The 61,089-nt window shown below is 49.6% G+C and overlaps 2 protein-coding genes across 4 annotated transcripts; one reads left to right on the top strand and one right to left on the bottom strand.

Annotated features, from left to right (window-relative positions):
* Positions 1-14,561: 14,561 nt before the first annotated feature.
* On the top strand, positions 14,562-35,638 carry STRIP1 (striatin interacting protein 1). Of its 3 annotated transcripts, none has more exons than XM_074381285.1 (21): positions 14,583-15,688; positions 18,954-19,026; positions 19,725-19,799; positions 20,216-20,350; positions 20,451-20,571; positions 21,614-21,682; positions 22,496-22,602; positions 22,695-22,822; positions 24,043-24,225; positions 24,592-24,809; positions 25,811-25,876; positions 25,986-26,049; positions 27,950-28,021; positions 28,501-28,575; positions 28,731-28,828; positions 30,065-30,191; positions 30,404-30,504; positions 31,319-31,385; positions 31,929-32,033; positions 32,657-32,861; positions 34,661-35,638. In XM_074381285.1, exons 1-21 carry the CDS (start codon positions 15,509-15,511, stop codon positions 34,906-34,908), a joined length of 2,517 nt encoding a protein of 838 aa, XP_074237386.1. In that variant the 5' UTR covers positions 14,583-15,508; the 3' UTR covers positions 34,909-35,638. The 3 variants fall into 3 exon arrangements, with proteins under 3 accessions (XP_074237387.1, XP_074237386.1, XP_039316813.1); XM_039460879.2 differs by having other exon boundaries at positions 14,586-15,688; positions 18,957-19,026; XM_074381286.1 differs by lacking the exon at positions 21,614-21,682 and having other exon boundaries at positions 14,562-15,688.
* A 5,137-nt stretch (positions 35,639-40,775) lies between these two features.
* On the bottom strand, positions 40,776-51,871 carry ALX3 (ALX homeobox 3). Its single transcript, XM_003933427.4, has 4 exons — positions 51,475-51,871; positions 45,811-46,127; positions 42,713-42,841; positions 40,776-42,323 (listed from the first exon to the last, which is right to left on the bottom strand). Exons 1-4 carry the CDS (start codon positions 51,749-51,751, stop codon positions 42,015-42,017), a joined length of 1,032 nt encoding a protein of 343 aa, XP_003933476.1. The 5' UTR covers positions 51,752-51,871; the 3' UTR covers positions 40,776-42,014.
* Positions 51,872-61,089: the final 9,218 nt, after the last annotated feature.

The following is a 61,089-nucleotide window of genomic DNA, read 5'->3' as shown; positions in this document are numbered from 1 at the left end:
TTGCTGCTTAAGCCTCAGGGCTCCTCATTTGCTTAGTTCCTTCTAAGACCTAATTTCTAAAGAATGCCCCCAAAATTATGTAAGCTTCAGCCTCCCTGCCACACCTGTATCCATTTCTAAAGTGATCTCAGTGTCGTCTTTTTTTTTTTTTTTTTTTTTTTTTTTTTGAGACAGGGTCTCACTCTGTCACCCAGGTCGGAGTGTAGTGGCTTGATCTCAGCTCACTGCAACTTCCGCCTCCCAGGCTCAAGCAATCCTCCCACCTCAACCTCCTAAGTAGCTGAGACCACAGTCTCAGCTAATTTTTTTTGTATTTTTGGTAGAGATAGGGTTTCACCATGTAGTCCAGGCAGATCTCAAAACTCCTGGGCTCAAGTGATCCTCCTGCCTCTGCCTCCCAAAATGCTAGGATTACAGGCATGAGCTACAGTGCCTGGCCAGTGTCTTCTGATGTAACCAAGTATCCGTCTTAGTCAGTTTCTGTTGCTCCAACAAAATCCTGAGACTGAGTAATTTATGAAGAACAGAAATGGATATTCTCAAAGTGCTGGAGGCCAGGAAGTCCAAGGTCAAGTTGTTGGCAGATTTGGTGTATGAAGAGGGTTGCTCCCCACGTCCAAGATGGTGCCTCTTATGCATCCTCATACAGCAAAAGGTAGAAGAGCAAAACGGGCCTATTTCCCTCTAGTCCTTGTTTAAGGACATTCAACCCATTCATGAAGACAGAGCTCCTAGAAAGGCCCTACCTCTCGATACTATCACATTGGCAATTAAGCTTCAACAGATCAATTTTGAGAGATGCTCAAATCACAGCATTCCATCCTTGGACCCCCAAATTTATGTCCTCCCTATATGCAAAATACATTAAAAAAAAAAAAAAAAACCCTAAAAGTCTTAACTCATTCCAGCACCAACTCAGAAGTCTAGAGTCTCATCTAAATCAAATACAGATGAGACTCAAGATACAGTTCATTCAAGGCCGGGCACAGTGGCTCATACCTATAATCCCAGCACTTTGGGAGGCTGAGGCAGGAGGATCACCTGAGGTCAGGAGTTCAAGACCAGCCTGGCCAACATGGCCAAACCCTGTCTCTACTAAAAATACAGAAATTAGCTGGACCTGGTGGCGAACGCCTGTAATCCCAGCTACTGCGGGGTGTGGGATGGGGGGAAGGGGGCGCTGAGGCAGGATAATTGCTTGAAACAGAGGCAGAGTTTGCATTGAGTGAGCCAAGATGGCACCATTGCACTCCAGCCTGGGCAACAGAGCAAGACTTCATCTCACAAAAAAAAAAAAAAAAAAAAGATACACTTCATCCTGAGACAAATTGCTCTCCAGCTGTGAACCTGTGATATAAAATGAGTTACGTACTTACAAAATACAATGGTGGGATAGGCATAGGGAACGTTGTTACTCTGAAAGGGAGAAATAGGAAAGAAAAAAGGAGTAACAGATCCCAATCAAATCTAAAACCCAACAGGACACACGTTAAATCTCGCACTTCAGAATAATCCGACTCCCATGCCTTACCTTCTGGATGCACTGGGGTGGGGTTTGGGCCCCAAAAGCTTTGCTGGGTGCAACCCGTGTGGCAGCTCTCAGGTTGGAGTCTCCTGTCTGCAGCTTTCCCAGGCTGGAGTTTGTTTTAGGTTCTTGAAGCCACTTTGTTCCCATAGCTCCACTAGGCATTGCCCTAGTGGGGACCCTGCAGTAGCCCTGCTACTGTGGCAGTTCTCTGCCTGGAACTCAAAGCTCTCCAAGGCATCCTTTGAAATCTACGTAGAGGTAGCTGTGCCTCCGTAGCTTGTGCTCTCTGTGCACCTGCAGGGTTAGTGCCATGTGGACACTGCCAAGGTTTATTGCTTGTGACCTCTGGAACAGCCGCTCACATTGCATGAGGTCCACTTTTGAACCAACAACTGGGGCAGTTATTAAGGGATGCCTCACCAGAATTTGAGGAACAGAAACTTGAGGCAGCCCTGGACAGCAAGCCCCAAGAGGCCTCACCCCAGCCCTGCTGCTTCAGGGCTCTGGTACTTTGAGCCTCTAATAGGAGTGGCAGCCTTGAATATCTGAAATACCTTCAGGGTCTTTCTTCATTGTCTTACTGACTTATTTCTTTTCTTTTTTTAAATTAAGACAGGGTTTCACAGTGTTGGTCAGGCTGGTCTTGAACTCCCAACCTCAGGTGATCCACCCTCCTTGGCCTCCAAAGTGCTTGGATTGCAGGCATGAGCCACCACACTCGGCCGACTTCTTGATAGTCATACTTCAAACATTCATTTTGACCGGAGCAGGAGCATTGCCATCTTGAACAAACACCACCATTTTAAATTCCCCTTGATTAAAAAACCACCTAAATTCAGTCCAAAAAATCAGCCTAATGGCTAATGTCAGCATAACCAGAAACATTCCAACCATAAGATAAACTAAACCCCACTCCAACCAGAAACATGCCAACCCCGAGATAGCCTCCTCTCCAACCACAGACATTCTAACCCTGCAATAAACTTTCATTCACATAGAAACATTCTGAGCCTACAATAAGCTCCCTGCTCACTAAACTCTTAAATATTCTTGGTCTATAAGAGAGAATACTCCTGACAAATCGGCCAGAAGCGCCCCTCAGGTTTATTCTCCAAAGTAAATCTGTGTTTGTTGAGTCACTTTTGGTGTTTCTTTCCACTTTAACTCTTATAACTTGGCCACACCCTTGCTAGTCTCTCCCAAACGTGCCTTTTATTCTTTGCAACCTGGCCAGGCTGAGAATTTTTCACATCTGAAAGTTCTGCTCTACTTTTTATTATAAATTTTGCTGTTATAATAAAATTCGTTTATTTCTTCTCACATTTTATTATAAGCAGTCAAGAGAAGTTACACTGCATCCTCTACACTGCTTATAGAGTTCTTCCGCCAAATATTCTAGTTCATTGTTTGCAAATTTTGCCTTCCACAAAGCAGCAGGACACAGATACAATTTAGCCAAGTTCCTTGCCACCTTATAACCAGGATGAACTTCCCTCCAGTTTCTGATATCTTGTTCCTTCTGTCTGAGACCTTATCAGAATTGCCTTTACTGTCCATGTATCTACAAGCATTCTGATGATAACTGCTTAAGTAACCGCTTAAGGACTTAATTAAGATAAGTCTTTCTACAGCTCTCTTCTTCTGAGCCCTTAACAGAGTAGCCCTTTACCATCCATCCTCTACCCATTATCCAGTTCCAAAGCCACGTCCACATTTTAAAGTATTTGTTAATAACAATGCCCCCACTCCCAGTACCAATTTCTGTCCTGGTTCCTGCTGCTATAACAAAACACCTTAGACTGGGTAATTAGTAAACAACATAAATTTATTGCCCACTGCTGTCCAGGCTGGGCGTCCAAGATCAAGGTGCCAGCAGGTTCAGTGTCTGGTGAGGGCCCAGTCTTTGCTTCCAAGATGGTGCCTTGTTGCTGCACCCTCTGCGGGGTGTCGAGGGGATGAGCACTCTGTTCTCAACATGGTGGAAGAGAGAGAGGGCAAAAAGCCCTAGCTAGGGCCAGGCACAGTGGCTCACACCTGTAATTCCAGCACTTTGGGAGGTGACTTATGGCTGTAATTCCAAACCCTTTGTAATTCCATGATTACAGGCACACGGTGGTGCGTGCCTGTAATCCCAGCTACTTGGGAGACTGAGGCAGGAGAATTGCTTGAACCCGGCAGGTGGACATTGCAGTGAGCTGAGTCGGTGCCACTGCACTTGAGCCTGGGCAACAGAGTGAGACTAATTTTCAAAAAAACAAAAAACAAAAACAAAAACCTTAGCTAGTTCCCTCCTGCCCTTTTATAAGACACTACTTGCACGGATGAGGAAGAGCCCTCACTGCCTAATTACCTCCTAAAGACCCCACCTCTTGATACTGTTTCATTGGAGGTTAAATTTCTACATAAATTTTGGAGGGGACACAGACATTCAAACCATAGCAGTATCAAACATATTGTTAAAAAGTAATATCTTATGGCCGGGCGTGGTGGCTCACGCCTGTAATCCATGTACTTTGGAGGCCAAGGCAGGTGGATCACCTGAAGTTGGGAGTTCAAGACCAGCCTGACCAACATGGTGAAACCCCGTCTTTTTTTTAAAAAAAAAAAAAAAAGGTAATATCTTTAAAAAATAATAATAATTACATGGTGGCTCATGCCTGTAATTTTAGCACTTTGGGAGGCTGAGGTGGACGGATGACCTAAGGTAAGGAGTTTGAGACTACCCTAGACAATATGGTGATACCTCATCTCTGCTAATAATACAAAAATTAGCTGAGTATGGTGGCACGCAGCTGTAATCCCAGCTACTTGGGAGGCTGAGGTAGGAGAATCACTTGAACCTGAGAGGTGGAGGTTGCAGTGAGCCGAGATCACACTATTCATTGCACTCCAGCCTGGGGCGACAAGAGCAAAACTCCATCTCAAAAAAAAAAAAAAAAAATTAATACCTTTTCTATTTTCTTGTATCAGATTGGTTCCAAACAATGTTAATTAGTTTTATGTAGTCTTGTAAAGTCAGTGTTTTTAATTCTGAAAGGCTTTATGAATTCACATAAATCCAAATTTAAAATAAACTCCATATTGCCTAGTTGTTATCTTTACTGTCTTGCTAATCTATTTGATAACTTTCTAGTTTGAAAAAAGTTGTCTGTAATGGTGGGAGAATATCTTGAAGTTAAATATTTAAATAGGATGAATTTTAATGGGTCAGGCATGGTGGCTTGTGCCTGTAATTCCAGCACTGTGGGAGGCTGGAAAAGGAGGATCACTTGAGGCCAGGAGTTCTAGACTAGCCTGGGCAACAAAGTGAGAGCCCATCTATATAAAAACGTTTAAAAAAAAAAAACAGTTAGGCATGGTGGTGCGTACCTGCAGTCCTAGCTCCTCAGTAAGCTGAGACAGGAGGATCACTTGAGCCCAGGAGCTCCAGGTTGTAGTGAGCCATGATCACACGAACTGCACTCCGGTCTGGGCAACAGAGCAGGACCCTGTCTCTAAATAAAAGAATGTAAATGAATATTGACCTTACAATTTCATAAAAATTGATTCTACAATTTTTTTTTTTTTTTTTTAGTGAGCACCTAGTATGTGCCAAAGTCTGTTTTGGATACTTGGGATAGATGAGTTTATATCAGAAGATCTCTTCCTTTGTGATGTTTATGTAAAATCCCAACAAGATTCAGACTTCTCCTTCCCCTTTTTCCTTTAGCCACAATTCGGCCATTAGGTAAGGCAGAGCAAGCTAGGGATCCACGTGGATTTGCAGCCTGTAAGTGTGGGTGGTATCCCTGTGGGAACTGGGGGGGTAGCTTGGTACAAGGAGTCAGATCCTGAGTGAGATGGGAAATGCATCCATGCAGGGGATGAATAGCAATGGCAGATTGGTTAGGGATAAGGGATTTGATCACTGTAAGTGATAAAAACCAAGGGTGATGGAAACCAGCTTTCTCATTTTGGAGGAAGGTGTTACACATTGGAAAGGGAGAACACTAGAATGAACTCTGCTGTTGGGTTTCAATAGGAGATGTTGGTGTGAACTCATAAATTTCAACCTAGATAAAGAAATACAGTTGTCAATGTACGTGTGTGAGTACAAACACTCCCTTGCTCTGTCTACTAAGCAAGCCTTGGAGCAGCAGTTCCCATCTTCCCCCGGTGCACCCACCTAACCTCCAGAGGGAACAGGTCTAGGCACTACATTCTCCACTGAAAGGAGCCAGGACTCGTTGGAGAAATAACTGATTCCATGGTGGAGCAAAAAAAATGTACAAGATAAGCCAGAAAGCAAGGAATGACTTAGGATAAATAAGCCAGCTTTAAGGAGATTTACATGGGGGTAAATCTGAGTCACTCACTGAGCAAAATAGAAAACTATGACTCTTTGCTAATAGAAATGAATAAGTAAATAGAAGTTTAATGAAGAATGGTATATGTATATTCTTTCTGTTTTTCTTTTTTCTTTTTCTTTTTTGAAATGGAGTCTGGCTCTGTTGCCCAGGCTGGAATGCAATAGCATGATCTTGCCTCACTGCAACCTCTGTCTCCTGGGTCCGAGTGATTCTTGTGCCTCAGTCTCCCGGGTATCTGGGATTACATGCTCCTGCCACCACACCCGGCTAATTTTTGTATTTTTAGTAGAGACAGGTTTTCACCATGTTGGCCGGGCTGGTCTTAAATTCCTGACCTCAGGTGATCTACCTGCCTCAGCCTCCCAAAATGCTGGGATTACAGGCATGAGCCACCATGCCCAGCCTGTATATACTTTCAAAGTAGCCTTCCATAAAGTATTTCTTAAATACAATAATGTGGAAAAGAGTAGCTTCACAGTGAAGGAGTCTGGCAGACCACCTTAATCAATAGAAAGAAATGAGCATCAATAGTGGGACAAATCCAGATCTTCACAACTTGATAGGTTGCATTGAGAAGAACACAGCATCCCTTCTAAGACAAATCCATATTGAAGGGCATTTTACAAAAGAACTAATCTTCTAAAATATCAAAGTCAAAGAATGACTAAATAACTGCAGGAGACTAATATACCTAGGCCAGGTGCGGTGGTTCACACCTGTAATCCCAGCACTTTGGGAGGCTGAGACTGGTGGACCATGAGGGAGGTCAGGAGTTTGAGACCAGCCTGGCCAACATGGTGAAACCCCGTATCTACTAAAAATACAAAAATTAGCTGGATGCAGTGGCGGACGTCTGTAATCCCAGCTACTGAAGAGGCTGAGGCAGGAGAATCACTTGAACCTGGGAGGCAGAGGCTGCAGTGAGCCAAGATCACGCCACTGCACTCCTGCACGGGCGACGACAAAGGGAGACTCCATCTCAAAAAAAAAAAAAAAAAAAACTAAATGCTATCCTGAACTTGTTCATTTTGTTATTTAAAGATACAAAGGATCTTATTGGGGCAACCGATAAAACTTGAAAGGGCTCAGAGGATGAGAGAGAGTAATATTTGTCAGTTTCCAAATGTGAATGGCTGAACTGTGGTTATATAGAAAGCTTGTTTGTAGGAAATAAACACTAAAGTATTAGGAGTGATGAGTCATCAACAACTCACTTTCAGATGGGTCAGGAAAAAACTATTTGTAATATACTTGCTACTTTTTTGTTAGTTTGATTATTTCAAAGTTAAAATTTTGTTCAATGAGAATTTGAAGACAAAAAAGTCAGGCTGGCCTGATCAATTAAGAAAATTTTAAAAATCAACTGTGCTCTATTTAGGGACATCTTAAACCAAATAATAAACGTAAAGGCTTTTGGATTAGTAAAGGGAAATAAAATCAACAGAAAAATGATATTTTATATGTCTATACAAAAAAGTATTTCACTGACAATACATTGCAACTAAAGTAATATATAGACCAGAAAGTTCAACAAGAAAGTGGAGGCCAGTACAGTGGTTCTCCTGTAATCCCAGTACTTTGTGAGGCCAAGGTGGGAGGACTGTTTGAGCTCAGGGCTTTGAGACCAGCTCGGGCAGCATACTGAGACTCATTTAAAAAATTAGTCGGGTATGGTGCTGCACACCTGTAGCCCCAACTACTTTGAGGGCTGAGGTGGGAAGATTGCTTGAGCCCGGGAAGTCAAGGCTGCATGTAACCCTGATCGTGCCACTGCATTCCAGCCTAGGTGGAAGGTTGAGACCCTGTCTCAAAAAAAAAAAAAAGAAAAAAGAAAAAAAGAAAAAGAAAAGTGATGAGTGGGGTTACAAGGAACTACCCCAAAGTGTTCTTTGGTTATAGATACTGAACAAAGGCTTCCCTACCAAATCACTTCTGAATTCAGGACATTTCTAGAGAAATTGGTAAGTTTTGAAAGAATGTAGGCCAGGCACGGTGGCTCACACCTGTAATCCCAGAACTTTGGGAGGTTGGGGCAGGTAGATCACGAGGTCAGGAGTTCAAGACCAGCCTGGCCAAGTTGGTGAAATTCTGTCTCTACTAAAACAAAAATTAGCCAGGCACAGTGGCAGGCACCTGTAATCCCAGCTACTCAGGAGGTTGAGGCAGGAGAATCGCTTGAACCCGGGTGGCGAAGGTTGCAGTGAGCCAAGATTGTGCCACTGCATTCCAGCCTGGGCAACAGAGTGAGATTACACCTCAAAAAAAAAAAAAAAAGTGAAAGAAGAATTAACATCAGTACTTCTCTGCTAACTGGTGATGAAACTCTCAGTTAGAGCAATGGTTGGCAAAACTATAGCTCTCCCATGAGCCGAACTGGTCTACTGCTTGTGTGTGTAGTCCCCAAGCTAAGAATGGTTTTTACATTTGTAAACAGTTGGAAAAAAAATCACTAATATTCTGTGACACGTGAAAATTATCTAAGATACGAATTTTAGTGTCCATAAACGGAGTAACACTAAAGTATTAGGAGTGATGGGTCATCAAGTCAACAATTCACTTTCAGATGGGTCAGGAAAAAATTATTTGTAATATACTTGCTACTCTTTGTTAGACTGATTATTTCATAGTTAAAATTTTGATTATATCCACAGTCATTCATTCATGAAACGTCTATGGTTATTTTCATGTCACAGTAGTAGGGTTGAATAGATGCAAACAAATGGCCTACAGAACTCAAAATGCTTACTATCTGGCCCTTTACAGAAAGTTTGCCGATCCCAGATATAAAAGCTGTGTTAGGTAGAAAGGGAAAGATGTATCAGAAAGCATTTAATTTGCATTCTGTTAGGTAAGAAGAGGGATCTCTGTGTGAGAGCAGTAACAGAGAATGAAAGTATTAGAAAAGAAAGGATATCGAACAAAACATTTTCCAGTCTGGTTGCAGATGCTAAATTCACCCGCATCCTGGCCAGGATTCACTTTGGGATTAGGAAACACCAGCAGACTGATAAAGCAACTCAGAGAGTGCTTGGGAAGGTAATTGTTATTACAATCTAGAATATATACTTGAGTTGGGCACGGTGGCTCATGCCTATAATCCCAGCACTTTGGGAGGCTGAGGCCAGGTGGATCACCTGAGGTCAGGAGTTCAAGACCAGCCTGGCCAACGTGGCAAAAACCATCTCTACTAAAAATTCAAAAATTAGCCGAGCATGATGGCTCATGCCTGTAATCCCAGCTACTTAGGAGGCTGAGGCAGGAAAATTACTTGAACCCAGAAGGCAGAGGCTGCAGTTAGCCAAGATTGTGCCACTGCCCTCCAGCTTGGGCAACAGAGAAAGACTTGGTCCCAAAGAAAAATAAGTGAATAAATAAATAAGAATATGTACTTGTATAATCAATTTAAACTTATAATTTTAAGTTGCAACCAATTTTACATATAGTATTGGAAATTTATATTATGTATTGGAAACATATAAGTACACAGTATTGGAACTTTTTTTTTTTTGAGCCAGAGTCTCACTTTGTCACCCAGGCTGGAGTGGGATGGTGTGGTCTAGGCTCACTGCAACCTCTGCCTCTCGGGTTCAAGTGATTCTCCCGCCTCAGCTTCCTGAGTAGCTGGGACTACAGGCACGTGCCAGCACACCTGGCTAATTTTTGTATTTTTAGTAGATATGGGGTTTCACTGTGTTGGCCAGGCTGGTCTTGAACTCCTGACCTCAAGTTATCCACCCACCTTGGCTTCCTAAAGTCCTGAGACTACAGGTGTGAGCTACAGTGCTTAGCCTATAAGCTGAACTTTAAAAAGCTTAAGCAATGGTCTACTTTAATACATTGAATATTAATTTATTAAGCTAAAGTAACATCTTTTCTGTCTACACAAGCAGCACTTGAAGACATTTTAAAATGTCCTCTAGAAGGAATTATTCTGGATTGTGGCCTTTCTCCCTCATCTGGCTGTCTTGTGGCGTGGTTCTTCATTACAACCACCAGATGGCGCATTTTCTCATGTGCTCTGGTTGTCTCGGGCCAACAATGGATGTGTAAAATACAGGTCTGCAATTCTTTCTCTGAAACCCTTGTGTTTTGAAATTGAGAATTTCCCAGGTGTTCATAAAATAGATGAAGACACAGTATATTACATAATACTTTGCCTTGATCTTTTTTAAAATTTTGTTTTTAGAGACAGGGTCTTTCACTTTGGCCCAGGCTGGAGTGCAACGGCAGGATCTAGCTCACTGCAGCCTAGAACTCCAGGGCTCAAGCGATGCTCTCACCTCAGCCTCCTGGGTAGCTGGGATGACGGACGTGCCACAATGCCCAGCTAATCTTATAATTCTTTTGTAGAGATCGGGTCTCACTGTGTTGCCCAGGCTGGTCTTAAACTCCCGGTCTCAAGTGATCCCTCCACTTTGGTCCATCAAAGTGTTATGACTACAGGCATGAGCCACCATGACCAGCCTTGACTTAGTCTTTTGACTAATTCATACTGTATGTAAGGAAACTGAGATGTTATAAATTAATCTGACCAGAGACAGAGTTAAGCAGGCTGGTCCCTTTGGAAGACAGAATTAGCTATTAGTTATTTGCCCCATTAGTTAACTAACTAAAACATTATTAATATTGTCCTCTTCTCATAGCCATTAATGAAGAGGACACGATAACTAGATGGTAAGACCAGACCCATAGATGCTTTATATGCTGTGTAGATTAATATTGAGCATTTCAGCGACTAGCAATGTATTGATCAGGGCTAGGATGGAAATTGCAGAAATAGGCTCACTCTGCCTCCCAGCATATACTTAGGTATCGATAAATGTGAAACATCTTACCCAGTACCTGACACCCTGTAGGCACAGAATACATGCTAATTGCCTTCTACAGAGCCCAACTGGAGCAGCCACTATGTTCTTGCAGCTCCTGCAATACTAGAATGGCTCAAATATGAAATTTCACTTCTTCCAGTCTCTTGAATAATAACTGCTTATGGTGAAGGAAGGGCTTCTCAACTTGGGTATCACCTCTTGGTAATAATTCTCCATTTTTTTTGTAAACAAACCATGCTTTGTAGTTTTCTTTCTTTTTAATTTTTTTTTTTTTGAGACAGAGTTTCGCTGTTGTTACCCAGGCTGGAGTACAATGGCACAATCTCGGCTCACCTCAACCTCCGCCTCCTGGGTTCAAGCAATTCTCCTGCCTCAGCCTCCCGAGTAGCTGGGACTACAGGCGTGCACCACCATGCCTGGCTAATTTTTGTATTTTTAATAGAGACGGGGTTTCACCTTGCTGACCAAGATGGTCTCAATCTCGTGATCCACCCGCCTCGGCCTCCCAAAGTGCTGGGATTATAGGCGTGAGCCACCGCGCCCGGCTCTTTTTAATTTTTGAGAAAGAGTCTCCCTCTGTCACCCAGGCTAGAGTGCAGTGGTACAATCTCAGCTCACTGCAGCCTCTGCCTCCCAGGTTCAAGAGATTTTCCTGCCTCAGTCTCCTGAGTAGTTGGGATTACAGGCATGTGCCACCATGCCCAGCTAATTTTTGTATTTTTAGTAGAGACAGGGTTTCATCATATTGAGCAGGCTGGTCTTGAACTTGTGATCTCAAGTGATTCACCCACCTCAGCCTCCCAAAGTGCTGGGATTACAGGTGTGAGCCATCACACCCAGCTAGCTTTATAGTTTTCAATGAGTTCACATAAATCAGCTCATTTGATCCACAGCCTCAAAATGTTACAGGAAAGGGGTCTCAATCCAGATGCCAAGAGAGGGCTCTTTGATCTCTCACAAGAAATAATTCAGGGTGAGTCCATAGGGTAAAGTGAAAGCAAGCTTATTATGAAAGTGAAGGAATACAAGAATGGCTGCACCATAGGCTGCTGGTTGCCCATTTGTGTGTTTATTTCTTGACTATATGCTAAACAAGGGGTGGATTATGTATGTCTCCCTTTTTTAGACCATCTGGGGTAACTTCCTGGTGCTGCCACGTAGACACTCACGGCACTGGTAGGAGTGTAAAAGTGAGGAGGACCAGAGGTCACTCTTATCGCCATATTGGTTTTGGTGGGTTTGGGCCGGCTTCTTCACTGCAGACTGTTTTATCGGCAGGTTCTTTGTGATCTGTATCTTGTGCTGACCTTGTATCTCATCCTGTGACTAAGAATGCCTTAATCTCCTGGGAATGCAGCTCAGTAGGTCTCAGCCTCATTTTATTCGGCCTGTATTCAAGATGGAGTCGCTCTGGTTCACACACCTCTGACAGAAAGACAGGTGGGATTATTCTCATTTTACAGATGGGGAAGGAAGAAAAAAGAGAAGTACATGAAGACACTTCTACAACTTCTACTCTCTACTGGGTTGTGCTTTTCTGAAAGATTCCTGGTGAGTTGTAGTAGTCAGCTCTCCAGCTGTGCTTCTGCTCCTTCACATTTGGGATTCTTTTTCCTTCTAGATCCGTATACTCTGTCTTATGCATGCCCCATTCTGTTAGTTAGCCATTTTCTTTTTCAAAAAATTTTAAATTTAACTTTCTTTTTTTTTTTTTTCGTGGAGATAGGGTCTTGCCCTGTTGCCCAGGCTGGTCTCAAATTCTTGGGCTCAAGCGATCCTCCCACCTCAACTTCCCAAATTGCTGAGATTACAGGCATGAGTCATGGTGTCTGGCCCCTCAAAGTTAGCCATTTTCTTATTGGCTATTTTTCAAATTAGGTTGATCCCAACTTTACACTATTTTCGATAGTGTAAAGATAGGTAATATTATCATATTATTATGATAATATAATAGTATAATATAATATGGTAATATAATATGGTAATAGTGTAAAGATAGGTAATACCTATAAAGATAGGTAATATTATCATATACCTAGCTTTATCTAAATCTGATTATTTCCTCAGAATCTATTACTAGAAGTGGAATTATTGCACCAAAACCTTCCCTGTTTTGAATTTAGCTGAAAAATGTTTTTCACCAGTGATACAGCTTGTGATAGGCACAGGAAGACAGGCAGGAGGAAATAGCAGTGTGGTGGTTTTGGATTAATTTACTAACTTACAATAAAGACTTTTTAAGCACCTACGAGGTTGGGCCTCAGGGGAACTCACTGGAGAGTTGTAGCACAGAGACTTTCTGGACTTGAGCCTGGGGTATAAAGCAGGCAAGACGTAAAGCTGGAGAGACAAAGATGGATCAAATGCTGTTAAGGATTTCATAGTATAGCAATGGATAACAGTAACAGCTGTTATTATACAACACCTCTAAGATGTCTGATGAATATCTCGAACTTGATGTGTCCAAAACAGAAGTCTTGATCTTTCCTCTAAACCTGTTTTTCTTACTCTCAGGCTTACTTATTTATTAAAGTGATGCAGCCATCCACTCAGCTGCTCAAACCTAAATCTAGGAGGTCACTGTTTATTCCCCCTGTCCAGCTGGTAAGATTCCAGTAGGCCGGGTGTTGTGGCTCACGCCTGTAATCCCAGCACCTTGGGAGGCTGAGGTGGGTGGATCACAAGGTCAGGAGATCAAGACCATCCTAGCTAACATAGTGAAACCCGGTCTATACTAAAAATACCTTAGCCGGAGCTTGGTGGCACGCGTCTGTAGTCTCAGCTACTAGAGAGGCTGAGGCAGGAGAAACAGCTTGAACCCGGGAGGCAGAGGATGCAGTGAGCCGAGATCATGCCACTGCATTCCAGCCTGGGTGACAGAGCAAGACTCCATCTCAAAACAAAACAAACAAAAACAGATTTCAGCAAATCCTGTCCCCACTACCTACTCAGCATGTAAGTATCAACCCCAAGCCAATCCACTCTGGTACACGCACCGTTATCTCCAGCTACGTGGTCCCTGAACTTGTCTTGCCCCATCCACTCTTGCAAGTCTCCAGTCCCTTCTCCAAAAGCAGCCAGGTTGATCTTTCACACGTCACACTGTAACATCTTGCTGGTTAACACCCTTGAATGGTTTTCCATTTCACTGAGAATAAACTTCAAACTCCTTCCCACTACCTTCAAGGCCCTTACTTCTTCTGGCCCCTGCATTATCATTACATAGCTCTCATCGACTGCTATCCCTCCCTTGGTTCACTCAGTTTCAGACACACTAACCTCAGGGCCTTCGCATTTAGCCATTTTCTCTGACTGTGTGCCCTTCCTGGACCTTTGCCAGGCTTTCCCTTACTTCTTTCAGAACCCATCCAAAATCACACCTTCAGACTTGCCTTCACTGGGCAGCATGCCTATATTACTGCCACACTCTCCACCTCCACCAACCTCCGCCCCCTTGCCACTTTCTAATCTCTTATATTTATTTTTGTTTCTTCTGACAAAGATTCTCTTCTTTGGCCAAGGCTCTAGTCAGGCTCCTGTGAGTCTTCTGCCTGACTAGGCCTAACCCCTTGGGCTTCCCTTTCTGTCCGTGTCGAATCCAGTTTGTGCAAAGAATGCTCCACTCTTGGTGTCTTAGTCCATTTTTTTGTTGCTATAACAGAATACCAAAGACTGGGTAATTTCTAAAGGAAGGAAAGTTATTTTTTTGCAGTTCTGGAGTCTGGAGAGCCCAAAGTCAAGGGGTTGCATCTGGTGAGGGCTTTCTTAAACTGCATGGTGAGAGAGCAAGAGCATGTGAGCCAGCTCAGATCACTCTTCCTCTTCTTATAAAGCCATCAGTCCCATCACAGGGACCCTACCCTGATGATTTTATCTAATGCTGATTACCCCCGCAAGGCTCCCCCTCCAAATACCATCAACATATGAATTTGAGGATTGAGTTTCCAACGTATGGAATTTGGGGGACACATTCAAACCCTAGCTTGGTATCTGACCACCCTCAATATCTTAGCACCCTATCCTGCTTTCAGCAATCATCCTGTTAGGTCAGTTTAGCAAGAAACTTCTTATCCTTGATGTTTCTCTTAGTAATTTTCCATCCACTAACTCTCATCCTGCTCTTTGGTCATAAATCCCTACTATTTCTTGTTGGAGTCAGAGTTAAGTCCAATTCCCCCTCTTCACTGCAAGGTCTGGTCGTAGTGGTCTCTCTAACTATCACCATGGGCTCTCTTACATAAAGTCTGCCTTACCATCTTTAACTAGTTTCACGAGCCAATTTTCCTTTGACGCTTTTCAGCATTTATTTGTCTATTGTTTGTTGGACCCACCAAGCACTGTTATGTACCATGACTGCAGACGCTTGTCCCTCATTTTACCTTAACCACTTGCCACACAGGAGACATTTATTAAATGTTTGTTGAATGAGTGATTAGCACTCGTCACAACTGTAACTCTTTGAAGACTAGGATCCTATCCATTTTGTTCTTGACAAAATACCGCCTAAGCCATGAACAAGTCTTTGATAAGTGCAAAGCGATTTAGAGGAAGGAGGGGTGACTAAACTGACTGAAGAAGCTAAGGGAAGCCTCATAGATACAATTACATTGAAACTGAAACTGAAACTGAAAGGGAGGAAAACTACAAAGATCAAGAAGGGAAGAACTGGTCAGCCAAGATGGCTTCTATCACTGGCCGCCACACTTAATATGGCGACCAGGTAAAGTTCCTGGAGAAAATCACGCGAGAGTTGCATCACGGCGGCTGTCCGCGAATTAAGCCGGGGGTGTGGAGCAGCCAAGATGGAGCCGGTAGCCGGCAGTCCGGGCCCACTGATCGTGAACAACAAGCAGCCCCAGCCTCCGCCACCTCCGCCGCCGGCAAGCGCACAGCCTCCACCTGGGGGACCGCGGGTCGGCGCGGGCCTCCTGCCCGGGGGCAAAGCCCGCGAGTTTAACCGCAACCAGCGCAAAGACTCGGAGGTCAGGAGCTTCGGGGGGCGAGGCTCGCACCGGCTGGGGGGCGCCGGGGGTCACGGGCACCGGGCCGCTCTAGGGGCCAGGCTGGGCTTTCCGAAGGGCTCGGTAGAGCCCGGCCGGGAACTGTCACTATACAGCGAAAGGAGCAGGAAGCGAGGTTGGCGGCTCCTGGGGTCGGAGGCATGAAGCCCGGGTCCCCGCTCGAGCTCCGCCGCTCGGGAGAGCGTCCCTGAGCCGGCGACCGCGGGTTTGCTCCCCTGGGCCCCGGCTGTGGGCGTGGCCTCGAGGCCCCTGCCACTGGGGAAGCCGCCTTCGCCCCAACTCGCGGGTGGGAATCTGGGGGTCTGCATGCACTCCAGGGCGCTGGGCGGCCCCAACCTCTAATCATCTCGGGCCTTTGCCCCTGGCACGGGGGCGCCGGCTCCTGGGTAGTGCCGCGCGCAGAGGACAGCGCGTGTGCGCAGGGAAGGCACCAGCAAGGATCTAGGAGGCACTTAGGGCCAGACCGAGCTAATTATCACGGAGAGTATTTCGCGGCCGGAGGTCCTGAGAGTAGGAGGGGGAAACATGCCTTGTTTTTCTGACCTGAGCCGGATCAGGCCATGGGTTGACAGTGCCTCTGGTGGGTATTTTGCCCAGTGCGCCTGATACCGAACTGTTGAGAGAAATAGACATTTTAAAGCATGCATTAGGACCCAGCATTCCTTCCTCTCTCGCTAGTGAGCCGTTCCTGCCGTTCTGGAGATGACATAGTCTGGAGCCGACTAGTAACCTCACCCCAAGTTAAAGAATTCCTCCCACTGCCTTCCTCTGCAGAATTCATGAATGAAGAATACACATGTCGGGGCATTTTAGGGCTTCTTAATCAGCACGTTCCCAGAGCACTTACTATGCCATCTCCTATGTTAATCAGCCCCCAAGCGAATCAGCCAAGTTAAGAGAGGGAATTCCTCATTGTCCAAGCATAATGTACTCATTCATACCAAAGAGCCACGATACTATCTTTAGACTTGTGAAATCAGTTCCTCACAAGCTTTTGCTTTTGTTAGCAAGCCTAAACCTCTGATAAAACATGTCAACAATTGGCAACCCCGAAGTAGAAGTAATTTGAGCTTAGAGTGAATAATTTGAAAAAACAAAGAAACTGACCTTTAAGGAGCCCTTGCATGCTAGGATGATGGACATCAGTGGTAACTACTCAGTTTTTCAAGTATGGAGGATTACTAAAGTGGAGGGGAGTGAACTACCTTCATCATGAGAGGAGTTATCATTTTGAAAAACGGTTTAAATTTTCCTAAGTAGCTGTGAATGGTCAAATAAATACCCTTTGATGAATTTTAATTTCTCTTATTAACCCTTTAATTTCCACATAGAGGCCGGGTGTGGTAGCTCACGCCTGTAATCCCAGCACTTTGGGACTCCCGGGTGGGTGGGTGGGGACGGGACGGATCACGAGGTCAGGAGATCTAGACCATCCTGGCTAACACGGTGAAACCCATCTCTACTAAAAATACAAAAAATTAGCGGGACGTGGTGGCACGGGCCTGTAGTCTCAACTACTTGGGAGGCTGAGTCAGGCCAATCACTTGAACCTGGAAGACGGAGGTTGCAATGAGCCAAGAGAGATCATGCCAGTGCACTCCAGCCTGGGCAACAGAGCGAGACTCCACCTCCAAATACATACATACATACATTTCCAAATAGACTCATTACATGAAAGACCAGTCAAATGGACACATTTAAGCAGAGACCTGTCTAAATCCATTTCTTTTTTTTTCTTTTTTCTTTTTTTTTTTTTAAAAGATGGGGTTTCACCATGATGGCCAGGCTGGTCTTGAACTGCTGACCTCAGGTCATCCACCCACCTCGGCCTCCCAAAGTGCTAGGATTACAGGCGTGAGCCACTGCACCCGGCTACATCCATTTCTTTGAAGAGACTGATGCTGTGATCTTCCGTTAGTCATAGCTGAAATCTGTAGTTGGGAGCTTGATCAGTGAATGCCTGGAGGACAGGGGGGCTGACATTTGATGAGAGCCCACTGTGTACTACATAATTTTGATGAGTCCTTAAAAATCTTCAAGGTAGGTTTTCATAATTGCCATTCAGTGAATGAAGAAACTGAAGTTCAGTAACTTGCGTGAGTGTACACTGTGTTGTCTCTGAACACAGTGTGGAGTTCTCGTTTGTGGCAATGGTTTTTTGTTTTTGTTTTTGAGACAGAGTCTCCCTCTGTTGCCCAGGCTGGAGTGCTATGGCTCGATCTCTGCTCACTACAACCTCCACCTCCTAGGCTCAAGATATTCTCCTGCCTTAGTCTCCCCAGTAGCTGGGATTACAGGTGTGCACCACCATGCCTAGCTGATTTTTGTATTTATATTAGAGACTGAGTTTTACCATGTTGTCCAAGCTGGTTTTGAACTCCTGACCTCAAATGATTCCCCCACCTTGGCCTCCCAAAGTGCTGGGATTACAGGCGTGAGCCACTGCGCCTGGCTGTTTCTGGGTATGTTATGTCATTTTGTGACTGGTCTTTGTTTTCCCATATAGATTGTAATTAAACCTAAGGACTTTACCTATTTTTTTTTCTTACTTCTGTCTTCCCAGTACAAGTCTTCCAAGATGGTATGTTCTCAGTAATCACCTATTTCCAGCAGGAAAAAGATTGTCTTTGTCACATATTCTCTTATGTTGGGAGGGGCTGCTGCCTTCTTTGTCAGTTCTCACTGAAATTTGAGACAAGGGCGGGAGAGCTGAGAGTTTCAATACTTACTTTGTCCTGTGCTATTGACAGCCCACTAGCCAGAAAGAAGTAAGACTTCTGGAATCTTAGCATCACATGGAAGGCCCATTCACTGCACAAAACACGTAGAAACCTTGTATTTATTTATTTAACAAATATTTCGGTATAGACCATTCATTCATTCACTTATTCAGGCCAGGTACTATGCTGGACCTTGTGAAATCATTGGTAAGTTAAATGAATGATGTTCTTGTTCTCAAGGAACCTGCAGTCTTGTGGAAAGGCAGACACCAAACACATCCACATTATCACTATAACATTCTCAAACACATTATCATTATAATGATAAGTTATGATAAGCGCTCTGGAGGAAAAGTATAGGATACTCTTAGAGGTTTTAGGAAACAAAATGTGAAGAAAACATCACAAAAGTGGAGGCCGTGGTATCCTGTAACACAACAGTGTCTCGAAGCATGTGTTTCTTTCTTTGAAAGAATGATCTTATTCCTAAAGCTCTCTCTTCTCAGCAGGGCTATTCGGAGTCGCCAGACCTGGAGTTTGAGTATGCTGACACAGACAAGTGGGCTGCAGAGCTTTCAGGTAAGGCAGGGACCTTTGTGTTATTTGGGGGTGGGTTTTTCCTCATTGGTCTTTAAGAAAATTAAGAATGAGTATCACTTAGGACTTCATTTCTTTCCGTAGTTAGTTCTGTTAACGATATATATATAAAACACGTTAGTTATTTGATTCAAGCCTTGTGTATCTTATAACTTTTTGTTGTCCTTTACTTTTATGAAGCTGGCTAGAGCCCAGTCCCATTGTGAGACAGTGATATTCCTTGGCTGTCCAATGTGACCCTGACAGTGGTCTTTCCTCCAGCAATGGGTCATGAGGGATGCCTGCATCTGTGCCCATCTGCTGCTGCCACTGCCACTCTCATGTAACACGAGGTCGGTGTGAGCTGCTTCTCTGAGCCTCTAATAATACAGGTCCTGCTCAAGAGGTAGCAGCCACTTGAGAGATGCATCCCAGGTGGCCGCCAGCCCTGGCATGGCATGGTGGGATGGGTGCACATCAGACTGGAAGTGTGCGGATGGCATTCTGGCACTCTGGTTCTCTCTGTTGTGCACATTAGAGCACTAAGATCCCTTTCATAATTAGAGAGCTTAGTCCAGGAGTCACTGTGACTCGGGGACAGAGTTGAGAGTGGAAGCAAACGCCTTGCCTTCTCTGCACATGTGAGACCTGGGATGCAATGCAGACACGGAACCAGTGGTGACGAGACTTTGTTCCAACAGAGCTTTACAGCTACACGGAAGGGCCAGAATTCCTGATGAATCGAAAATGCTTTGAGGAGGACTTCCGGATCCATGGTGAGATGATTTCCCCCACTTCTTGCTTCCTTTGCCCTGCATGACAAGAGCTGCAGGGTTTCTTTTAGGTATCTGAATGACCTGTGTCATCCTGGAACAGCCTGAGAAACCTGCTTGAACCCTGATGGTTCAAAGCAAGATACATGTAGAGTGGGCTTCTGCACTTCGGTGGAGGCTTTTCAGAATGTGCATATGGGGAGAAAAAAATAATTCATGTGATTAAAATTGGACCAAAAATACCAGCGTTTCAATTTGGAAATCAAATTCATAGAGCAGTAGTATGATCTTACCACTTACATAGGGGGGAACTTGTCTTTCTGGTCCTATGGCAGTTCTAAATTTGGTGAGTTAACATGGGTCCATGCCATTGTGAGGATTGTTCTAGGCTCAGGTGTAACTGGTTTCTTGCCCTGCAGTGACAGACAAGAAGTGGACTGAGCTGGACACCAACCAGCACCGGACCCATGCCATGAGGCTTCTGGATGGCTTGGAAGTCACTGCCAGGGAGAAGAGACTCAAGGTGGCTCGAGCAATTCTCTACGTTGCTCAAGGTATTGAGTGGACTTCCACAGGCTCCCCTGGCACCTCTACCAGTGAGATTGCCCACTCAGATACAGGGAGGGGCTCAGTGAGCTGAACCCTGTGTTGCAGGCACGTTTGGGGAGTGCAGCTCGGAGGCAGAGGTGCAGTCCTGGATGCGCTACAACATCTTTCTCCTCCTGGAGGTGGGCACGTTCAATGCTTTGGTGGAGCTTCTGAACATGGAAATAGAGTGAGCAATTTTTAGGGACTGAGTAGGGAAGGGGAGGCTAGGGTGGGAAGGGGGACAGAGCTTGCAGAGTTGACTGGCTTTTAGAAGGTTAAATGGGCCACATGGGGCAGAAGGTCTGGTCCTAGGCTCTGTTCTGGCCACCCAGGTTGAATAACAGAGTTGCTTACTTACACCTTGAAGACTGATGGGGACTAATGACAGGTTGCTATAGCTCCCCGATGCCAGAGTTTTTACACCAGACAGTGCAGGTCCTGGCCAGGCCTGGGGTGCTCCTCAGGAGACTCCTCACTTTGAGCTCCTTTTGAAGACCCTGCAGACTCTGCTGTGTGTGTCCTGCAGTTTCCCCCTTGGCAGGAGGCCAGGCATAAGACTGACACATGGGCTTAACCAGTGCCTGGCCTTGCCTGTGTCACCTTTGTCCTTTGTCCAGTGGACAGGTCAGCTGCTGCTCATCTAACAATAACACTGTCAATGATAATAGCTAAGACCACTCATTGAGTGCCTGTGTGTCCCGGGCATTGTTCTCAGGACATTACATGTATTAATTCATGCTATGGATATAGATACTATTATCATCCCCCCCCCCCGTTTTTTTTTGTTTTTTTTTTGAGATAAGAGTCTCGCTCTGTTGCCCCAGCTGGAGTGCAGTGGTGTGATCTCAGCTCACTGCAATCTCTGCCTCCTGTGTTGAAGTGATTCTCCTGCCTCAGCCTCCCGAGTAGCTGGGATTACAGGCATCAGCCACCACGCCCGGCTGATTTTTGTGTTTTCAGTAGAGATGGGGTTTCACTATGTTGGCCAGGCTGATCTCGAACTCCTGACCTCAGATGATCCACCTGCCTTGGCCTCGAAAAGTGCTGGGATTACAGGTGTGAGCCACTGCGCCCAGCTGTGGCCTGGGTTCTTAACCACTGTATCCTGTGGCCTCTTGTGCAGTCCAAGCATGTGTCACAGCATTTTGTTTCCCCATTGGTCAGTACTTGTCAGGGACTTCACTGACCCTCCTTCTTGGAGGAAGATGCTGACTCAAAATCTCCTGCAGCAACAGTGCCGCCTGCAGCAGTGCTGTGAGGAAGCCTGCCATCTCCCTGGCTGACAGCACAGACCTCAGGTGAGGCAAGCAGCAAGCCTGGGCTCCCAAGCGTTAGTCAGAGATGAGATCAGAGCAGGGCGTGGGAGGCTGTCTTTTGGTGTCCTTGGTGTGTGTGCATCTGTACACGCTCATCTGCAGGTGTGATGGGCTCGGTGTGAATGATTAGTAGGAACTGCTGAGGGCTTGTCTTAGGTGGGGCTCTGGGTTGAGACTCCCAAAGGCAATACAGGGTCAAGTGACTTATTAGAGCCACAGCTAAGTGTGGGCCTCCTCCTCACACTTGTACGAGGACCCGGGTATGGGGTGTTTTATATTTGGATGAAACACATGATGATGTTCCCTGGGCTCCTGCCTTCTTGTGTACACAGCTTGATCCTCATCTTCACTGGATTAGACCCAACAACTTCCTAATGTTTTATGGCTGCCCAGGAGTTCAAGCAACTGCTAAACAACAAGATGACCCTTCAGTTTTTGAGGGTTGAAATCTGGCTGTTTTGTGAATTTGGAGTTTGTAGTGTTCCCTCCTGGCTGTTAGGATCCCTGGGCGTCACCTCCCAGCTCCTGCTTTCCACTTTCTCGTCATAAACCCTGTTTTTGTTCTCACTGTGACCCTATTCTACTTTAACTCCATAGCTCACTACCACCTCTGTGGTATTTTTCTTTTTAGGAAGCTTAGGGCGGTAAATGCTTTTGGCCGTTCTTGTTCATGTTCATTTATTCATCACCATTTATTAATATCAAGCCCCTGCTTTGAATAAGCACTTTGTTAGACACTAGGGTGCTCCCTTGACTCCTGATCCTACTCCATCGTGAGCTGTCTCTTGTCCTCAGGGTCCTGCTCAACATCATGTACCTGATAGTGGAGACTGTTCACCAGGAGTGTGAGGGCGACAAGGCTGAGTGGAGGACCATGCGACAGACCTTCAGAGCCGAGCTGGGTAGGACCCTGGGGATCCTCTCTAGAGGCCCTGCCTGGAAGCTGAGGCAGAAGGCTTTGGGAGGGTCCTGATAACCTTTGTGTCACCTCCAGGCTCCCCGCTGTACAACAATGAGCCATTTGCCATCATGCTGTTTGGGATGGTGACCAAATTTTGCAGTGGTCACGCCCCTCACTTCCCCATGAAGAAAGTTCTCTTGCTGCTCTGGAAGACAGTACTGGTGAGCACCTCCTTGGAGGAGAACTCAGGTGGTAGGGGATGGGCAGTAGGAAGACTGTTCCTTGAATATCCTTTTGAATACTGAATTATGTGATTGGAAAACTGCTTTGGTAAGAAATATATATATATTTTAAAAGCTGCTAAAAGGAGATGACAAAGAAGTGCCACTTTTGTTCCATTGTAGCCAACGAGGACATAGGCCTTGAGTCCGAATAGACTGTACGCTCCTGACCCCTGAAAGCTGTTTTCTCAGTCGTAGACAGCTCTCCCCCAGACAAGTTGCCTCTCAGCTCTGAACGTGGCGTTTGTAAAGGGAATTGAGGCAAAGTTAAAGCTGGTGTAATTGGGGCCCTGATTAGATGTCATTTGAAGGGGCAAGAGTGAGCCCTGAGCCAGCCTTCATTTTCTTCAGGGTATGCTGTCAGCCTGATTCTATGTCTAGGTAGGGAGGGACTGGCTGCCAGGGTGGGCCGGCCAGCACACCAGGCTTGGAGTGTTGTTAGCAACCAGGCCATCCCAGGAGCCTTTCCCAGGAGGAGTGGCATGGGGAGACGGTGGTGAGTTGGGACTGCTGCTACACTGGGGCTCATCCTTCCTTCTTTCAGAACGGGTTGACCCTGGAGCCAGTAAGTGTAGGATTTCTTAAGAGTCATTGACACATTTTATCTTGGCCACATATCCTGTTCTTCACAAAGCCTTGCTGAGGCCACAGAGGAAAGCTGAATTACTCAGAAACAGTAAAACTAAGCAGGCTAAAATTGCTGCGTGGTTCTGGGGTTTCTGCTTCTTGGGAGATGTTTAGATGAAGCTTTTTTTTTTCCTTTCAAATTTGAACAACCAACTATATTTCCAATTTAACTTTGAAAGACTTGCATGTACAACTCGTGAAACATGAGTCTTACCAACTTTTCTAGGAACTCGAAGGGTTAGGCTGTTTGCCTTTTTTAAAATTGAAGAGTAATGTCATAGGTGCAGAGTTGAGTGTGTCTGTATGAGAGTCAGTAATTCTGCATCTCTACTCGTTCCTTGTTTCTTTCTCTCCTTTCCCTTGATGATGTCACTGAATTCTTGCAAATGGCTTTAGTCCCTTGGTCAGAGGTTGCCTGGGTCTCTGTAAAGACATGGGTCATGACGTCATGGCTGCTTCTGAGCCTGACACAATGGTCAGGGACCAGCCCTGTGGACATGTTGACCCTGGCTCTGCTCCCGTCTATGATGCAGTGCACGCTGGGTGGCTTTGAGGAGCTGCAGAGCATGAAGGCTGAGAAGCGCAGCCTCCTGGGTCTTCCCCCACTTCCTGAGGACAGCATCAAAGTGATTCGCAACATGAGGGCCGCCTCTCCACCAGCATCTGCTTCAGACTTGATTGAGCAGCAGCAGAAACGAGGCCGCCGAGAGCACAAGGTGAGGGCGACAGAGGTCCCTGTGACTCCTGAGGGTCCTCAAGGTGCACGCTTGCAGCAGTGCAGTCCTTGGAGGAGCAGGGCTGCTGGAAATGAGCTCTGAGTAGCCAGTCAGAATCATGCCTCCATGGCAAGGACACTTTGTCCCCTGCTCTGGTCTAGTTTATGATGTGTGCTTAGCACGTGGTGCTTTTGAGGGACTGGAGGAAGAAGTAGTTGATTGTTTGGGCCCAGTCTTGACTCTGCCTCTGGTTGTTCCACTGTTCTTAGCTCTACCCGACACACCTCTGCTGTATCTCCTTCGGCCTCACTTCCCTGGTCTGCGTCCTCAGTTGGCTCTTGTCTCATCTCTCTTCCCTGGTTTCAGGCTCTGATAAAGCAGGACAACCTAGATGCCTTCAACGAGCGGGATCCCTACAAGGCTGATGATTCTCGAGAGGAGGAAGAGGAGAATGATGATGACAACAGTCTGGAGGGGGAGACGTTCCCCCTGGAACGGGATGAAGTGATGCCTCCCCCACTACAGCACCCGCAGACTGACAGGCTGACCTGCCCCAAAGGGCTACCGTGGGCTCCCAAGGTCAGGTGAGTCTCAGATCTCCGGAGCACTCTTGGCTCCTGAAGCTAGAGCCCTCACACCCTCAGGTCTGCCACCTGGCCTCCGTCACCATGTATGGTCCTCTGAGGGCAGGCTGACCCTGGCTCTGAGATGAGGCTCTTTTAAAGCGCCCTGTGCTGGCCTGAGGGTCTCAGGGAGGCTGGCCTTGCTGGTCTCTCACAACATGGCCCCCATGTGGTTACTGAGTCAGTAATTTGAGTTAGCTCTTGGTTATTTAGGCATGCTAGTGAAAGGGAATAGGAAACAAATAAAAACAAGAGCATTTAAGCAAACATGCCCCCATCCACCCTGGGGTTGTATATGATTTTTAACAGAACAGTGATAGATTAAGGAAGTGTTTCTTTAGAGCCATAATGAAAATGTTTGAGATATATGTGGGTAAATTGATGGATGGGAAGGTACCTGGAGATACATAAATGGTGTCTGTTTGATAGGCAACAACTTAAGAAATAAAATAGATGAATGTGTGAGAGGATATAGAAATCACTTTCCTCAACCAGGTAAAGCCTCAGTTTTCAGTGATCTGTGAAGGGAATGTAAAACAGATCATCAGAAAATGCAGGGTATGCTGATTGTTTGGGATAGGAAAATGTGACCTGTCTGAAAAATTGGTGGCCTGTAGCTTTGTTTAAAAATTTAAATATTTAAGAAAGTCTCCTGACAAACTTGTTCATACTGTCCGAATAAAGTATGTGTTTAAGTTTGATGTATCCCCTTAATTTTATGAATAAACCAATTAACATATAATATATTTTCAGGTTATTGATCCAGTAAAATTATAAGAAACATTAAAATACTGTGAAAATTTCCGTTTTTTCCCCTTTTTTCAAGCAGAAAAACAATTGTAGGAGACTTTTCTTGTCCTGGCTTCACACTTTCTGGATGTTCTACGTTTTTGTTAACTGTAACACTTTGAAATAGCTTTTGTTAAAAACCTTTTCTCTCTCTTGTTTTGGGGGCATGGCAGAGAGAAAGACATTGAGATGTTCCTTGAGTCCAGCCGCAGCAAATTTATAGGTTACACTCTAGGCAGGTGAGTAGAAGCTGAGTTGCTTTTGCTGTGAGCTCTCCTGGCCTTTGGTATTTGGGGTCCCAGGTGAATTGATGTCAAGGCTCATCACAAGGCCTTCTTTATTCTCCAGTGACACGAACACAGTGGTGGGGCTGCCCAGGCCAATCCACGAAAGCATCAAGACTCTGAAACAGGTGAGTGGCTTTGAGTGAGCTTTTGGCCTCATTGGGTCCCAAATGAGTAAAGTGAAACCAGCCTGTAGGGAGAAGCTTTTAAGACTGTTGTCTGCTTGAAGGAACCTGGGGTAGAGGCAGGGGTAGACTTCGAAATAACCTTACAAACAATCTTTTATAAGTTTTGCTAGTTTTATTAAAAGTTTTACTTGTTTAAGCTGAGCTTTCATTTGGTACTGACTGGAAAGTCTTTAAAGATTATATTCCCTGACCACTGGGTGCCAAGATATATGCCTGTAGTCCCAGCTACTCAAGAGGCTGATGCAGGAGATCAGCCTCTTGACTGAGCACAGGAGATCAAGGCTACAGTGAGCTATGATCACGCCCCTGCACTCTAGCATAGGCTACAGAATGAGACCCCTGACTCTTAAAAAAAAAAAGGATTATATTATTTGACAGTTATTGGAATTCTTTTTTTTTTTTTTTCCCCCCAACAGTCTCGCTCTTGTTGCCTAGGCTGGAGTGCAATGGCGTGATCTTGGCTCACTGCAACCTCTGCCTCCCAGGTTCGAGTGATTCTTCCGCATCAGCCTCCTGAGTAGCTGGGATTACAGACATGCACTACCACACCTAGCTAATTTTGTATTTTTAGTAGAGACGGGATTTCTCCATGTTGGTCAGGCTGGTTTCGAACTCCCAACCTCAGGTGACTTGCCCGCCTTGGCCTCCCAAAGTCCTGGGATTATAGGTGTGAGCCACCATGCCCAGCCTTGGCAGTTGCTGGACTTCTAAGGAGCCCAGTAAATAGCTCTCCTTTTCCTTGCTCACATTCTCAGGCAGTTGAAATAGAGGAGTAGGCAGATGGAGATTGCAATGCCAACTTTATAGCTCGTAGAGCCGTGGAGAATGAAGCCTAATAAAGCAGTAGCATCCTAATACATTGTTCCAGAATTAGGCAGAGTTACCTACCAGTTCCAGGCAATGCAGAGAGACCCTGCTAAGCCTGGTAGAGGAGGAGAAGAGAGCACAGGCCTTCAGCAGGCAGATAGGTTCTAAAGGGGAAGGAGAAGGATGGGGACAAGGGTGCTCTGTGTCCCCTCCCATAGTCTCCAATCAGAAGAGAGGAGCGAGTGTCTGGATGGGGCAGAGAGAGACCAGGGGTGTTGGGCACACTCCTGTCTCTCCACATGGGAGAGAACATTAAGAGTGGGGAAGAGGCGTCCCACCTAACGGCTTTCTGGAGTGAAACTATTTATATGTTTTCGAAATATATTTTTGGAATTTGTAGTACTAAGTGGTCTCTGTGCATCTGGGCTTTTTGAGTACTTGATTTTGCTTTTAGTTTTTCTCCTGTCACTGTAGCTATCTGAAAGCCCCTTTGCCTCCTTTAATTTACTTTTTTCTTATCTACTGTGGGCTTCTTAACCCTGTTGCAAGAGGTAGGTGCCCACTTAGAAAAACACTTTGGGGCCGGGCATGCTGGCTCACTCCTGTAATCCCAGCACTGTGAGAGGCCGAGGTGGGTGGATCACCTGAGGTCAGGAGTTCAAGACCAGCTTGTCCAACATAGCAAAACCCCGTCTCTACTAAAAATACAAACATTAGCTGGGCATGGTGGTGCATGCCTGTAGTACCAGCTACTCGGGAGGCTGAGGCAGGAGACTCACTTCAACGTGGGAGGCGGAGATTGCAGTGAGCCAAGATCACACCACTGCACTCCAGCCTGGGCGACAGAGGCAGACTTCATCTCAAAAAAGAAAAATATTTGAGTTTGGGATTTTAGTTAGGGATTTTGGTGGTGACTCAATCCCTTTTCAGAAGACTGTGTTTGAAGACACATGTGTGGGGTTTTTGCTAGAGTGCAGGGAGTTTGGCCAGAGAATGTTTTCCCCAGCCCCTCTTTTCACTTCTCTCCCTCCAGCACAAGTACACATCAATTGCAGAGGTCCAGGCGCAGATGGAGGAGGAGTATCTCCGCTCCCCTCTCTCAGGGGTAAGTTGGGGGTCCTCTTCAGTCCCCAGGATCCCCAGCTCTTCCCAGGCATTGTGCTGGGATTAGACCACAAAGCTGCCCCAGTCCCTCCCCTCAAAGAGCTCCCAGTCTACCTCCCAGTGCAGAGGGTGACATGTGTCTAGTGCAGGGTTAAGAATACAGACTGAGCCAGGACCCTGCCTCTGACCCCTGGCTCCACCACTTTATGGATGGCAATTTAGGCAAGTTCCTGGGTCTCCCTATGCTTTATTTCCTTGTCTGTAAAATAGGAATACTAAGACCATCATAGGGTTATAAGGATGAACTGAGTTATTACAAGTAAAATGCTTGACACATTGTGTGTGTTCAGGGTTTGCTATTTTCATTAATACCATGATGTACATCACTGTTTACAGGTTCTCCTCCAGCCAGCTAGCAAGCTGGCTCAGGAGATTGTATTCTGGGCTGGGGTTTTACGCTTGCATCCATTATGTTAAAAGGGAGAAGAAGAAGTTGAGCAAGTCCCTGCAGAAACCCTCTACCAAGGCTTGCTCCCCAGCTTGCCTCAGTATATGGTGAGTGGCGCCTGCCGTGGGACCCTCCCACTACACTAGCCTTAGAGTGGGCCCTGCCCTCTTCCTTCCACCTTGGGACCAGCAGGAGGACTGCTCAGGGCTTAATTTTGGCCCTGGGCTCTCAGACCTGTGTCTGAAGGGTCTGCTCTTCCCAGATTGCCCTCCTGAAGATCCTGTTGGCTGCAGCACCCACCTCAAAAGCCAAAACAGACTCAATCAACATCCTAGCAGATGTCTTGCCTGAGGAGATGCCGTGAGTATTGTTCTGTGAATGGAGCAGGGGGTGCAGCAGATCGATGGGGAAGGGCAAACATTTTCATTTTGTTAGGTTGGTTGTTGTTGGCCCAGCTTCTCTGCAGGTTAAATGTAGGTATTTTTGACTCAAAAAAAAGGAAACTACTATATCAAAGAGTTTCCCTGGTTGGGAAGATGGCTTGGTCTAGTTGGCCTGGATTCTAGTGTAGATTCTGCCACTGAGCGAACTCCTGAGTGAATTGGGGAAAGTCATTTCCTCCTCTATAAAATGAATGGGGCCACACTGGACATTCCCCAAAGCACCCCTCTCCAGCTGTGTGATAGGGACACCCAGGATGAGGAGGGTTAGTTCGTCCAGCAACAGCTGAACTGGCACCAGGTCTAAAGCCTTCCCTTTCTGCCAGTGATCAGGCCTGCAGAATGCTAGCAAGTGTCTCAGGGCAACAGAGTGAGATTCTTCAGAGTTCTTTTCCCCTGGGTCCTGTACTCCTCTCTTTCATGTGAGAGTACAATTGAGATCATGTTCTACTTTGAGGAGGACCTGAGCCCTGACCTGCTCTCCTACCTGCTAGAGCCACCCAGCCCCTAGTTGTGGCCCTGGAGTGTGGCCAGTGATGGCCAGGTGAGGGAGGAGGCAGGGATTGGCTAACACCAGAGGGAGGATCGCAGGAACACTAGGCCACATGTGATGATGGTTCTAGAGAAAAAAGGAAAAAAGATTCTAGAGTCAAATACTATATATCTGATTCATTGATTTCTCTTACAAAGAGGAATTCCTCTTATAAAGATATGCGATGAGAAGTCCTGAATTAAGAAACCGATGTGACTCAGTGCTTCCTAAATTTATCTGACTCCAAAACCCTTCTTTTCCATGGCATGAAACTTGTCAATATTCAGGTATTCCACAGAACACAGTTGGGGGAACTCAGGTTAATATGGCAGCAGAAGCTTAGGGGAGATGTTGGAAAGGAGAAGAAGTTCATTTTTGGAGGAAAGGCGGAGAAACAGACTAAGAATGTATTTGAGGGCATCACGGAGAAGGAATAAATTGTGCCAGGCTACATTGCTTGGGAGGTGGGTGGGGAGCTCTGGGCTGACCTCTGAGATGTCCATGGTGTGAGTGGGGAGGTGGGAGTCTTTGCCCAGGGAGGCTCTGGAGTCCATCTTTGCTGTGGGCACCTGGAAAGGAGGTACCAAACGTACTGGCGGCTTACCCAGGCAATTATGTTTCTAGCACCACAGTGTTGCAGAGCATGAAGCTGGGGGTGGACGTGAACCGCCACAAAGAGGTCATTGTCAAGGCCATTTCTGCTGTCCTGCTGCTGCTGCTCAAGCACTTTAAGTTGAACCATGTCTACCAGGTACCCGAAGGGCTTTCCCTCCTGTCCTGTGGGCTGGGGCCTCAGACACTGCTGCCCCTCCAGCCCACAAGAACAGGGGCCTTGGCCTTTGACCCCGTTTGAACTCTGCATGAGTGTTCCAAGACATGGCCCTCCAACCAAGGCCTTTGATCCCTGGAAGAAAGAGGGCAAGGTCCCAAGGGGTACACTATTTTTTTTTCTGTTGGCTTCAGTTTGAATACATGGCCCAGCACCTGGTGTTTGCCAACTGCATTCCTTTGATCCTAAAGTTCTTCAATCAAAACATCATGTCCTACATCACCGCCAAGAACAGGTGATGAGGACCAGGGTCCATGAAGGGGCGGGTATGGTCAGACAGCAGAGTTCCCAGCTGCTATTTCCCCCTCTGTCCATTCAGCTGACATTTTTCCGGAATCTACGAGCCAGCTCTGTGCTAGGCATCAGGACACAAAGATTAATGAGACATGGCCCCTGCCTGTGGAGAGCCCAGTGTGTCCATTCTGAGTCTGGCTAGTCCTGCCCCAGGTGACTTGGTCGTTGCCTGGGCAGGAGGGTTTCATCCTGGGATCTAGTACTTTCTTGTCCCTTCTGTACTGTTTTTTTTTGTTTTGTTTTGTTTTTTTTTTTTTTTTTTTTGAGGAGACCATGGGCTGCTTGCTGTCTCTAAGGATCTCTGCCATGTGCCCTGTAATGCTGTGCCTGCTGACTCAGCCCCTGCTGTTGGCCTGGTGCCAGCTGTACTTGACATTACTTGCTCATCGGTGTGATATACCATAGGGCGCCAGCCAGTCCTGTCTCCAGAAAGGCTTGACATAAATTAATTGCCCTGAGTGATCTCCTCCGCCCCACATTCATTGCTATGGGGAAAGATTTGAGGGTCTCTGCCCCTTACAAGATCAACAAGCTGGTCTCTGGCTACAGGGGTGCCTTACAAGTTCTCTTGTAGCAGATATTTCCTCATCTTATAGCTGGGGGAACTGGGAAGGACAGTGGGACAGACCAGGTAGATTGCTACTTCTGCTCCAACAAGTGAGGGAGGAAAGCTGGGAACGGGCTCGGGCACGGCTGCTCCGCCAGGCCCTGGGCCTTTGCTCATGGTGGGCACCTGGGTCCTCTCCCCTCTGCAGCATTTCTGTCCTGGACTACCCTCACTGCGTGGTGCATGAGCTGCCAGAGCTGACTGCAGAGAGTCTGGTGAGTGGCTGGGCTCTCCTCAGCGGTTCCTTTGGCACCAGGGTCAGTGGGTAGAGAGCCTGCCTCCCCAACGCCACAGGAATAGAGGTGTTTCCCACAGGTGAGGTCACTGTAGAGTGCCCAGCTTTGAAAGCACTGTAAGTGTACAGAAGGGCCAGGAGGAGGGCCCTTGCAGAGCCGAGAGATTCGGATTTAGGGATTAGTTAGGGAGTGTGGTCTTCAGGGGCTGCTGATCCAGAGCTCACTGTAGAGTGCTTCTCTCCCTGAACACTGGACTCATCAGTAGGAGCTCTGGGGCAGCCTGAGGCCACAGCTCCCGGTATCATGGTTCATGTTTCCTGCAGGAAAAGTCTAGGGAGCTTCCCTCTTGCCCTAGTCCCCTGCCAACTTCTGGGATGGAGTCCCTGGGCTGCTCTGAAAGCAGGGGGTTCCTGGAAGAGGCCTGGAGGCCCAGCTATCCTGCGATCACTTGTGAGGGACTTTTAGAAACTGCTGCAAACACTGCAGCCATGAGGGCTGATTGTTCCTGGATTTTCCCTGCAGGAAGCAGGTGACAGTAACCAGTTTTGCTGGAGGAACCTCTTTTCTTGTATCAATCTGCTTCGGATCTTGAACAAACTGACAAAGTGGAAGCATTCAAGGACAATGGTGAGTCAGTGCAGTCAGCAGTCTTGGAACTTGGAGCTCAAAGAAGAGTGTTGCATTTCACGCTGGGAGCAGGGAGTCCCCAGGGCAAAGCTTGCTGTGCCTTTTCCCTTAACTTTGCTGTAGCCATATCCTTGCATTTTAAGGGCTAATGCCCAGTTCTTGATGAGATGAACTGGAAGCTGGAAGAGGCTCAGCCATACACTGAAACACATTTACACTTACAGAAGAGCTTTTTGCAGGTCGTCTTAATCTTGATGGGTAACATAACCAGGGTTGTGAGAATCCTCTTTGACTCTGGGTCTGGATGCCTTTGGGGTAAGGAGGTCCTTAATCCTCTGATACTATGTGTCTGTGTACACAGGAATGTTTCTGAAAAGAACTCATAGCTTGCTTCGATTCCACAGTGACCCATAGTTACGGTGATTAACCATCCTGGTTAGCCTGGAACTCTACTGGTTTTAGCATTTAAATTCCTATGTATCAGGAAACCCTTCAGTCCAAGGGGAGCTGGGATGGTTTGTCACCCTGCCCATACCTTCCAGAGGGTTAAGCAGCAGTGTGACCTGGGCGTATGCATTTATTTCTGTCCTCAACTTGGGCTGCTTTCTTACTTCCCTTCCTAGATGCTGGTGGTGTTCAAGTCAGCCCCCATCTTGAAGCGGGCCCTCAAGGTGAAACAAGCCATGATGCAACTCTATGTGCTGAAGTTGCTCAAGGTGCAGACTAAATACTTGGGGCGGCAGTGGCGAAAGAGCAACATGAAGACCATGTCTGCCATCTACCAGAAGGTGCGGCATCGGCTGAACGATGACTGGGCATACGGCAATGGTGAGGCTCTGCACTCAGCCAGATTGCGGTGGAGGTGTGTCGGCAAGGGTGACATCTTTCACTCCCTGCCCATGGTGCTTCTCTGCCCTGAGCTTCCCAGCAAGGAACAGGAAGGAGCCCAGCTCCTGCTTTTGCAGCATCAGGATAGGCACTAGGCAGGACTTTGGGAAGCTACCCAGGCTTGGCATCTCTCATCATGCCCCATCTCTCCCTGTCCCTCCAAGTCATTCATTTTCTAGAAATTCTTAAAAGGCTTTGTCCCCTCTTTTCACCCCCATTTTGGCCACTTAAACTCTTACAGTTCCTGACTGGCGTCCCTGCCTCCGGTTCCTTCCCCTCCATCAGTGCCTCCGATTTCCCTAGTGATTCTTTTTTTACTTTAATTTTTTATTTTAAAGATAGGGTCTCGCTCTGTTGCCCAGCCTGGAGTGTGATCTCAGCTCACCACAACCTCTGCCTCCTGGGCTAAAGTGATCCTTCTGCCTTAGCATCCCAAGTAGCTGGGACCACAGGCACTTGCCACTATGCCCAGCTGATTGTATCTTTTTCGTAGAGACAGGGTTTCGCCATGTTGCTCAGGGTGGACTTTTTTTTTTTTTTTTTTTTTTTTTTTTTTTTTTAAAGATAGAGATTCTATTGCCCAGGCTGGAGTCAGTGGCACGATCTCAGCTCACTGCAACCTCCACCAACCAAGTTTAAGCGATTCTCCCACCTCAGCCTTTCAAGTAGCAGGGACTACAACTGAACGCCACCTCGTCCAGCTAACTTTTGGGTTTGTTGTGGAGACGGGGTTTTACCATGTTGGCCAGGCTGGTCTCAAGTTCCTGGCCTCAAGTGATCCACCCGCCTCGGCCTCCCAAAGTGCTGAGATTACAGGCATGAGCCGCTGTGCCTTCTCAGGGTGGTCTTGAACTCCTGGGTTCAAGGGATCCATCAGCCTTGGCCTCCCAAAGGGTTGGGATTATAGGCATGAGCCACTGCACCGAGCCCCCTAGTGAATCTTTTCAACGTACACATCCTGTGCGATTACTGCCCCGAGTAAAATCCTTCATTAGCTTCCTATTTCCCTTAGAATTAGAATCAAATTCTTAGGCAGGGCATGTGAGGCTCACTTGTCCTTTTTCATTCTCCTCCTCTGCACTCCGACCCAGCTTCCTTTTCAACCTTGTTCCCTGCTGTCAGCCCAGCCTCCATCATACCCAGGACTCCAGGCACAAGAAGTGCTTGGTCCTGGCACATGAGCCATGTGGCTCCCACTGCTAGGCTCTGCAGGTACTCTCCTGTCCGCAGTGTCTCCCCTGCCCACCTGGCCTGCTCCGTGTGTGTGTCGTTGTGTTCTTGTGTTCCTGGAATAGAGCACCATGGCTAAATGACTGTGTCTGTACTCCCAATGCCCTGTGAATGTGTGCAGGCCCATGGTGGCACGCAGTACCTGGTCGGGGAGTTGGGAGAGAATGAGCAAATGAGAGTATCTCCAGGCTCCTGCCTCTGACCCCAGAGAGCATCAGGGAGAATGCCACTTAGACAGAAATGTCTTGTACACATGGCTCTCCTTCTCTGGGTCTACATGATCTGTATAGTATAAGACTCTTTCTCAGTACCTCTGGCTTTTCTGCTTGTCCTTGACTCTCCTTTGGATCTAGGAAGGAATTCCTGTCATCTTTCTGAGGATGAACTTGGAGGTGTCCTGCTCCTAGTTGACACTCAACATTCCTAGCCAGGCCCCTGAGCTGCAGTGAATTCACGGGGAGCTGCTACAGGGCTTGACTCCTAACTGTGTTCTTCCTGCTTTGTCTCAGATCTTGATGCCCGGCCTTGGGACTTCCAGGCAGAGGAGTGTGCCCTCCGTGCCAACATTGAACGCTTCAATGCCCGGCGCTATGACCGGGCCCACAGCAACCCTGACTTCCTGCCAGTGGACAACTGCCTGCAGAGTGTCCTGGGCCAACGGGTGGACCTCCCTGAGGACTTTCAGATGAACTATGACTTGTGGTTAGAAAGGGAGGTCTTCTCCAAGCCCATTTCCTGGGAAGAGCTGCTGCAGTGAGGCTGTTGGTTAGGGGACTGAAACCGAAAGAAAGGATGATCTCAAGGTACTTGCAGTACTGTCCTAGTTCATTGCTGCAGTGCTCCCATTCCCCTCCAGGTGGCAGCACAGCCCCTCTGTGTCCTCCACAGTCTGTCCTGGGCTTTGGTGAGCCCAGCTTGACCTCCTGTTAGTTCCCAGGGTCCTGCTCCGAAGCAGTCATCTCTGCCTGGGATCCATTCTTCCTTTACTTCCTCCACCCTCCTCTCTTGGACATGGTTGGCTTTGGCTCTTTTCACAATCAGCCCAAGGCTGGGAAAGCTGGAATGGGATGGGAACCCCTCTGCAGTGCATCTGAATTTCAGGGGTCAAGCTGATGCCTCCTGAGACACACAAATCCTTGCTTTGGCAGCTTGCAAAGGAGGAGGGTTTAGGATTAGGGCCAGGGCCAGAAAGTCAGTGTCTTGGTTGTGTTCTGGAGTGGGGTGGGGGGTTTCTGATGTCATTCCAGCCTCCTGCTACGTTATATCCAGAAGTAATTGCAGAGGCTCCTGCAGCTGCCTCAGCACTTTGATTTTGGACAGGGATGAGATAGGAAGAGAAGCTTCCCTTAACCAGAGGGGCCATTTTTCCTTTCGGCTTTCGAGGGCTTGTAAATATCTATATATAATTCCGTGTGTATTCTCCTGTGTCATGTTGGGGTTTTTAATGTGTTTGTGTATTCTGTTTACATTAAAAAGAAGAAAAATAATTCCCCTTGGCGTGTCTGCAGGAAATACGGCCTCTTCGTATCTCCTCCGGGTCTAGAAAGTGTCTTTTTTCCTCCAGTATTGCTGGTCACCGCTTGTCTTTGCCAAGCTCCCCGCCACTCCCATCCGGGGGGAGGAGAAAGGGGAATTGGCATCTATCCAGTGTAAGTTAACTCCACAGTAATCTGGGATTGCTCTCGCCCAACTCCAGAGCACCAGGTTACTCTATTGATGGATTGTCCTGCACCCCTGGGTTTGCTGGAATTTCAGGAGGAGCCCCAGGTTTCTCTGGATCACATCCCTGAGCTGGCCTCAGCCAAACCAGTGTCAGTGCTAGGGAGGGAGGGGCTAGGTCAAAGCAAGGGGATCAGTTGCTGTAGGCCCTCCCTGGGGCAGGTGGTTGGGACTGAGTGGAAACTTAAGTGCTGGAGCCTAGGAAGCAGACCATCAGGAGTCGGGGGCATGGGAGGAAACAGAGTTGGAGGGCCAAGGACCCCACTGTGGGCGAGAGAAAAGCAAGGAAAATCTTTGTAGTAGGTGTCAGTGGACAGACACCTGGAGCCGACACTCTGGTCTCTAGACTCCTGCTTGTGTCTGCCTCAGAAGATATTACTGTTTCGATGCTGGTGAAAGGACTGTTGCCTTTTTAGAATTCCTGGAAGCTCTTAATTTTACCTGTAGGCAGTTGTTTTATGGGTTCTTAAATCTCCAAGGGGTCTTGACTTGTAAAGGAAACAGTGTTCTGGGGAGAATCTCCCTTTTGTTGGGTCTTGTGTTCAGTGCCTGCCTGGCAGGGGACCTGCTGAGCCTCAGGACAGGCATTTTGATGTGCCAGCATGGTTAGGGACAGCAGGGGTGAAAGGAAGCAGTGGACTCCTGGTGCTCACAGTCTGTGAGATGGGAAGTCCCTGTGACTGATGGGCCCTTTGTCCTAAAGTAACTTGCACAGGACAAGGGAACTGACACAATTTATGTGCATGATGGATTTCTGGCCATTTCTTGCAAGGACTGATGGGAAATATGTATCCTTGAGATGTCAGTTTGGGAGAGATGGATTTGCACATTCTTACTTTCCCCATGAAGCCTGAGTCACTGAGCCTGCGTCTTCAGAGGCCTGTCTCTCCTCTGACCTGCAAAAGAGAATGCAGGACTGTCAAAGCTGCAAGGGCCATAAAGCCTGGGCAGGTGAATCCCTTCAGCTAGTGGCCCAGGAGCCAACCTGGGGAGAAGAAGGGGCTTCTCGCAGCCACAGAGTCTGTTAGTGGCAGGTGGCCATTTGAACTCAGATCTTTGTACAGAAATGTCTTTTGGAGCCACCTCATTTTTGTGGCTTTTAAAATCTCATCTGGGTCATGAAATGGGCAGAATATATGAAGACCCTTTGTGAATGATTGAGTTACATAGAAGGTTGTTTATTGCTAAGTAGGCTCAGGGTCCACTGCTCTTTCAATCCACAGAGGGACAGATTAACCTGAGGTAGTATCACTCTAAGGATGGGAGCTGTCCCTTGTTAATCATAAGAGTTACTACCTATGGGGTGCCAAGCAGGTACCAGGCACAATATTCGATGCTTCTTGAAGGCTTATTTTCTACACAACCAGCAAATACTGAGTACTTACTGTGTGCCAGCCAGCGTTCTAACCACTTGATGTATCATATCTTACATATTCCTTGTAATATCCTGAAAGATACATGCCATTTTAATGCCTGTTTTGCACAGGAGAAAACTGTGGCACAGAAAGGGTAAAGAACTTGCCCAAGGTCATATAAAGGCTAGAGCCAGGATTCAAACCCGGGCCTCTGTCTCGGCATACGTGTGTTTTCCACTCCCTCGCACTCTGCTAAATTCATCGTCATACCCCGGCACTTAACACTCATGCATTCATTTGCTCACTTATGCACCACAGCCAATACTTATAATTGCCCTAGCATGGTCCCTGGCATGGAATATTCATGGCGAATGTCCATTGCTTTAGATCCTGACTGGGCTACTCAAGTTTGGCCTTGGCCTAGCCTCTGGTGTGCTCTGACTGTACCCTCCTCAGGGTAACTTGGCTGTTGCTGCCATCTTTTTTTTTTCTTTTCAGTCTGAGCCTAAATTTCTTTCTCTTCTGGGTCCCAGAGAACTCTTGTGTTGGCTGCCCCTTCTGTACCCGTTAGGCTCATCTCCCAGGAGGCTGACTTCTTGTCTGTCCTCGATGAGCTGACGTCTCAGAGGAGAGTAGCTGTTACATTCATTTGGCACTTGGCATAGTGAGCCTCAGGCTGCTGGCTATCAAACAAGGGAGGTGCACCCTCTGGGAGTGAGACAGCCCTGACTTTCAACTGGGCTCTGACCTTTACTCACTGAGGGACCTTGCGCTCCAAGCCTCCGTTGGCTCATCTGTAAAAATTGGTTTAATAATAGTCCTATTGTGTGGGCTGAGTAAGATCATGGAAATGAGCCTACATATCTGGCTGACAAGGGATGACAGTAAATGGTAGCAGTTCTTAGTCTTGGCAGTGGCCCCTCCAACTTTAACCTTCTATGAATTTGCATGCAATTCCTGTGTTCCCTAGAAGACTGAAATCCCCTTCAAGGACCAGAACCATGTCTTGGGCCTCCTTAAAGCCCTTGGACCTAGCTCGCTGCTTTAAATCCAGAGGCATCTCGGAAGAGTCAGCTACTCTTTCAGCAACCTGCCATCATACCTTGAAGGCTGCTGGGGCCAGGCCCTGTGCTAGATGCCCTGGATTTCCAGGTCACTAGGATACCATGCTCTCACTTCTCTTGAGCTCACAGTTGATGGAGACACAGCCAGAAGAGCAAGGAAAAGCAATAGTATGATGGGTAGGAAATGTCTGGAGGGCCCACCACAGGTCCTACTGGTCCCAGCCTCTTACTATGGGAGGAGAGATTGCTGGGGGAGCCGGCAGTCACTAACTGGGAAGGAAGGGGGCTCCAGCATCAGGAGCAAGGGCTCTGACAACTGACGCCTCATGCTGTCCACCCTCCAGAGGAAAATGGCTAGGATGAGCCTGTGGAGGAGGCTTGGACAGGGGCAAGGTATGTCTTTCCTCTGCTGGATAAAGGAAATGTTCTGGTCTTCCCAGTTCCTGGCCGCGCTAGCCTTCCTGTCTGGAGCTGCAGAGGGTCTGCACGTGGGGGTTGTAATTCAGGCTGAAGTGTAGATGGGAGGAAGGAGGATTGAATGCCATGTATGAGAAGCATTTCCACCTGCTGACTGAGGTGGGAAGCCTGGACTGATGGGCCCCTGGCTGTGGTCCTCCAATCCTGACCTGGTGTCCACGTTCCTGCCAGGACCAAGATTTAGGGCTCTGGCATCTTCTCTGGGGGAGACAGGAGCCTCAGCAAAGGGAGCTGGGATTTCAGGATGGGCCACTTCCCCTTTCCTTTCCCAGAAGGAGTGATCGGAGTACAGGCCTGGCCTTGGGGAACCACTGGCCTGGGCAGAAGTCTGAGGTCACCTGTAGACTGAGGCTGAGGGCAGGGATATCTAGAGATTTTGGGGGCTGTGTCTTAGGGGTGTGGAGGAGGAGAAGGGACATAGCTAATGAGAAGCAGGTGGAAGGGCTGCTCATGCCCTAGTCAGGGGACAGGCTGGCTGGGATGGCCCAGTCAGTAGGAGGACCTGTCAGCTCACAGACGATCCCACGGAACAGGCTCCGGGATGCCCATTCATATTCATTATGTGTGAAGTGGGCGGTTGTAAAGTTAGCTTTCTCTTCATTTAGCTGTCACTGGACAGAAAAATATGAGCTGTGGGCAGATGCCCCTGGATGAGAGCCAGTAGCCAGTCTCTGGCCTCCCTGTGCCCTCCCTTAGCAGCCTCCCACTGCACCATGGGTTCCCTCTTGGCCTCTGCCAGCCTCTCCCACTCTTGCTTTATTGATCTCTGACTCAAGTTTGTTTTTTCTCCTGTCTGTCTCTTCCCACCTCAGGTTTCTTTGGGTTTTTATGGATCCTTTCCTCTTCCCTCCCTCCATCTTTCTAAGCCTTCTTGAGAGAGAAAGAATCATGTTTTTGACCATCGCTCTATCTCTGGCACCCAGCACAATGCCAGGCTGAGTTGGTGCTCTAAAATGTTTATAGAAGAAACTACCCTCTACATCTCTCTGACTTTGTGGGGGAAGAAGGTCCAGAACTTTGCTGATCACTCCTTGGATGAAGAGACTTCTTATACAGTGGTGTGAGCCCTGGAGTCAGAAAGGTGGGTTTGAGCCCCAATTTCATTACTGCCTAGCCAGGTGGGGGAGATTCTGTTTATCAGTGGCAGGCAGAGATGTCTCTCCTTCCTGCCCTGATTCTCCTCTTTCTGCTGGGTCCCCTCCTGGACACAGGGCTTACACCTGGACCTCAGAGCCAGCAACAGGACAGAGAGGAAAGAAATCACCAAAAGCCAGACCCTTGTGTAGAGGGAAGGGAAAGGAAGGGAGGGAAGGCACAGACTCCTCTGGGGATACATGCGACTGTCTTGGCTGAGAAATCTGATCTGGTGGGGGGGGGGACTCACCCCCTCCTCTGGAATCAGCTCAGCCCTGATGTGTCTTTGTGGGCTTGTGTTTCTCTGTGCCTGAAAGATGAGGCGTGGGGCGGGGGTGGCTGGGCTGCTGGCTGAGGCTGAATTCTGAGCAATATGGTTGTGTTTACTGGGAGGGTGGGAGGGCCAGACCTTTTTCCTGCCTTCCAGGCTTCGGAGATAAGGCAGAAAGTGGGGATGAAGGATAGAATGGGTAATACTCTGAAACCACAAGAAAGAGTTCTGGCTTTTGTCTCTGCCCCACAGCTCAGACATGTTCCTGGAGCATCTGGAAGGAAGCCACCCCAATCCCACCACTCTGGGGTCCCAGCCCATGGGGAGTGCAGAACCTCAGTGGGCACCCTGCTCTTCCATTCTACCTCCCATCCACTGTCAGTTTAGCCAGTTATTTCAGCATGTTTGCTGCCTTTCCCACCCTCAGTTTTCCCTGCCATATGAGCCCAGCCCTAGAGCTGAGCTTTTCTCCCTTGAGGGCTCTGCTGCAGGACCACCTTCCCCTTTCTCACTGGCCCCTCAGAGGTCCTGGCCCAGCCTGCATCCTGGACACAGACCAGCCCCAAAGCAACCAAGTACCAAGCTCTGGAGGTGGACAGTCACCTGGCATAAAAACACCACCACCATCTTTATTAGAATTCTGGGCATTTTTTTTCCCCTTCCTTCCTTCCTTCCTTCCTTCCTTCCTTCCCTTTCCTTTCTTCCTCCCTCCCTTCTTTTTTTCAACTGTCTTTACAAAAATGGGAATCAGGATCTTAGTGTGTGGAACTCTGTTTTATTCTGACCAACATCCAACATGGTTTCCATGGCATAGCTCTGGGCTGGTCCCATGGAAGAGATTCCAAATACGTGGTGGTTTTGGTGGAATTTCTGCCTCCCTTGCAGGGGAAGATGACTGCATGGCATGTTGGGAGTGCAGGCACAGGGTGGGAGTGAGGGCAGCTGGAGCTGGGGAGCCAGGTGCCTTTTTTTTCCTTTTTTTCTTTTTTTTTTTTTTTGAGATGGAGTCTTGCTCTCTCGCCAGGCTGGAGTGCAGTGGAGTGATCTCGGCTCACGGCAACCTTTACCTCCTGGGTTCAAGCAATTCTCCTGCCTCAGCCTCCCAAGTAGCTGGGACTACAGGCGTGCGCCACCACACCCAGCTAATTTTTGCATTTTTAGTAGAGACGGGTTTCACCATGTTGGTCAGGCTGGTCTCGATCTATTGACCTCGTGATCTGCCCGCCTCAGCTTCCCAAAGTGCTGGGATTACAGGCATGAGCCGCTGCATGGGGCGCCAGGTGCCTTCTATGCTGACCTTGGCCTTCAGGCCCTCCTTAGTGTCAGATGCCAGTGCGCCCCTGCTGGTGGGGAGGGGAAGCAGGCCTGACTCCACCCCATCATCAGAGACCCGCTTTGTGGTTTCCCGTCTCATCATGAAGAGCTACCCCAGTCCACTTGGCGCCCTCCTCCGCCCATTTTCCTGGGTTCCCTGAACGAGGAGCTAAGTAAGCTGTCTTAGCTGGAGAGATGACAATGGACTTGGACAAAGCTGGAGGAAGCAAGGCAGTGTCTCTCTGCCTCCAGCCCAGAGTTTGGGTGACGGGGCTCAGTTTGTGGCAGGAAGAGTCCTACCTGCTTCGAAGCCCCTTCTCCTAGCCAGCCCCACCTTATTCTAAGAGAAAAGACCCTGTAACATGTTCCCTGCTGAGGGTTGACAGTGCCAGCTGCTCTCCCAGACCTCCAGAACCTGGGGCTTGGAGGCAGAAGTGCTTCCTCCCTGATGTCCAGGCAGGGGTGGGCTAGAGGCGGCTGGGAATGGAAAAGGAGGTGGGCAGCTCAGTCTGCAGGTCCGTGTGACCGATCACGTGGTCCAGTTCAGAAGGCCGGGTGGCTCCTTGGGTTTTACCCTGAGCGAGACGAGGCTTGGAGACTTGTAGTCGCCGTCTGAGGAGGGCTCAAAGCTGTGGCCCCCCAGGGTGGGGGGAAAGCTGTGGATGGAGTAGATGCCAGGGTGAGCTGCAGAGGAGGCTGGCACCCCCATGAAGCCAGCCACACTCCCATGGGGGTGGGAATATGGAGACATGCATGGTGAGGGGATGCCCTCTGGAGACACAAGGCAGGGGCCCCCAGGGCTCCCGGATCCTGGACCGGCCCACAGGGAGTTCTGCAGCTGCAAAGAGAGGGGAAAGAAGGCCCATGAGCCGGTAGCCTCAGCTGACTTCCTTACCCAGGGGCTTTCTCTGTCCTTGGGGCCCCAGAAACTTTCCAGGAAACCTCCACTTGGCTCAGGTCTACCCCCTCTGGCCCCCAACACTGGCAGTGACATCTCAGGAGGCTCCTGCCACTGTTCTCAAAATGAGATTTTCTTCTTTGATTCCTTTGTGTTTTGGATTCGTCATTCATGAGCCAGGCAAGAGCCCCGATTTGCAGAGGAAGAAGTGAAGTGACTTGCTCACTGTCACACAGAACGCTGATGCTCTCCAGGTCTCTTCAGGCCAGAGCTCTTCTTATTTTTGGTGACCCTGCCAGGTCCTGACTCAGAGAGGGCTGGGGTCTCACCTGAGGGTGGCTGTCAGCGTGGGGCAGCACGGAGATGTCATAGGCAGCCGTGAAGGGGTTCCGCCCTTCCTGGATCTTCCCATAACGCTCGCGCTTCCGCCACTTGGCTCTGCGGTTCTGGAACCAGACCTGGGGGCAGGTTGTGGGGTTTGAGGGGGTGATGGGGCAGCCCTGAGGAGAGGAGCCTGCTAGAGAGAGAGTTGATGGTTGTGTCCTCTTGTGGGATGGGCAGCTGGCTCCAGGATGGAGGATCTCGGCTGTTAATCTGCACCGTTCTTGGGGCCAGGGGAGCCTGGGAGGAAGCCTGGGAGAGGCCCAAGCCCCAAGCGGCTTAATTGGTCCCATGGGCCTCCAGCTCTCACTCCCTAGCCGAGTCACTCTGGCCCTCCAGCCTGTCCAGTAAGGGTGTTGTGGTGGGGGTCTGTGGGTCTCAGGGGCCCTAGGCACTTCCGGGGTATACTGTGCACATGTGTGGGATTTCTGGCCTCCGTGCCTCATCTCCTTTTCCAAGCTACCCACCTCATAGCATCCGAGGAATCTCAGACATTTCTGTTCAGTCAGGGTCCTGTTTAAACCCTCAGTGACTCCCTGGAGACCTCGGTCCAGAGCACAGATTCCTAACAAGGCTCCTGCCTTTCTGCAGAGCCTCATGTCCTGCCAGGCAAACACATTCGATTCTTCCTGGTTGCCTCCCAAGCTCCCACCCAGCTTTCCCAAAACACTCTGCTGTCTTGCTCCTTCCATCCTTTGCTTAAGTTTTCTCTTCCTGGGCTGCTCATCCCCTCAACACATACATCGACGCTGGGCATCCTACACAGGACTTCCAAGACTCCCTGGACCTCTCTTTGTACTCACCCCATTTTATTACCACGATCTGTTTTGGAATCTGTTTCTCCCACTTATCTGTGAGTCCTTGGCAGATAGGGGTGGCACATCTGTGTGTTGTGCACATCTGTGTACATATCTGTGATGAATTTGTTTGGTATACGTGCCGTGGCTGTTACATTTATGTGTATTGGTATTTATGTTTTGTATTTCTATCATTTAATGAACATTTACTTGCTAGGCTCTAAGCTAAATTTAACAATGTCAAAACAAAACCAAACAAAAACAACCCCTGCTTTCCAGGGATATCTAGCTGGGAGTCACAACAGAAGCTGCGTGTGTGTCAGTAATCCATCTACCCCGTCTGAGATGAGAAATTCCACCCCAGCCCCTCAGGCTCCCTGCCCCATGTATAGGTCATTCCTATACATGCAGGCAGGTAAGGCACCAACAGTGAAGGAGCTGTGTATACCTCATCCCTCTACCTCCCAGGTTGCCAAGATAACAGAGTAACAGAGCAGACCTGTAGCAAGGTCAGGGAAAGGCCACCCCAACCTGCCCAGCTGCCTGGATTTCCTTTCTCTGCTCTCCCTCCCCTGTCAAAGGATAAAGGAGCCTGGAGCCAGAGAATCTGGCTATTGGCATTCCCTTTTCTGTCATCACCCATTCTCCCCTGGGGATCCCACTGTAGGCCTCGCCTGGGCTCTGGACCTGCCCTCTGAGTTGCCTGGTGTCTCATTCTTCCTCTCCATGGGACAGGGTGTATGGGTGGGTTTCATGCTCCTGCCAGAGAAAACATTCCTACTCTAGGGTCTCCATCCTTTGGGAAGCTTCTAGACTAGGTCTGGGGGCCTCATGGCTACTCCTGCACCCTCTCAGGTTGACAAGGCCTATGGGAGGAGCCGAGGAAGTGCTCTCCACCCCCTGCAAACACTTCGGGAAGAGCTGGTCAGACCCCACCCTAGAGGCCTGCCGAGGTGACTCCATGGTCCTGATTCTCCATGGCTTCCCATTCATCTGGGGTTATCTTGAATGCTGGGCCTCTTGCCCTGATGACCTCAGCCCTTAGGGAGCCTCGGGGGACAGTCCTGGAAGTCTGTTTTAGCTGCCACCTGGGAGGCAGGAGGACCCAGCAGAGAAGGGGAAACAGCTCAAGCCTCTCTGATCCTATGTTGGATGCAGCTACAGGGCCTTCTCTGTTGGTTGACAGCTGGCCTCTTTATAGACTGGCCTGCCAGTCCCTGTATCCTGCCAGGATTGTCTTCTGCCCTAGTGCCTTCACAAGTCTCTGGAAGGGCCCCATGCAGGGTGGGAGAGCATGAGCTTTGTCTCTGCCAAGTCTCCTCCATGGTGAGAGAGAGAGACTCCTCTGCCTAAGGGGTCACTTCCTCGCCTTTCCCCAGAGATCCAACCTACCCCTCCCAGTGCCTCCTGCTTTGACATCAAGAAGCCTACTATGATCTGGCCAGTTCAGTGCAAGCCAGTGAATGGCCATCTTCCTCTTGGGCCAGACTCTTACTGAAACTCCTTCCCCATCCCCAGCCTGCTTGCCACTTTCATGTGCTTTGTCACTTCCAGCATGCTTGGACATGGGCTTCCCTTCCCTTCCTCTCTTCTCAGCATTTACCCACCCATAGGCTGGGCTTCCCCAGTGTAAAACATTGGGGGCCATGGCCCTTCTGGGAAGCCCTGGTGCCTGATCTCCCCTGGGGACTTTGTTAGGTGGGGGAAGGGCTCCCAGCCAGCCTTTCCCAGCCAGGGTCTGAGTGCTGGCAGGGACTGACAAATTTGAGACACTGACCCTTAGACCTCTCGACAGGGACCCTTCCATTCCAGGCAGCCACCTCAGGAGCAGCCCCGATGTGTGTTCAGCACTTTGCTGCTTCCAAAATGTGGCCATCCCTATAATCCTCAAGATAGTCCCTACGCAGCCAGTCCCATCATTCCCTTTTCCTGAACTGGGAAACTGAGACAGAGATTCCATAACACACTCTAACCTCCAGTAAGTGGCAGAGTTAGGACTCCCACACAGGTGATGGCTCCAGAGGCCATCGCCCTCATACCAGGCATAAGCCTCAATATGGGCCAAAAAAGCCTGTGGCTACAGCAGAGCTGGGCATGAGGGTGAGCCCAGCAGGGGCAGGCTGGGGCAGTCCCCTGGAAAAGGTAGCTCTGGGAGGGACCAGCGCCCACTTCTCCCAGCCCTTCCAGGATCTGGTCACTGTGTGGGTGGTAGAGGCAGCTAGAGACCCCCATTCCTGCAGTGCCCTCACCTGTACCCGGGCCTCGGTCAGGTCTGTGCGCAGAGCCAGCTGTTCCCGGGCATACACATCAGGATAGTGGGTTTTCTGGAAGACCTTCTCCAGCTCCTCCAGCTGGAATGTGCTGAAGGTCGTGCGGTTACGGCGCTTCTTGCTCTTGTTCTTGGCCAACTCCATGGAGTCAGGGCGTCCCGGAGAAAGAGGAAGACGCAGGCTGGCCAGGCAGGGGCCTGGGGAGGGTTGCAAATTAGAGGGACCCTCTCTGGGGCCCCCTCGGCAGTCCAAGGGCAGCTGGGGGCAGCTGGCAGCTTTGGAGGCCTTCTCCTCAGCTGCAATGAGGAACACAAACAGGAGGATGGCAACAGGACCAGGGGCTTTTGTGGATCGGAATGGAGGGAGGGGGAAGAGCATCGACGCCTCAGTCTCCGCCTCCGCCTTCCTTTCCCTTCCCTGCCTCCCAGCGGCCACCCTCCATGGGAGCCTGGCATTTAGAGGCCTGCCTGCTGAGCCTCCAGCTGGGGAGGGGGCCCTGGGGAACTATGTGCTCTGTGGTCTGGGCGGATCTGCTGGGGCCAGAGTGGGGTTCATTTCGGGGAAGTGCTCTGTGGTGGTGCGTTCCACAGGGACGTGACAGGATTGGCGCCACAGCAGGACCACCGCCCTGGCAAGGCCAAGAATGGGGGAAGAGGGTGGGGGTGAGGATGGGGTGGTTGACATCTCCCGCCCCTGCCAGAAAGTGCTTCCTTGTTCCTGACTGCAGGCCTTGGTTCCCAGGCCCTTAGGCCCATGCCTCTGTTCCCAGGGCCAGGCAGGCAGCGGACGTGGGTGCTCAGACCACCTTTGGCTGGTCTGGCTGACCTTTATTCTGAGTCCCAGGTCTCAGGTCAATATCAAATTCCCCAGCTCTGGTGTATGAAGGGCAAGATGGGACAAAGAAGCTTCCAGAGGGATTGCTTCCCTCCATTCCTCCTAACATTGTGGTGTCTGCAAGGACCTAAGCTCCAGCAATAGAGAAACAGAGCTGACACTCTCAGAGAAGGAGAGTGGGGACCAGTGTCACAACGGGGCACAGCTCTCTGTTCCCATCATTCCCATCACTCCCCCCCCCCCCCCCCCGCCTCCGGGAGTTTCTGACTGCTGTCCCATTGCCTGTGTGTAACAGGCAGGGAAGGACTTGACTGCAGACTGGGAACAGTTTCCAGCAGCCCCACTGTGACGTGCTAACCCTCACTCTGGAAGCTTGGCGGAGCCTTACCACAGCAGATCAACGGGCGGAATGTGGTGAAAAATAGGTCACCCTGATTGCCCACACCCTCTCCCTCTGGCGAGGACCCCCAGCAGTGTCCCCATGAAATCCCTTCTCAACAGTCCACTGGGATGGCAGATGAGACACCGCAAAGACGCCCCACTGACTCACACACCCTCTGCCCTGGCTCTGGGCCCATCTCCAGTGGAGGCCTGGCTCTGAGGAGACCCAGCTAGCTGGCACAAGAGGCAGTTTCTTCCCAGGACTTGGTGCTGGGATCACAGATGTAGCTGGGGGAGGATGGGACTGGAGAAACGGGCCTCTCAGGATCTGGGTCTGATGAGTCCCTGTCTGCACTGTGAAGGGACAAATCAGGCAGGGTCCCTTTTAGCTGGAAGGTGGTCAGTGACTTTCCAGGACTACCCAGGCCATGAAATAAGCTCCGAGTGTGTGTCCTGGAGGACTGGGAGGGTGAGGCAGGGCCTACCTAGCCTTGGACCATGCCCAGCCTGTACACAGGTGGCCTACAGCTACAGCCCAGCACCAAGGCTCCTTCGCAGCTCAGGTGGAGCACAGGGAGAAAGCGTTCTAGTCCCTGACTTCCATTCTTGGCCAGCACATTTCGGGATTAGGGGCAGTTGCATTTGATAGAAGCTTAGGAAGGAAGACTCACGGAAGTTGAACCAAATAATTAAAAATGATCAGGAAGACCAGGGACGCCAAAAGGGGACCCCACCACCACCTATACACACACATACACACACAGCAGGCCATGGAAATGTTCAGCCTGAGAAGGAAGAGTCTTGGTGTCTTGGGTTAGTAGGGTGGCAGTGCTGGACTCCAAGCAGAAAAGGGGTGAGGGTAGCTCAGGGCTGGGGTTCAAGACTACTGATACCTTGGCAGAGGCCCTCCAAAGCCCTGGGGCTTGCTCATCTGCCTTTTGGACTCTCAGTGTCTGCCTCAATAGGACCTGCCCTGGGGAAGTGACTACATCTGGGGCCCTGGGACTTGCCTTCCTGACCTTGAGCCAAGCTGCCAGGGAAAAAGGATGAAAGTGTAGTAGGACTTCGCAGAACAGCTTCCCAAAAGAAGAGGCCAAGCCTGCCCAGTCTACAGCCCTCCCAAGGGACCACAGAACTGCTCTCCTCATTATCATTGCCCTGAAACCTCCTTGATCTGTCTGGAGGACACCAGAGGGAGGCTGGCATCCCCCCTCTTTGGGAGAGAAGGGCACTCCTCAGAGAACACAGAGCAGCCTCCTGAGGAGCAAGGCCCAAAAGAGGAAAGGGATAGAACTGGGATAAATGGACAGCCAGGAAAGACAGGCCAGGAATGGCAGCCAGCAGTTTGAGCATAAGCTTGTAAAGGAGAGAGGGCTGCTCTGTTGAGGACGGGGCACATCTGAGGTGCGTATAGGCTGTGCAGAGGCGTCACTGCACCTGATCCAGACACTGGGTGGTTAAGGCGGTGTACTCGGGTTGGAGACAGCCGGAGACTCTGCGCTGCGGTGTCTTCTGCTTGTGTAACCGCAGGACCACAGCAGCAGCTGTTGGGTGTGAAAGCCAGGAGCCTCTTAAGTAGTAAAGGAGCTCTCTGTCCCTGACCCAGCTCTCAGGCCTGCCGCACCCCTGAGCGCCCCTACCAGCGGCTGCTTCTAAGCTACTCTGCAGCCAGGAAGCGGCACCGCTGCAGGCCCGAGGGCCCCACTGCCCCAAAGAAGGCATCCATTGAGGCCGTAGGACCAGCCTTGTCTTTCACCTTTCGCTGCAGCCTTGTTCCGCGCCCACTGTTTCCTCTGGCCACTGTGGGGTCGCTAAGCGACCGACCAGCAAAGCTCACTGAGGCCCAGGCCCCTGCAGCTCCCGCGGAAGACCCGAAGTCAGGGTGGACATAAATGCCGTGGGCAGGACCCCGGTGAGGCTTCGGTGCCCGTCTTGGAGGTTTCTCAGCCTTGGCCCAGAAACCTCAGCCCGGGTCTAAGAACTCGGGACTCTCCTCGACGTTGTCGGTCGGCTGGGTCATCCGGCTCAGAGCCTCAGCGGCTGCTCGTTTCGCACCAGCGGGCAAAAGTCTAGTAGGAGTCGCTTGCCGAGGGCGTGTTTCGACGTCAGAGCCAAACTCGGGGGCAGACTAGCCAAGCGCGGAGGGCGCGAGAGTGGCCGGCACCGCCAGCACGCAGCCTCGGTTCAGAGCAGGGCTGGACGCTCTCAGCAAAGGGCGGGCCGCCGGGGCGCGGGCGGCGGACGGCGGGCGGGAAAGGAGCGAGGTGCGCCAGGCTTTGGGGCGAGCAACTGCCCAGCCTCGTGAAAGATCGCGCCGCAGATGGGGCGCAGCTGCGTGCTCACTAGTGTGGACTGAAAACGCTCCGAGCCGGTTATTTTAAAAGTTGGGAAATAAGGCGGGTTCCCTTTTCGCCTGCCACTTCCCACCAAATAGGCTGCGTGACCCTGGGGGCTGATCTTCCCCAGCAGCCGGGCTCCACCGCGCGCCGCGGCGAGGTCGGCTCTGCCGCAGGGACAGTGACCGCCGCCCGTCGAGCACTGGCCAGAGCGCCGGGGAGGCGAGCGGCCGCCGGGTTCTCTCCTAGGCTCCGCTCGCACCCTCGTGCCTCCCTTTCTTTTGGCCTGTCCTCTGCTCAACTGAAATCGTTAATTTTCTTACCCCTTTGTTCTCATTTTGACATATTCCACTCTTTAAACACGTTCCTTTTTCTTTTGTCGGCTCCCTCCCTCTTCATCCTTTCCCCCCTTCTCTATTTACCGGTTTTGTTCGATCTTGCTTCTGCTTTTTTTTTTTTTTTCGTTCGTTCTTCATTTATTTCTTTCAGGTCATCCCAGTTCGCTGACTGCCATTTATCTCTCGCTCTCGCCGCGCTCTCCGTTGTTTTGTTCAATTTCCCTTCCCCTTTTCTTGGTGTTGTTCGCTTTCTTTGGGTTTTCTTTCTCAGTATTTCGTTGTCAAGAACACCCTTGCCGTCGGATTCCAGGGTGCTGGGAGGATCCTCCAGGCCGCTCGTTCCGCACCAGCGCTCTCGGCAGTTAGCGCGGCACCGGAGTGGTCCAGGCGCCCGAGCCATCGGTGCCAGATGCGGCGCGCCTAGCGGGGACGTGGGCCCAGTGGGGTGGCTCCTGCCTGACACGGAGTGCTGAGCCAGACCCGGTACCTGTTCCTGGCAGTGCTCACCGCGCTGTGCGGCCGCTGCCGTCTGGCTGCGATCAGAGGAGCCAGGCCAACTGCTTCTCATTAAGTCCCAACTGTGGTTTTTATCAGGAGAGCCTCTTTCAAAGGGCACAGACACGAAGCTCCGCGGACTCGTTCATTTCCTCCGTTGACCCCCACACACCTCCCCGCCCTCCCCTACACATTCCCACCGCCCTGACTGGGCGAAAGCCGGAGATGCCGGGCCACTCCGTGGAGGCCCGCGAGGCGCCAGCCGGGCGGCGGCAGGGGGTTGAGGCGGCTCTCCGAGGATGCAGCTCTGGGCCTAGGCTGCGGGATGTGGCCGCGCAGATATCGTGGGTGCGGTGCCGGCGCCGAGGCGCCTTACAGGTCAGCGAGTGCAGCTGACCTGCCGATCAGCCTGCCAGGCCGCTGCCTTCAGGCGCATTCTCGGATGCCGGCGCGGTCCAGCCGGCCTTAGCACAGGGCACCGGCCCGCGAGCCCCCGGCGCCTGGGAGTCAAGCTGCCTAGGGCTGCTTCTGACTGCCCAGCACTGATGATCCAGCGCGGGAAGCCAAGGCTGCGGGAAGGGCGTCTATCATCGTGCATAACGGCAGGGAAGCCAGCTTAGTCTGAGAAATAAGAATACAGTTATTCCGTCTTGAGGACAGCAGCGGCACTGCGCGACTAGTCGCGGCCAGATTGTGCCAGTCTGCCGCACAGGCAGCGCCCAGGAAGTGGAGGCTAGGCCCAGGGAGGAGAGGCAGGCCAAGGCCAGGCCGCAGTCCCCAGACGACCCGGATTTGGCCACTCTAGGTCGAGGCCCAGCCTCGGGGCCCTCAAAGGGCGCCAGACACAAAAGCCGCGCTTCTGCGGCTCAGTGTGGCTCTCCAGCCCTTGGTCGGGTCTGGGCTTCAGAGTCTGTGGCAGTCCCAGTTCAGCTTCGGCACAGCATGATCTCTCCTTCCCAGGTTCGGCTGCTTCCGGGCCCCGACTGGACCCCGAGCCGTCGCTACTCCACTTTCCTCGACCTCCCGCCTCCGATTCCCGCCGCGGAGGAACCCCGGTTCACCCTCCCGCACCGCACCGGCCTTTGCCTGGCCCGGGCCAGCGCCGACCCGGCTTCCGTGGGAGCCGTGGCGAAAAGCTAGAGGGGCAAAAGTTAAGAAGCAGGCGAGCGGGAAAGATAAGCAGGAAGGCCCGGGTGGGCCCGGGTAGGGAAGAAGGAGAGAGGGTCGGGCTGCGCGCTACGCCCCGCGCCACGCGTTACCTTCAGCGGGGCCCTCGTAGAAGTGGCCGCCGTTGAGTGCCAGGCTGGGCCCGAGGTCCTGCAGGTACTTGGCGGGCGGTTTGGCCGGCTCTGGGAGGTAGGGCTCCAGGGGCCCGCAGCCCAGAAAGCAGGTCAGCCCCGGGCCGCGGGGCGGCGCGGGGTGCAGGTGAGGCGCAGCGGCGGGGGTTCCCTGCGGGCCGGGAGGCTCGTCCCCCGAGGCTGCATAGGGGCCGGGTGCAGGCCCCACGCGGAAGGGTGCGCAGTGCTCGGGGTCCATGCCGGCTCCGGGCGCACAGGCCTCCGGGGCTCCGGGGCTCGCGCTACCCGCGCGGCCTGTGAGCTCCAGCCAAGGGGGAGGGACCTGGGCGCGGGGGCGCGGAGCCCCCGGGAGCGGCGCGCGCCGCGGGGGGCTGGGGGAGGAGGGCAAGGGAGGGGGCCGCGCTTCTGACTTAATGCTGGAACCATCCACGTCACGTGTAACCCCGCGCGGGTTAACCCCTCGGAGCCCGGGAAACCCCCTCCCCCCATTCACCCAGAGCCCAGTTCCAGGCGGCTCAGGAGAGGTTGAAGCAACCTCCTCTCTAGGGCAGGATCCCTTTGTCTGCCCATCCAGGTGAGTCCCTTGCTCAGAGCAGCACCCGTGATATCCAGCCTAGTGGCTATTGCCACCCCCTAGTGGCTATTGCCCCTAGAGGGGTGCGGCAGTGTGGGCATCCCCCCAAACACTGTTAGGCCTGGACTCTGGACATCAGCCTGGGATGAGGGCCCGGGTGGGCGGGCAGGCAGGCAGGCAGGCGTTAGGCTGCAATTTTACCTAGGTCTCTGCTGGGAGCTGGGCAAAATGCTGCCTCAGGAAAAACCACCTTCCTTAGAGATCTCTTGTTTTTCACAGAGAAAGGAGCTACAGTATTGGGATTGCCGTGTGGAAGCGGATCTAAGCTAGAAATGGGGTACTGGGGAGCTTGGGCCTGGACACTATCATTAATTAGCTGTGGATCCTTGAGCCAATCGTTAGTGTCCTCATCTGACTGTGGAGGTCAGGGCAAACCAACTCTGGGTCTTTCTATGTATTTGAGGTGTGTTTCAGAACTAGAGGCAGGGCCGGAGCAGACAGGGAGACTCCCACCCGCAGCTCAGGACCCAACAGTGTCCTGCAGAGGCAGCCTTTATAGAGCAGGTGAAGGATGAGCAGAAGGGCTGAGGTTCCCTCGGGCAACAGCTTGGAGTGAATGCCTTTCAGTGGGCAGATGATCCAAGTGTCTGGGGCTCCACTGGAGAGAGGCTGTCTGCACCTCAGACCTCAGGGCTGTGCTCCGCCCCGGCCTGCCGATTTGGAGCCGGTGAGGGTAGAACTGCATCTTCTAAGAGTTGAGTCTCCTCAACCAAAACGAAACCTAGGATTAGAACAGTAGCTTGGAATTTCAGAAAAGGAAAAAAACCCCACCCTACCTAAGATCTGGGAAGAAATACCCAAGGACCTGAGGACACTGCTCACTTCCCATGGATTGAGGAGCCCTTGGGGCTGGGTGAAACTCTTTTTATTTTCAGTACCCCCAGAGACTAGCAAGAGAGGTGGGGAGCCGAATATCATTTGTATTTCATTTGAATTCTCAATTTTTAAAGGACTCCAAGAGACCTGGCATCAACACCTCCCTCTTCCGCTGGGGATTAGAAGGGGTTTTTTGGCTCTCCTCAGCCAGAGTTGGGCTGTAAATCAAGACCAAACAGGAACCAGAAGCCTTGCATCTCACAAGGAGTCATTAAGCCGTTATTAAACATACCGTAACTTCTCTGAAGCCTTATTGGTTTTAACACCACATTGGAGGCATTATGGCCATTAGGGCCCCTAATCACAGAATGCAGACTGGCCAGAGAGATGGGAGCACCTGGGGCTGGTATTTCTAGTCAAGAGGAAGGCTCGGCCGGGCGCGGTGGCTCAAGCCTGTAATCCCAGCACTTTGGGAGGCCGAGGCGGGTGGATCACAAGGTCAAGAGATCGAGACCATCTTGGTCAACAAGGTGAAACCCCGTCTCTACTAAAAATACAAAAAATTAGCTGGGCATGGTGGCTCATGCCTGTAATCCCAGCTACTCAGGAGGCTGAGACAGGAGAATTGCCTGAACCCAGGAGGCGGAGGTTGCGGTGAGCCGAGATCGTGCCATTGCACTCCAGCCTGGGTAACAAGAGCGAAACTCCATCTCAAAAAAAAAAAAAAAAAAAAAAAAGAGGAAGGCTCGGCTTGAAATTAAGCTTCCCTTCTGGCCTCACTAGAGGGATCCTTTCTCCAGGATCCAGTGGATCCAGCTCTGGGCAACCAATTTGAACTGATCACCTTTGCCCATTAATAAGGTTTTTCAATAGTTGTTGATTGGATATTGTTTTTTTCTCTCTTCCCTGTACCTGTGAAATTGGCTATTGTTGACTTTCTAGGAGAACTGTCAATTCAGGATACCTATTCTATTCAACAGAGTTATCAAACAGTTTACTGTGGAGAATGCAGATATCACCCAGGAAAATGTCACCAACAATTTAAACCAGGCAGCCTGGATCAAAGGCTGAGTCTTCTGCCTCTTGTGACAACCTTTCTGAGCCTCAGTTTCCTCACCATAAAGGTGGGCCACACACGGAGGTAGGGTATCTGAGAAGCATTCACGTTTTCACACACTGTGTTAATTTAACAGATGGTCATGATGATGATAATTACCAGTTCCGTCACTGAATAGGTGGAAGGCTCCTCACTTCAGACTGAATGGGGCTACGGCTGGAGCTGAGCAGACAGATGTGGGAACTTGCATCCACTTTCAAGTCCAGAAGTTTCTCTTGACATTCTCCCAGTCTCTGAACAGAGCCAATTTATATTCTGGGATGATATGGCCAATTAAACTGAGGAGAGAGAAACCCCTAGATTACCTGGTGTTTTTGTGGGTAAATGGAGTTGCCCCTCCTGGAAGAGTTTTCTCCCAGAACCATGCAAGTCAGAACGCTAGGAGGAGACTTTTCCCTTCATCTTTTAAACCATTAGTGCAAACTTTTACTTTTATCTGTATGTGGTCTGGAAAGAGTTTGATGGAACAAGTGCATAGAAACTGCAAAAACAGCAATCTCAGAGTTAATACATTGTCTTTGTTAGGAAGGCTGGGAGACCATGGAGTAACACAAAGGCCCTCATAGTACAGATAAAAACAACAGCTAACGCTGATACATACCTACAGTGTGCTGGGTGCTAGCTCATGCGTTCTACATACATTCGTTTATTAATTTTTGTTTTTTAGACAGAGTCTCACTCTGTTGCCCAACTTGCCCAGGGCAAGTTGGCTTGCCCTTACCTCCACAGCACAGTGGCCGTAATCTCAGCTCACTACAACCTCCCAGGTTCAAGCAATTCTCCTGCCTTAGCCTCCCGAATAGCTGGGATTACAGGCATGTGCCACCATGCCCGGCTAAGATTGGTTTATTTAATCCTCACAACTCCATGAAATAGGCACCCTGTTTTCTAGAGAAAGAGCCTGAGGCCAAGAGGGAGCCATTTGTTCAGGTAGACAGAGCCAGTTAGTGGCAGAACCAGAATTTACACTCAGATTCGTGGTCCCCAGCTCCACATGACTCCTCAGTCCTTCTTCAGCGAATGAAGCTGAAATCATTCACTGCGTACCCTCATTTTCCCAATGGGAAGGCTGGGACTCCTTCTGGAACAGAAGGCTGAGGCCAGAGTGGACTGGGGTCACTGCACTGCTGCCTTCATGATCAGCAAGTGGCATCCATTGAGTGCCTAGCTGCAGCCGCTGGCACGGTAGGTGGAGGGCATTTTCTGCTAAGCTGAGACCAAATGAAACAGCGTGCTTAACACTTGAGAGATTTATGACCAACACAGCCAGATGTGGGGCAGAATTTTAAGAGAATTCATGAGTTCACCATTCATGCTGTTTAATAACCAGTTGAAGCATAAAAGCATTTGTCACTGAAAAATTGTTCACAGAGTAAGAGATGAGTGGATGGTAAGATCCATATAATTGTAGATCCTGTAATGAAAAAACTGAACAAGATACTAGCTGTTTTCCACTGGCTGAGTGTTTAATTCATTCATTTAATAGGAGAGCCTACCATGTGATCCTCATTTACGGGAATCAGGATTCAGTGGCACACACGACGTGTGATCCCTGCCTTCACAGTGCTTCTACTTTGCTGGAATGGAAGTGTCTCATCCACACTGAAGAAAATCATCATTTGGATATGAATTAGAGTGGAATCTGGTCTTGGGAGAAGAGTTCCTGGCTCTGGGCCTCAACTGTAAGGTTAGCTTTTCATTTAGGAAACATTAGCCCCAGCCCCACTTTCCCTTCCATTCCCTACTTCCCTCAGCCTGCACCACAGGAAGGACCCTGCGCCCTTTCTCTCCCAGTGGATCTCCGGAAGGGATCAGGACAAGGAGAAAGAGGTAACCTCAGATCCGAGATTTGCTTGACATACACACAACTTCCTTCCAACAGGAAAAACTCAGTTGCTTTTTTTTTTTCCTTCAAAGGAAAGACAGTTGGTATTACCTTTGTCCTGTTTAGATATTGAAATCCTAAATTGATTCATATAAATTTTGGGTTTGGGAACCCAAGAAGATTGTTTCTCATTAGTGACATTCTTCCTGGAAGGTCAGGCTGAGGAATGGTAAATAAACCTTTGGATCTGGTGCTTCCTCCTCACTCATGATCCAGGGAGAGGGAGAGAGAGGGAGGGAGGGAGGGAGGGAGGGACAGAGAGGGAGAGAGAGAGAGAGAGAGAGAGAGAGAAATGAAGCAAAATGAAAGAAAAAGAAAAGAACTCTATTGTGGACACCCAGAATCCTTGGCTGTGATTCTAACAACCCAGGCTGAAAGTCTGTGCTTTGGAGTAAAATTCCTGGGAAGTTTTTCTCTTACGGGAAAATGTGAAGAAATGAATCTGTACTCCAGCTTTATGAGAATGAATGAATGTGATAGTAATTATACACATTTCTTGAGCCTGAATCCACCACTGAACCTATGGTTTTCTGCTCATTCTCTCTGCTGAGCTCACTGAGGTTGGGTTGTAATGGGGGGAAAGGCTGTGTCTCTTCTGTGGTTGGTCTGAGTTTGAGTTACTGTCTTTGTGTGAAGGTAAATAGATTCTGTGGCAAGTGCTGGCATGGACCATAGAGAAGTCATTTTGTAGAGGATTTTTGTTTCTTTGTTTTTGAAATGGAGTCTCACTCTATCACCCAGGTTGGAGTGCAGTGGCACAACAGCTCACTGCAACCTCTGCCTCCCGGGTTCAAGCAATTCTCCTTGAACCTGGGAGCAGCCTCCCAAGTAGTTGGGATTACAGGCATGAGCCACCACACCCTGCTAATTTTGTATTTTTAGTAGAGACAGGGTTTCACCATGTTGGCCAGGCTGTTCACGAGCTCCTGACCTCAGGTGATTCAACTGCCTCGGCCTCCCAAAGTGCTGGGATTACAGGTATGAGCCACCGTGCCCAGTCTTATGGAGGAGTTTTTGATGAACTAATTCTTGATATAAAACAGACCTTTCTGTTTTAGATTAGACTTCTTGGCAGTTTTAACAATTTGATTTATTAATTTCGTACATTCATTTCTTCACCAAGCATTTATTGACTGCCTGCCATGTGCTAGATAGTGGGGTCACGCAGTGAGGATGGAGCCTGAGAGAGTACCACTTACTCCCAGGGCTTCTCTAGACTAGCAGAAGGAAGACACAGAGCGACAGGCATTTGTGCCATGGAGTGTAACTGTGTGGAGGGCGGGAGAGCACAGCGGGCCTGGGAGCTAGGAGCAGGGCAGCTGTCCAGCTTCAGGCAGGGGCAGCTGCTCATGGCATGCTTTAAGTTTGAATCTGAGAATCTGGAAAGTTGGGTGGGGAGTGTGTTGGTGAAGGGGTACTAAGGGGCAAAGAGAGAGGGCATTCCAGAGAGAACGGCTCAAGAGTGAGAGCCAGGAAGCCCAGCTTGGGGAACTCAATTTGTTGAATATTCCTGGAGCCTGGAGAAGGAAGACAGTTTGGGTTGGGGTAGGCAAAGAGAGGCAAAGTCCACAGGAATCTAGAGAAACTCCGGGGTGGGGAGAATGGCACCATAGGCACTGGGTCTGCAGTGTCTGCCAAGCACAGGCTTGAAGCACTGAGTCATTAGTGGGAGATATGGAGGAAGCCCCAGGCCCTAGGAAGTGCCCCTACTCTAAAGCGAGGGACCCAGGACCCACACCAGCAGACAACATTAAGAAAACAGAAGCACAAGAGCACCTACAAGAAGAAGAACAGAAAGCACATTTGTTTGCTGGGAGTCAGGAGGTGGAGAGCAGAGGATGGGGCAGACGTGAGTGGCGTGGGCTGGGCGGTGTAGTCTGTGAGGCCTTTTGTAGCCGTATTTTGACTCTTACGGGGAATGCTGGCCAGGGCGCCCCTTGAACTCATTTCACCAGGAAATCCATTGGTTCCAGAGTGCAGATTCCAGATTTGTTATTTTATCGGGCTAATAAGTATGTAATTGTCACATTTGGAGCCTTTCAAAGGAAATGCAAACACATACCACTGAACACCCTGAAAAATGTGAGTGAAACCCACTCCAGAGTTCTGGAAGGAGCTCCTCACCGGAGCACACAGAAGCGTCTACCCCAGCCCAGGGTCTGCTCCTGCATGGGAGGAAGAGAGAAGAGGGAGATTGGGCCTGAACTTTACAAGAAACTGGGAGAAAAACAAGAGAAGAGGGTGGATGGCCTCTGCCCAGCTTCCAGACTCCTCTGGAGTCTCCAGGGAAGGAGAGGTAGAGGGTAGGTAGTAATAATAAAATCCACTATTTACAGAACACTTACCATGCTGGGAAAACAGCGTCTCATCTAATCTTTACAGTGTTATAAAGTTGGTGTTCCTATTCACATTTTACAGATGAAGAAACTGAGATTGGACTGCCTGTTAGTTGTCTAATGCTGCGTAACAAATCACTCCAAAACACAGTGATTAAAACAACAGTAGGCAGTTACTGTGGGTCAGGGATTCAGGAGCAGCTTGGCTGAGTGGTTCTGGCTTGAGATCTCTTAAGGTGGCAAGTTAAATGTTGGCTGGGGCTACAGGGTTCGGCAGGCTTGACGAGCTTGGAGGGCCTATTTCCAAGGTGGCTTGCTCACACGGTTGGCAATTTGGTATTGGCTGTTGACTGGAGGCCTCCATCCCTCTCCCCAGGGCTGACTGAGTGTTCTCACCACCTGGTAGCTGGTTTTCCCCACAGCAAAGGGCCCAAGAGAGCAAAGTGGAAGCTGTTTATGGCCTGGCCTCGACTCACTCACCAGTACTGCTGCCAGTCTACTGGTCACGCCGGCCAGCTCCACTGTACCACAAGAGAGGAGTATGCAAGACAAGGCTCCTCGAAGGTCATTCTGGAGGCTGGCTACTGTGGACTGGTTCAGAAAACTGCCCATATCCCACCACTGCTAAGTGCTGCTGGGATTCAAACGCAAGTGGCCTAACTTCAAAGGCAAGGTTCTCATGCTGAGTGTTGGGTCAGGAGCGGCTATCTTGATGGGTTAAGGAGAGTCAAAGGTTTGCAACTGTCACAAATGTCAAAGCCCACTGGACAATGAGAGTCATGTTGCCTATCCTGGGAAAGACTGGGGAGACCCGGGAATGGGGCCGAGGTGTGCCCTGGTTTTCTCTACACCCTGACTGTTCAGGTGTCGTAGCAGGCAAACTCCTGGAGGGCTCTCTCAGTACTGAGAGCGGCCTCAGGGGTCCTTCAGGCCTTTCAGTCCATCTGGGTGGAGGGAGAAAACAGACTCACCTTTTCTCTGTGCTTTTCAGAAGAGAGGTATGAGAAGTGCCTTATGACTCCCTATTTGCTCTGCTGTTAGCTCACCAAAGGTTTGTTGAGATCCCACTATAAGTCAGGTCTGAACTGGTCACTGCACATTTTAAAATTGCACGTAATTATGTCAGGAGGTAGCTATTATTATTTCAACTTTACAGATGAGGATACAGACGCAGAGAAATTGAGCAAACTGTCCAAGTGTCACACTCCTCTTAAATGACTGAACCAGGAGGGACCTCAGGCAGGTGGCCTAGTAGACTTGCACCATTGCCAGAGTCTCAGGCTGCCTTGAGTCATCTCAGATGGACAAAGACTGTGCCTTCCTTCCCTCCTGCGATTCAGGGGATCTGAGCACTCAGTGGGGCAGAGACTGTGCTCAGCAGAATGAAGGGGCTAAAAAGATGCCTCCATTCCACAGCCTGGCTGGATACTTTACGTTTCTTTTTCTCCTGGGGAGGCAAGATTTGGACCCATGCACATTACCCAGAAATACAAGACATTTGATAAGCATGAGTCAGCTTGCCCTTGCTGAGGAGCAGATGTGAGAAGGAAGGGGCTGGAGTACTCCCAGGTGACTTCCAGGTAGAGAAGGAAACCACTGTGTGGTCACGAGCATGTTAGTACCAATCACTGGAGTCCCAACTGCATGGGCTTTGGGACCAAGGGAAAGGGCCATTTCCCCTGGCAGAGGATCCTTGGAGGTCTGTGAGCTGCAGCCTGAGAAAACGTGAAGGGCCAGGACAATGGGGACAGATGGAGAGGAGGGCAGGTGCTGACCCTGGGAAGTGGCCTGGGGTGTCACAGGGAGCTTGGTGCCTCCAGCAGGGGGTTCTGTGAAGGAGTAGCAGAGATGACAGCAGCAGCGACAGACAGGGTGGGAGGAAAACGTGGCAGGTGGAGAAAATGCAGCCGACTTTCTTTTGGGCAGCTAGGAGCCACTGAAAAGTGTTGAAAAGCACGTGGGGCCTGGTCTGGCCTGCAGTAAGTGCTCGATAAGTGTGAGCATTATTACTGCTGCTGCTATCACGTAACAGGAGAATGAGAGCTGTGCTTTGGGAAGATAATTTTGGTAGCTTGACTAGAGTAATGACAGTAAATGATCATGTCCTATATTTATTGAGCACTTACCATGGGCCTGGCCCTTTAAGTACATTATTTTATTTAATTTAAACCTCCTTAGGAGGGAGGTACCATTATCTCCACTTTATAGATGAGAGAACTAAGGCACAGAGAGGTAACTTACCCAAGGTGTCCAGAGGGCATAGGAGAAGGGGAAGCACTCAGCAGATAAGGGATTGGTCCAGATGTGCAGTGACAAAGGCCTACACTGGGATGTGGTCGAGAGAATGGAGAGGGATGCCTGGAAGGAAAAGGTATTAGAAGGAAGTCATGACCAGACTTACTGCCAGATCAGGGTTAGGTAGGGATGTGCATATGGGTGTATGGGTGAACAGCAGCCCAGAGAACAGGGGCCACAGAGGCCCCACATCTGGCATTAGTAGGAGGCATAGCATGTCTTCAGTGAATGTCATGAACCTCTCTGCCAGATTTCTATGCAGGAAGGAGTCCCTCATCCAGTATTGTGAACTGCAAACTCAGGGCATCTGCAAAGCCCAGGCTGCTCTCTGGACTTTGGGGTTCTCCTTAAGGGGGCAGAGGGTAGAGGGCTCAGAGTAGACTTTCCAGGTGCAGGAATCCTGTGATTGGGCCCATCCAAATGATAGCACTGGGTATACTAAGTACTGAATGAGAATGGGCCAGGCTGCTGGCTTTCCTGTCCCTCGGAGAGC

The sequence above is a fragment of the Saimiri boliviensis genome, chromosome 11 (genome assembly GCF_048565385.1).
Source record: "Saimiri boliviensis isolate mSaiBol1 chromosome 11, mSaiBol1.pri, whole genome shotgun sequence".
Lineage (NCBI taxonomy): Eukaryota > Metazoa > Chordata > Mammalia > Primates > Cebidae > Saimiri > Saimiri boliviensis.
This window is presented reverse-complemented; position numbering and strand designations above follow the sequence as displayed.

Bases quoted from the DNA above. Each gene is read 5' to 3' on its own strand.
- ALX3 (XM_003933427.4), bottom strand. From the start codon at position 51,751: ATGGACCCCGAGCACTGCGCACCCTTCCGCGTGGGGCCTGCACCCGGC. The intron at 46,128-51,474 runs GTAACGCGTGGC...TCCTCATTGCAG, and splicing joins CTACGAGGGCCCCGCTGAAG to CTGAGGAGAAGGCCTCCAAA. The intron at 42,842-45,810 runs GTGAGGGCACTG...ACCTGCCCCCAG, and splicing joins TGACCGAGGCCCGGGTACAG to GTCTGGTTCCAGAACCGCAG.
- STRIP1 (XM_074381285.1), top strand. From the start codon at position 15,509: ATGGAGCCGGTAGCCGGCAGTCCGGGCCCACTGATCGTGAACAACAAG. The intron at 31,386-31,928 runs GTGAGTGGCTGG...TTTTCCCTGCAG, and splicing joins AGCTGACTGCAGAGAGTCTG to GAAGCAGGTGACAGTAACCA. The intron at 32,034-32,656 runs GTGAGTCAGTGC...TTCCCTTCCTAG, and splicing joins GGAAGCATTCAAGGACAATG to ATGCTGGTGGTGTTCAAGTC.